This window comes from Nerophis lumbriciformis, linkage group LG20 (genome assembly GCF_033978685.3).
Source record: "Nerophis lumbriciformis linkage group LG20, RoL_Nlum_v2.1, whole genome shotgun sequence".
Lineage (NCBI taxonomy): Eukaryota > Metazoa > Chordata > Actinopteri > Syngnathiformes > Syngnathidae > Nerophis > Nerophis lumbriciformis.
Genome location: NC_084567.2, coordinates 16688097 through 16760185, shown reverse-complemented (window position 1 = coordinate 16760185; position 72089 = coordinate 16688097). Strand labels below are relative to the sequence as shown.

At 39.6% G+C, this 72089-nt stretch overlaps 4 protein-coding genes across 5 annotated transcripts in view; 2 read left to right on the top strand and 2 right to left on the bottom strand.

Moving 5' to 3' along the window:
* Positions 1–4689: 4689 nt before the first annotated feature.
* Positions 4690–11278, bottom strand: mblac2 (metallo-beta-lactamase domain containing 2). The gene is made up of 3 exons (XM_061980539.1): positions 10717–11278; positions 9175–9389; positions 4690–5217 (listed from the first exon to the last, which is right to left on the bottom strand). The coding sequence occupies exons 1-3, from the start codon at positions 11156–11158 to the stop codon at positions 5044–5046; spliced, it is 831 nt and encodes a 276-aa protein (XP_061836523.1). The 5' UTR covers positions 11159–11278; the 3' UTR covers positions 4690–5043.
* Positions 11279–13480: 2202 nt separating this feature from the next.
* On the top strand, positions 13481–38749 carry polr3g (polymerase (RNA) III (DNA directed) polypeptide G). Of its 2 annotated transcripts, none has more exons than XM_061980537.1 (8): positions 13481–13637; positions 13754–13888; positions 26327–26456; positions 29504–29569; positions 29639–29698; positions 35698–35765; positions 36924–37043; positions 37114–38749. In XM_061980537.1, exons 2-8 carry the CDS (start codon positions 13778–13780, stop codon positions 37201–37203), a joined length of 645 nt encoding a protein of 214 aa, XP_061836521.1. In that variant the 5' UTR covers positions 13481–13637; positions 13754–13777; the 3' UTR covers positions 37204–38749. The 2 variants fall into 2 exon arrangements, with proteins under 2 accessions (XP_061836521.1, XP_061836522.1); XM_061980538.1 differs by having other exon boundaries at positions 13510–13622.
* Positions 37733–54002, bottom strand: lysmd3 (LysM, putative peptidoglycan-binding, domain containing 3). Its single transcript, XM_061980536.1, has 3 exons — positions 53832–54002; positions 48326–48595; positions 37733–39573 (listed from the first exon to the last, which is right to left on the bottom strand). The coding sequence occupies exons 2-3, from the start codon at positions 48590–48592 to the stop codon at positions 38911–38913; spliced, it is 930 nt and encodes a 309-aa protein (XP_061836520.1). The 5' UTR covers positions 48593–48595; positions 53832–54002; the 3' UTR covers positions 37733–38910.
* A 13407-nt stretch (positions 54003–67409) lies between these two features.
* adgrv1 (adhesion G protein-coupled receptor V1) overlaps positions 67410–72089 on the top strand; it is a 513902-nt gene continuing 509222 nt past the window's right edge. The window contains exon 1 of the mRNA XM_061980535.1: positions 67410–67442. The gene's annotated coding sequence lies outside the window, so the exon portion shown is untranslated. The remainder of the gene's footprint in view (positions 67443–72089) is intronic.

Below are 72089 nucleotides of genomic sequence, written 5' to 3'. Positions count from 1 at the left end.
TGGGAGACGAGAAGACACGCCCCCTCTACGAGAGTCACCTTGCGCAGGTACTGACACAAGCAGTGGAGGAATGGAAGATAAAGATATCCCAGTCACACGTGATAATGCCAAAAATCAAATAATTACAGTGAATGAGGCAGGACTGGGACCACAGATGGGTGCTTTGCACATGTAGTGAATTTGGCATCACAGAAGGGAATCTCAGTCAATAGGATGGAGCGCCTCCTTGGGGGGATCAGGAAGGAGGTTTCCTACTTCCACCCAAGCAAAACAGCTGCTCATGTGCTTAAGACAAAGCAAGAAATGCTAAAGCTGCCTAATCATAAGCTCATACATGATGTCCCAACGAGGTGGAACTCCACTTATGGTATGTTGGAGCAACAGGCAGCTATATACTCTGCATTGACCCACAACACCCTGAAGACAAATGTCACCCTGTCTGATGATGATGTGAGAGTGGCAGATGAGGTCCTCCAGGTGCTTAAACCCCTCAAAAGTGTTACATCTCTACTGAGCACTAAAACTTCACCATCTGTGTCAATGATCCTGCCACTGAAAACAAGGATTCTACAATCCATGGCTCCAAGTGTGGAAGACAGCAGCATCACTCCAGATGTCAGGCTTAATGTGCCTTCTTATGTTGCACTTTAACTTGTTTTTTATTAATGGTCATTGGTCCAAGTTTAAAGAAAGGAGGAATGCCTTTTTATGTTGCACTGTTTTTCATTAATTATGTTAAAAGGGAAATAAAAATGCATGTCAAGTTGATCAACAGATTGTATTATTCTCCAGTGCAATAACAGTACTGAAATGAAGGCTAAAAGGGCATTAATGGGAGCTTTAAAAAAAAAGAAGAAAAAAATAAGTAACTAAATAGTTACTTTTCACAGTAACGCATTACTTTTTGGTGTAAGTAACTGAGTTACTTTTGAAATAAAGTAACTAGTAACTGTAACTACTTACTGGTTTTCAGTAACTAACCCAACACTGCGCATTACTGAAGACGCCGCACCGATCCGCCTGTCGATCTCACGATCCACTCTTCCCTCACTCGTGAACAAGACTCCGAGGTACTTGAACTCCTCCCCTTGGAGCAAGATGTCCTCCCCAACCCGGAGATGGCACTCCACCCTTTCCCAGGCGAGAACCATGGACTCTGACTTGGAGGTCCTGATTCCCATCCCAGTCGCTTCACACTCGGCTGCGAACCGATCCAGTGAGAGCTGAAGATCCTGGCCAGATGAAGCCATCAGGACCACATCATCTGCAAAAAGCAGAGACCTAATCCCCTCAACGCCTTGACTGCGCTTAGAAATTCTGTCCATAAAAGTTATGAACAGAATCGGTGACAAAGGGCAGCCTTGGCGGAGTCCAACCCTCACTGGAAACGGGTCGGACTTACTGCCGGCAATGCGGACCAAGCTCTGACACTGATCATACAGGGAGCGGACCGCCACAATCAGACAGTCCGATACCCCATACTCTCTGAGCACTCCCCACAGGACTTCCCGGGGGACACGGTCGAATGCCTTTTCCAAGTCCACAAAGCACATGTAGACTGGTTGGGCAAACTCCCATGCACCCTCAAGGACCCTGCTGAGAGTATAGAGCCGGTCCACAGTTCCACGACAAGGACGAAAACCACACTGTTCCTCCTGAATAGTATGTTAATGTTAAATCTTACTTGTGAAAAGTAATCCCCCGATTCCTATTTTCAACAGTTCGCTCATTTGAACTGGTTTTCTACCTGTCAACTGTCAGTTTAAGCTGCTCGCTGGCTCCTCATCACCACTTCAAGATGGCGGCCGAATTTCTCGCGTCACAGCAGCCAATGCTGCGTCTACTTATAAGATGTCTACGGTAGACATAACTTTGTTTACTTTCGTTAGCATGCTAGTCTTTGATGTTAGCATTCTAGCTATTTGGGACATTTGTTTTTGTGTTATTTTATCAGAAAGCCAAGCAGACCGGCAGCTAGGTTTACTTTTTATCCAACAGTGCCTCCTCAAGGCCACAGGTTATATTACATATATCGTCACTCATTCAACATTTAATGACATATTACGCCTAAAATGAATGACTTTTGTGACTTTATAACTATGCTAACCGTTAGCCGACATGACAATCGTCACTGCGTGCTAGGTTTGCATTTTCTCCAGCACAGGTAAGATGCTTTTATTTGTTCCTAAAGTAGCATTTAATTGACATTTTTTTCTTACAAAGGAGGCACAATTGCACAAAAAGGGAGAAATGTATTTACTATTGGTTCCGTTTGTCTTGCTTTATTGTGTGAATGCTCCAAACATTTACACATATGGTTTTCTACAGCAAAATTCATCTATTTATTTAACTTCTTCTTCTTCTTCTCCAGATTTTGGCGCGCTCTACCTTCCACATTTTTCACCCATTCAAACCGTTCCAACTTAAAACTGTTCAGCCTATTCGGGAATCGCGGGCTTTCCCTTGACAAATTCCAAAAATTCCCACATTTCCCAGAATTCCAGGTTTTTAGGTACATTTTTCCCATTCAAAGTGAATTGGCCATTTTTCAAACATCCACCATTTCCACATTTTTCAACCGATTCAAACCATTCCACCTTCAACACATTCCACCATCCTGGAAATTCAAACTATCATTTTTCCAAGTTCACAAAAATTCCAGGATTTTCCAGAATTCCCGCTTTCCCAAAGCCCAATTTCCACCCTTTTTTCTGGCGACTACTCCCTCAAAACTTAATTAGGACAAAAAACAACGTTTTTTAACTGAAAAAATTCCCGGTTTTCCCGAAATTCCAGGAATTCCGTAATGCCATTTCTCAATTCAACATGTTACTACTTCAACATTTCTCGACCGATTTGAAAAATTCCAACACCAACCATTTCAACTCATTCAGACCATTGAAGTTGTTTACCATTTTCAAAAAAATTACCGCTTTTCCCGAAATTCTCAAAGTTTTTGGAAATTCCCTTTGAAATCAATGGGACATTCTTCAAAGTTCTACAACTCTTACATTTTTCATCTGATTCAAACCCTTCCAACTTCAAAATACTCAATGTTCAGGAATTGTATGCTCTACTTCAACAATTCTAAAAAAAAAATCCAGGATTTCAGTTCAACTTCAGCATTGGAGCATTCACATGCAATTCCTTCAGGAATTGCCTCATATAGTTTAAATTATTATTGACTTAATTTGGTAGAAACTAACTTTTTAACACACATGTAAAAACCTTTTGCACGCAGCTTGTAATGTCTCCACGATTTGTTATGGATTCTTTTTTTTTATTTTTACAAGTGGTTGTCTGATTTTATCTGATTTAAGTAGGATTATCATGAGTGGATTATAATTATCGTGATAATACATATTTATTATAGTTAGTGCAAAATTAGTGACGCCTCTGTTTCAGACTTTAATCGTGGTTCCTTGAATGCACCGCAGTTATGTGCTGTGAGGTGCAAAAGGGAAACTCGAAAATAACTTTGTCAAATCCTGCCACAGATATATGTATTATATTTTTACATTTTGTTTATCACATTATCCTGGTTACTAAATGTTGCAGCTGTGTGCAAAATCATAAAAGTGAGCTTTGACGACATGACATCTGTGTTGAGTAAACAGAGTTTTTTTTTCAAATTGTTTAACATATTAAAATAATGTAATTAATTAATTAATATATAAAAATGTTAATGTAATGTATCCAAGTGAACAATGAAGGCTTTAATACATATATATATATTAATATTATAAATATATATATAAATATTATATAGTTAAATATAATTCATTAATACAATTAAATGTTAATGCAATGTCTCCAAGTGAACAATAAAGGCTTTGATATAATTAAATATGAATAAATATATTTAGATATAATTAATACATTCATTAGTATATTTAAGTTGTAATGTAATGACTTCAAGTTAACAATAAAGGCTTTAAATATTATATATTTAACTGATATAAATATATTTAAATATTATACATTAATATATTAAAATGTTAATATAAATGTTCATTGAATGAGCAGTGAAGTTGTTTTCAAATTGTTTCATGTATTTAAATAATATAAATACATATATTTAAATCATATACATACACATATTTAAATATTATTTATTTAATTTATATCAATCTATTTATCTATATCTATATAAATCAATTTAGATTCTTATGTAATGTCACCAAGTGAACAGTGAAGGCTTTTAAAAATAACATTTAAATATTATAAATAAATAGTAAATATATTCAAATAATATAATTAACATATTTAAATGTTAACATATTTATTAAATTTTTTGCACACTGCACGGTATGCTGCTACCAGAAGAAATTGATCATTTTGCATTTTTGCAAAGGAGTGTAGGTTCTGTTGCACATTCATAATTTCATTCAAACAACCTAGTTGTTAAACTTTGACTGCAAAATGTAACTTTATGACGCCGTATTTAAATGAAACAATCAAATATTTAAAAAAGCCCAAGCTTTTTTTGTGTGATTACGCCATGGTCCGGCCCATTAGATGCGTGTCGTGAAGTCCTTTGCAATGACCAGCCCTAATATAAACACTTAAAGCTACAAAAAGGGCGTTGCACATGATTGCTGCTAAAAGTATTCTCTATGTTGTCGCCTGGCAACAAACCCCACGGGAGAGGACGTGTGATGTGAAGATGAAAGGTGAGTAAAGGACGTCTTGCAGCAGGCAGGATGCAGGCTTTATTGTCAGTGTTGAATACGGTAATAGTACAAGCATGGTTGCAAACATGAGAGGTAGTAGAGTCCTGCAGTGGTGCACCTGCATTATGCAGAAACATAACAGTACTACTTTGCTTCAATACCTCAGTGCTGTGTTGTATCTTGTGCTTTCAATACATACAAAACAAAAACATATAATAATAGAATGACATTGATCAGTGCTTTATATAGTCGGCTTCATATAATGTTGATTATTATTATTTTATGGTGAACATTTGGCAATATTGTAATAAGATTCCTCGTGTAACTTACAGATATATACTGTACTTCTTCTTCTTCTTGTCAAAATCACTCAGCAGACGCTCCGTGGGTAGGACGCCCTGAGCGCCACCCCGGCCACAGTGCTCCATGCCCACGTGGACAACTTGGCCGGGCAGGTTCCCGCTTTGTCGATGTACTGGGTGGCGATGCGGTGGAGGCGCTTGGCACCAAACGTGTGGTAATGTCCTGGCAGCACCTGGTCCACCTGGTCCACAGACATGATTAAACACATCCTTAGTCTACTGTGCACAGAAATACATTCGTGCTTCGAGTAGGGATTAGGGATGTATGGTTTTGGTATAGTACCACCATACTAATGAATCATATTCGGTACTATACCGCCTCTAAAAAGTACCGGTATCCCACTCCCCACCCCCTCAGTCGTCGTGACATTGCTGGTTTTACGAGCAGAGGAGCATGTTCGGCAGCGCACAATCACCGAGTACTTACAAGCAGACACAGTGTGTAGACAGAAAAGGGAGAACGGACGCATTTTGGCCTAAAAACTAACGATAAAGGTGAAGTTATAACACTAAAACGCCCTCAGGAAGAGGTGCTTTAAGACATGGCTAGCTAGCGGATATAGTCCAACCGCAGTTTGCAGTGTTTTAGCTACTTCTAAATCACAAATCCTCGTCTCCATGGCGACAAATAAAGTAAGTTTCTTACAAGTATCATCCCTGCAGGACGAGTAATAGCTAAACATGCTTCACTACACACCGTAGCTCACCGGCGTCAAAATGTAAACAAACGCCATTGGTGGAGCTACACCTGACATCCACTGTAATGATATCAAGTACAGGAGTGTATCGAGTCGATACTACTACATCGATATTTTTTAGCATAACAAAATCTTTTTTAGTTTTATTTAAAATTTATATTATGTTTATAAACTCAGGAAATACGTCCCTGGACACATGAGGACTTTAAATATGAACAATGTATGATTCTTCTAATTACTTGGTATCATATTGATACCCAAATTTGTGGTATCATCCAAAACTAATGTAAAGTATCCAAACAACAGAAAAAAAGTGATGATTACATTTTAACAGAAGTGTAGTTAGAACATGTTAAAAGAGAAAGTAAGCAGATATTAACAGTAAATGAACAAGTGGATTAATAATACAATTTTACAGCTTGTCCTTAATAATGTTGACAAAATAATAGAATGGAAAATGACACAATATGTTACTGCATGTGTCAGCAGACTAAATTAGGAGCCTTTGTTTGCTTACTTACTACTAAAAGACAAGTTGTCTTGAATGTTCACTATTTTATTTAAGGACAAAATTGCAATAAGAAACATACCCTAAGATTTTTTGCTAAAATAAAGCCAATATAATGCCATTTTTGTGGTCCCCTTTAATTAGAAAAGTACCGAAAAGTATCGAAATACATTTTGGTACCGGATACCAAAATATTGGTATCGGGACAACACTATTAGGGATGTAACGATAAAGCGTATAAATCATAAAACTCCCGGCGATTAGTATTACCGCTTTAATGTAAAATGATGGAAAAACTGTGATTGATAAGTGCACTTTAAATAAACTCTCAGACTGACTGGCGCTAGCTTAAATGCCAACATTAACGTTTTTCCCCATTAAGAAACACATGCTGAACTTTTATAAACACATTAGTTATTTATTTGTGCACGTTGAACCTACAAGCTGCTCTTTTAGAACAGAGTGATCGATAAATGGTGTTTTTACGGCGCGTTCAAGAACCGCTGAATAGAGTAGGGTGCCACAGTGCCTGCCAGAAATCTTAAATAACTATAGCTTTCATTTGTTACGCACTTTTTATTCAAATAAATCTTAAAGTGTGACAGTACAAACCAAAATTTAAAACAACAGATATAAAAATGAGATACGATAAAATAATTAATAAGACAAAAAAGGCAGGGAAGCATGAGAATTACATGCAAAATAGTGTAGCATAGGGGTGCACAAAAAATAAGATTCACATCGGGATCACAATTCATTGCGATTCTAAATCGATTCATAATTTTGTGATTTATGTAATATATTTTTTTTACTTGTGAATTGTTTATTTATTTGCATAAAAATGTATTTCTATTTGCGACTTGTTTTTTTTTACTTTCACAAAATAGTTTTGTTTACTTCCAAATCAAGTTTTCCTTGATTCAAATATTTTTATTTTTTAACTTTCAATTCATTTTTTTTTTTTACTTGTGAATAATTTTTTATTAGCAAAGATTTGTTTGTTTTTTTGTTTTTTTTACTTACGAATGTTTTTTTTAATTTGCAATATTTTTTTTTTTAGTTTTTTTTTACACAAATTAAATTTATTTTTTACTTTTTTTTAAACTTACAAATCAATTTTTTACCTGAAGGAAATAGTTTTACTTGCGAATTGTGTTTTAACCTACAGAAAATAGATTTTTGGTAATTTGAGAGTATTTTTTTTCTTGCAAAAAAATTATTTTTCATTTCCACCTAGATTTTTCTTGCAAATTGCGTTTTTACCTGCAAAAAAGTTTTGTTTTTTTAATTTGCAAATAGTTTCTTTACTTGCAGAATTTGTTTTTTAATTTGCAAGTTGTTTTTTAAATTGAAGTAAATAGTTTTTTTTTTACTTGCGAATTAGGGTTTTAATTGAAAAAAAAGTGGTTTTGTTTTTTTAATTTGCAAATTAAATACTTTTTTTCTTGCAGAAAATAGTTATTTTGTTTGCAAATTTAGTTTTTACCCACAGCAAATAGTTTTAAAAATTGGCAAACTGTTTTTTTACTCGCAGAATTTTTTTTTTTTTTGTGAATCGTGTTTTGTTACTTGCATATAATTGTTTTTCTTTTTACTTCGGAATATTTATTTTTACTTGCATGAAATTGTTTTTTTTTTTTACTTACGAATCATTTTTTACTTGCAAAATATTTTTTTACATCCGAATAACTTTTTTTACTCGAAAAAGGTTTTTTTCCACATGCAAATAGTTTTTTTACATGCAGAAAATATTTTTTTTATTTGCAAATAGTTTCTTTACTTGCAGAATTTTTATTTATTTATTTGAGAACAGTTTTTTTAATTGAAGTAAATTGTTTTTTTTTTTACTTTCGAATTAGGTTTTTAAATGAAATAAATTGTTTTGTTGTTTTAATTTGCAAATCAGATATTTTTTTTCTTGCAGAAAATAGTTATTTTGTTTGCAAATCGTGTTTTTACCTGCAGAAAATAGTTTTTAAAAATTAGCAAATAGTTTTTTTACTTGCAGAAAAAAAACGTTTATTTGTGAATCATGTTTTGTAACTTGCATATAACATATATTTTTTTTACTTAAGAATATTTTTTTACTTGCAAATATATTTATTTTTTTACATTCTAATCATTTTTGTACTTGAAAAAAAAATGTTTTCACTTTTGAATTTTTTTTCCCCACCTGCCAATCGTTTTTTTACTTTCAAAAAAGGTTTTAATTGAAGAATTTTTTTATTTTTTTTTACCTGCAAAATTTTTTTTTTTTACGTCCGAATCACTTTTTTTCCTCCAAAAAGTTTTTTTTTCCACTTTTGAATATTTTTTTTTCCACATGCAAATTGTTTTTTTACTTGCAGAAAATATTTTATTTGCAAATAGTTTCTTTACTTACAGAATTTTTTGATTTTTATTTCCGAGTTGTTTTTTTAATTGAAGTAAATTGTTTTTTTTTTACTTTCGAATTAGGTTTTTAATTGAAACAAAATGGGTTGTTTTTTTAATTTGCAAATTAAAAAAAAAAATTCTTGCAGAAAATAATTATTTTGTTTGCAAATCGTGTTTTTACCCGCAGCAAATAGTTTTTTTACTTGCAGAAAAAAAACGTTTATTTGTGAATCGTGTTTTGTTACTTGCATTTTTTTTTTAACTTGCATTTTATAGTTGTTTTTTTTACTTAAGAATAATTTTTTACTTGCAAATGTATTTTTTTTTTTTACGTCCAAATGGTTTTTTTTATTTGAAAACATTTTTTTTTCACTTTTGAAAAAAAAAAATCCCACATGCCAATCGTTTTTTTACTTTCAGAAAAAAATTTAATTGATGAAAATATATATATTTTTTAACTTTCGAATCGTGTTTTTACTTGCAGAAAATACTTTTTTGCCCCGCGGGAGGACGCCAATTGTGCGGTTTGAGCGATAGCGAGTTGTTAAAAGCTCTACCTGCTCGCTGTCCACCAGGCCCACCAGACGCTCGCAGCTGCTGACGTAGTCGCTGACGTGGCTGTACGGCAGCCAGTCGATCATGGCGCCGTCGTACACCACGTCGCCGCTGAACAGCAGCTTGTTGTCGCCGTCGTGGAGGCAGATGCTGCCCCTGGAGTGACCCGGCATGTGAAGCACCGTCAGCTGCCGGTCCCCCAGGTTGATGACGTCACCTGCACAGGAGACACGTGATTGGCCAAGACGATGATGACATCAGTCAGGTAGGAATGAATGATGGCATGGCGCACCTGCACTGCAGCACCGTGACAAGGCAAAGTGACATCATCATGGATGACCTCTCTTTTGTGGGCTTTGTCACCTGTACACATTCTTTACACGTCCCTGGATCTTCTTTATTATGTGTGTATGCGAGTCCGCTGGGATAGACTCCAGCCTACAAGGACAAGCCGTGTAGAATATGGATGGCGGTCTAGTTCAGGCAAAACCCAGCCCCTTGCCTAAGTCAGCTGGGGTAGACTCCAGCTTATCTGTGACAATAATGAGTACCATCAGTTTATAAAAGGATGGATTGGCTGGTGAACAGTCGAAGGTGTACCTCGCCTCCAGCTTTAAGTCAGCTGGGGTAGACTCCAGCTCACCTGTGACAACCATACGTACAAGCTGTATACAAAACAGACAGGTGAATGGATCTGAGTCATTGGTTGGCTGGCAACCAGTCCAGGGTGTACTCCGCTCCAAGTCAGCTGGGCTAGGCTCCAGCTCACCTGTAACGCTAATGCAGAGAAATGATACAAAAAAATAGTAGCCTGTCTATATGTGCCTTGTGGTTGGCGGGCGACCAGTCCAAGGTGTACACTGCATTTAGTCCAATGTCAGCTGGTATAGGCTCCAGCTCACCAGTAACGCTAATGCAGAGACTTGATATAAAAAAATAGTGGCCTGTCTATATGTGCCCTGTGGTTGGCGGGTGACCAGTCCAAGGTGTACACTGCCTTTAGACCAATGTCAGCTGGGATAGGCTCCAGCTCACCTGTAACGCTAATGCAGAGACTTGATATAAAAAAATAGTGGCCTGTCTATATGTGCCCTGTGGTTGGCGGGCGACCAGTCCAAGATGTACACTGCCATTAGCCCAATGCCAGCTGGGATAGGCTCCAGCTCGTCGCCTTGATAACGAGGACAGTCTGACGTGGACAATTGATTGATCTGCATCTGTGCTTGCCTGGCAACCAAGTGTGGGGCGTACCCTGCTTCTAGCACAAAGTCAACTGGGATAGGCTCCAGCTCATACGGAACATTAATGATTAGTGTAGATTTTGGAACGATGGGAGGATTTCATCGCCGATCACCCTGTACTGGGATAGGCTCCAGCTGACACTTGACAGCAGTAAGTGCTAGTGGCACAGAAAAATGTAGCTTGTATATACGTGCCCTGTGTTGGCTGGCGACCAGTCCAGCTGGGATAGGCTCCAGCTCACAAGAGGTAGAGAAGATGAATGGATGGGTGAGTACATCTCTTTTATGAGCTGCGTGTCCTACCTTCCTGCAGGATGTGCGTGGGCTGCACCGCCTTCACTCGGTAGTGGCGGGCCCTCCATCCCGGGCTGGGAGCCTCGGCGATCTCCCGGTCACTCAGCCAGGTGACCGTCTCGTAGTTGTCCCCGTTCGCCAGAGCCTCCACCTCCGCGCTGTGGACGCCCACCTGTTGGAACTGATGCAGGCCCCCTGCGTGGTCGAAGTGGGCGTGGGTGGCGACGGCCAGCAGCGGGTTCTTCCTCTGCGGGTCTTTGCCCAGCAAGCCCATGGCGTCGATGTAGTCCGGCAGGCTCCTCAAGCCGAGTCCCGTGTCGATCACCACGTCCTGGTGGGAGCCGCGCAGCAGCCATATGTTGGCGCGGTTCTGAGACTGGTAGAACCGCTCCTGGATCCAGAAGAGGCCGTCCCCGAGCGACTTGTGAGCGTACCAGTCGGCCGCGGACATGGCCGTTCATGTGCGGTTAGACGAAGACGCGATGCGAGGTGAGGAACACCGCCTGCTAGCTTGATGCTGTGTTGTCATCGACGTTAAAGCCGTGGACGCTGACGCCATAACTGGACACGCCCTTGTCGGCGGCGAGCGCTGTGATTGGGCGAACGCGCGGAAGACGAGCCAGCACAAGTACTGCGGCTATTGGCTGAAAATAAACCACGCCTTTCGTGACGTCATATACCTTTTTTGGGGGGGTGGACCGTTTTTTTTATTATTTAAAATGCAATTTTTCAAGTATGTCAGCAAAGATTATCAAAATGTTTGGATGAGGATTCTCCTCGTACATGAACACATTTTTATTTTTTTATAAACCTTTATTTATAAATTTCAACATTTACAAACAGTTGAAAATAATAAACAAAGTAAATACAAAAACAGTACAAAGCAGCGCCAGGGGGTTGTAAATTCAAAGTAACTAAAATAGAATACAATATATATATATATATATTAGGGATGTCCGATAGTGGCTTTTTTGCCAATATCCGATATTTCGATATTGTCCAACTCTTTAATTACCGATACCGACATCAACTGATACCGATATATACAGTCGTGGAATTAACACATTATTATGCCTAATTTGGACAACCAGGTATGGTGAAGATAAGGTCCTTTTTAAAAAAAATAATTAAATTAAATAAGATAAATAAATTAAAAACATTTTCTTGAATAAAAAAGAAAGTAAAACAATATAAAAACAGTTACATAGAAACTAGTAATGAATGAAAATGAGTAAAATTAACTGTTAAAGGTTAGTACTATTAGTGGACCAGCAGCACGCACAATCATGTGTGCTTACGGACTGCATCCCTTGCAGACTGTATTGATATATATTGATATATAATGTAGGAACCAGAATATTAATAACAGAAAGAAACAACCCTTTTGTGTGAATGAGGGAGGGAGGTTTTTTGGGTTGGTGCACTAATTGTAAGTGTATCTTGTGTTTTTTATGTTGATTTAATTAAAAAAACAAAACAAAAACAAAAAACAATAATAAAAAAACGATACCGATAATTTCCGATATTATATTTTACAGCATTTATCGGCCGATAATATCGGCAGGCCGATATTATCGGACATCTCTAGTAGAAACGCTATGGATGACTGGAAGAGGGAACGGCAGTATAAACAGGGGGAACAGTAGCATCTGCAGTGAGCAAACTCCTCCAAAAGATGGCGGTGTCGCATAAACAATACCAAACCTTTTCTGTGTATTTCCTTGTTTGTTTGTTTCTAACTATTTTCATTGAGGTCAGTGAAGAAAAATCCATGAATTAGAACCATTAACAGAAAGAAACAACCCTTTTGTGTGAATGAGTGTGAATTAGTGTAAATGGGGGAGGGAGTTTTTTTGGGTTGGTGCACTAATTGTAAGTGTATCTTGTGTTTTTTATGTTGATTTAATAAAAATAAAAAACTTAAAAAAAACAAAAACGATACTGATAATAAAAAACCGACACCGATAATATCCCGATATTACATTTTAATGCATTTATCAGGACATCTCTAATATATATATATATATATATATATATATATATATATATATATATATATATATATATATATATATATACAGTTTATATATATATATATATATATATATATATATATATATATATATATATATATATATATATATATATATATATATATATATATATATATATATACATATATATAATAAACAAAGTGCAAAGCCATAGGCTCACTCAATTTCAGTAAATAACTTACATTTGGAACACAGCATCATCGTTTTCACAGCTTTTTGGTTGTTAGAGGCAGAGAGTGTTTTAATGTAGGGTTCTAAATCTTTTTTAAAGGCACAAAAAACAGGTTAGGTATTGAGAAACTTACATTTATCAATATAAAACTTAGCCAATAGTATAATGAGGTTGCAAAGGTAAAATTCCTTTTCAAAAATGTTTTCATACAGTGTAAATCCAAATAGCACATCTTTAAAACAAAGCCCCCATTTGTCCCGTCATATACCTTGGATTTGACATTGTTTATAGGGTTAGGCGCAATAAGTGTTCAACTTCTGCAACATTTTCAATTTATGAATGTACAACAGTTTGTTTATTTTGTTGACCACTGACCGAAGAAGAAATAAACTAATAATATAAACGCAATAACTGGACACGCCCTTGTCGGTGGCGAGCGCTACTATTGGGCGAACGTGCGGAAGACGAACCCGCACAAATACGGCGGCTATTGGCTGAAAATAAACCACGCCTTTCGTGGCGTCACATAAAGAGGGAGGGAGTTAAATCGGTGTCGGCATGCTGCTGACTACTCAAATATGTCCACGCTGCCGGTGCTGCTAGCGAATGTCTGCGCTTTTATTGCGCTTTAACTGCGGTTGTGATGATTTGACACGTTTCCAAACAGGTGGAATAACTGGTATTAGTAGGTAACGTTCCCATTAGTGAGTATGAACATGTACTCTCAATGTATACTGTACTGTCTACACTACTGTGTGTTGCAATATATGAACATGTGTGACAAGAGTGACGTCATGCAGTTTGTGTGTGTGTTTTGCAGGTACAGAGGAGGTTAGCAGCAGCCATGGCAGGTAAAGGACGCGGAGTGGCAGCCTTCACCTTTAACATTGACGCCCTGGGCATCGGCAGGGGCAGCATGCCGGAAGCCAGGGTGGGGCCCAGTCCACTCTTTCCAGTAAGACACAGTTACATCGCATTTTAAGTGACTATTTGTGATCAAAATATGAATTAACATTGCTAACTAAATATGGTCCACGGTCAAACTGTCCCCATACAAGTGTAAAAAGAAGTTAACCACTTGCTATGATGTTAGCTAAAAAAACCTCTTAATTGTTAGGGTAGATAAAGTACAGTGTTTTGTAGACTATAGTATTTAGGCCACACCCACACATTTTTGGGAAAAAAATATATTTTTACATATATTAGCCGCACAGTACAAAATATTTTGTAGTTTTTTATTTACATACCTTTTTTAATTGTTTCCAAACGGCGCCTGTCACACGGCAGTAAAACGGCTGATCAAACAAAACAGAAGTCATGGTCCTGGACCCACTAGCTGTGGAAGCTAGCTCTCCAATCAGCTAAACAGACTCAATAACTCCACGGTGACGTTTTGGTGAATTTACTGAGAAATTTGTAAAACTGAAATAATACAAAAAGAATGCCATTATAAGTCAATAATACTGACAGACACTCATAAATGTGTTAGCATATTAGCTAATGCTAAGGACACTAGCTTGATTACATGTACAAATATGCATGAAAACACTCCTACAGACATCACACATGGTTTAGTAAGTAAGAATTGTTGTAGTTATATTGTAAATCTTACAAACGTTGCTTGGAGTGACGAATGAAGAATCCTCTCGAGGAGAAACGCTATCGATGGTTGCACTTCCGGTTCAAAGGATGAAACAGGAAGTACATTTTCAACCTGCAGCACCTGCAGTGAGCGAACTTGTCCAAAAGATGGCGCCATAGCGCAAACAATAACACACCTTTTCAGTGTCAGTCTAGGAAGACTATTTGTTAAATGCAAAACATTATGGCCATCAGCGAAGGAAAATCCTTAAATTAGTGGCACAGTTTTTTAAATTGCAAGGTTCAAAGCTTGGGGCAAAAAAGTAGCGGCTTATAGTCTGGAAAAATACGGTATTAAGGTCTTATTGGATGTCACGCATTAGTTTTTGTGCAACTTTTTTTTAAGGAAAAAGTGGTTTTGAATTCTAAATTGTAATTTTGCCTTGACGTAAAAAAAACAAAATTTGATTAAATTATTTTACACTCCAAAAAACAACTGTGAAAGAGTAAAACACAACTTTATTTAGTCTTGAATTTAGTGACAAAGGTGAGTTGCAGGTTACACAATTGTAAAAAAAAAAAAAAATACAATAAGAAATATTGTAAAAGAAACAAAACAATAGAACACCTTTATTTTGTTAGCAAGTGAATCTACAAACCCCGTTTCCATATGAGTTGGGAAATTGTGTTAGATGTAAATATTAACAGAATACAATGATTTGCAAATCCTTTTCAACCCATATTCAATTGAATGCTCTACAAATAATAATTAACTTTGAATTTCATGGCTGCAACACGTGCCAAAGTAGTTGGGAAAGGGCATGTTCACCATTGTGTTACATGGCCTTTCCTTTTAACAACACTCAGTAAACGTTTGGGAACTGAGGAGACACATTTTTTTTAAGCTTCTCAGGTGGAATTCTTTCCCATTCTTGCTTGATGTACAGCTTAAGTTGTTCAACAGTCTGGGGGTCTCCGTTGTGGTATTTTAGGCTTCATAATGCGCCACACATTTTCAATGGGAGACAGGTCTGGACTACAGGCAGGTCAGTCTAGTACCCGCACTCTTTTACTATGAAGCCACGTTGATGTAATAATACGTGACTTGGCATTGTCTTGCTGAAATAAGCAGGGGCGTCCATGGTAACGTTGCTTGGATGGCAACATATGTTGCTCCAAAACCTGTATGTACCTTTCAGCGTTAATGGTGCCTTCACAGATGTGTAAGTTACCCATGTCTTGGGCACTAATACACCCCCATACCATCACAGATGCTGGCTTTTCAACTTTGCGCCTATAACAATCCGGATGGTTCTTTTCTTCTTTGGTCCGGAGGACACGACGTCCACAGTTTCCAAAAACAATTTGAAATGTGGACTCGTCAGACCACAGAACACTTTTCCACTTTGTATCAGTCCATCTTAGATGAGCTCAGGCCCAGCGAAGCCGACGGCGTTTCTGGGTGTTGTTGATAAACGGTTTTCGCCTTGCATAGGAGAGTTTTAACTTGCACTTACAGATGTAGCGACCAACTGTAGTTACTGACAGTGGGTTTCTGAAGTGTTCCTGAGCCCATGTGGTGATATCCTTTACACACTGATGTCGCTTGTTGATGTAGTACAGCCTGAGGGATCGAAGGTCACGGGCTTAGCTGCTTACGTGCAGTGATTTCTACAGATTCTCTGAACCTTTTGATGATATTACGGACCGTAGATGGTGAAATCCCTAAATTCCTTGCAATAGCTGGTTGAGAAAGGTTTCTCTTAAACTGTTCAACAATTTGCTCACGCATTTGTTGACAAAGTGGTGACCCTCGCCCCATCCTTGTTTGTGAATGACTGAGCATTTCATGGAATCTACTTTTATTCCCAATCATGGCACCCACCTGTTCCCAATTTGCCTGTTCACCTGTGGGATGTTCCAAATAAGTGTTTGATGAGCATTCCTCAACTTTATTAGTATTTATTGCCACCTTTCCCAACTTCTTTGTCACGTGTTGCTGGCATCAAATTCTAAAGTTGATGATTATTTGCAAAACAAAAAACCTTTATCAGTTTGAACATCAAATATGTTGTCTTTGAGCATATTCAACTGAATATGGGTTGAAAATGATTTGCAAATCATTGTATTCCGTTTATATTTACATCTAACACAATTTCCCAACTCATATGGAAACGGGGTTTGTAAATCGATTCATTTTCCAGAATTGAATTTATATTTAATGTAAAGGTTTTTATTTCAAGTGTTTCCTTCCTCAATTATAAATCCCCTCATAGAGCAAGGCAGAAAGGAAATGTCAACACGAGCATGAAAAACACTCAATGTCAACAAAATAGTAAAATCACATTGAACACGTAACAATAAGCTCTTAAAATGAAGATGCAAAAATAAGAAATATGTAAGAAATGCTTAATAATTTAAGAACTGCGTGGTGCCTTTCTGGGATATGTAGGAGAAACTGATCCATGTTAACCCTGATTGAAGCACAATTGAAATGTGGGTGGTTGATGAGCCTTTTGTGTGCTTGTTGGTTACTATATCTCTCTAAGGCCATTCAGGAAGGCTGCGGTGTGTGGTTTTACAGTATGTGACTATCTGTCTTTGGTTTCTTTTTATTATAGTTGTTATTATTATTATTCTTATTGTATCTATTTTTTAATTTGACTTTACATTTGTATTTTTGACAACTGCTGTCAATTGTACGTGTCTGAAAACTATTAAAAGTCTCAGAAAATAGTGCAAAGTGTGAAAAAGTAAGCATGGAGAAACCTGAAGAAGTTACAGCTTTTTGATTGATTGATTGAGACTTGTAATAGTAGATTGTACAGTACATATTCCGTACAATTGACCACTAAATGGTAACACCCCAATAAGTTTTTCAACTTGTTTAAGTCGGGGTCCACGTTAATCAATTCATGGTAAAGGGTGAGCACAGCCAAAGAGGTGTGGTATTAGCGGTCTTGTTGGGGACGAGAAACTTGCATCATTTACAGACCACATTGGTCTGACTACGGTCCCTTTAAAAAAAAATCCCAAAATCTGCTATACTGTCCAAGTGACCTTTCCTTTTTTCCCACAATTTACCGGTAACTCATTTTAATTGGATTTTCTTACTCCATGCAAAGATTCATCGGTGACTAAACAAGAAGGCACAACCAAACATGATAGTTGATACTATTACCTGATTGGCTGTTGGCGTGTTCCTCCCACTGATCAGTGATCACGTCGTGCGTTGCTCGGTTACCAGAGAGCGAGTGCCTTTGTTCATGCAACCAACCTTGCTTCCATACTTACGATTTCTTCCGACAAAATGATCGAACGTTTTATCTAACACATTTTTTATCGATAGCGATATAAATGTATATCGTTTCATCGACCAGCCCTAATTTTCACACCAGATATATTGCGAGAATCTGTTTGAATCGATTCTGAGTCAAACCCTGAGTGATGAGTCAAGGAAGCCATAAATTGATTAACGTGGACCCCGATTAAACAAGTTGAAAAACGTAATGGGGTGTTACCATTTAGTGGTCAATTGTACGGAATATGTACTTCACTGTGCAATCTACTAATACAAGTTTCAATCAATCAATCAAGCAACCATCAAACTCTAATAGTTTTTGTTGCGGTCGACTAATTGCAACTAAAGTAACGATTCAAAGATACATTTGAAAGATTTCAAAAAAGGGCCTTGAGAACAGCCGCATCGATACAGTATTTTCTTGCTTTACGTAATCCACAGGTGTCAAACTCAAGGGCCACATCATTGCAAGTGGCCCTTGAAAGCATAGAACTAAAGTACTTCTTCTATATTGCAAAATGTATGCTTTCAATTTTGCCAGAAAAATTTTGATATAAACTTTATAGTGATCTGATCATGCAACAAGATATTCCAAACATGTTTTATCAAAAAATAAATACTTAACTTAGAGGTGTCTCGATACAACTTCCAATACGATACAGTTGTTGGCCAATACCTATATCAGCACCATTCCTAGTACTTACTTAGTAATATATTACAAACCCCGTTTCTATATGAGTTGTGAAATTGTGTTAGATGTAAATATAAATGGAATACAATGATTTGCAAATCCTTTTCAATCCATATTCAATTGAATGCACTACAAACACAAGATATTTGATGTTCAAACTCATAAACTTTATTTTTTTTTTGCAAATAATAATTAACTTAGAATTTCATGGCTGCAACACGTGCCAAAGTAGTTGGGAAAGGGCATGTTCACCACTGTGTTACATGGCCTTTCCTTTTAACAACACTCAGTAAACGTTTGGGAACTGAGGAGACACATTTTTTAAGCTTCTCGGGTGGAATTCTTTCCCATTCTTGCTTGATGTACAGCTTAAGTTGTTCAACAGTCCGGGGGTCTCCGTTGTGCTATTTTAGGCTTCATAATGCGCCACACATTTTCAATGGGAGACAGGTCTGGACTACAGGCAGGCCAGTCTAGTACCCGCACTCTTTTACTATGAAGCCACGTTGATGTAACACGTGGCTTGGCATTGTCTTGCTGAAATAAGCAGGGGCGTCCATGGTAACGTTGCTTGGATGGCAACATATGTTGCTCCAAAACCTGTATGTACCTTTCAGCATTAATGGCGCCTTCACAGATGTGTAAGTTACCCATGTCTTGGGTACTAATACACCCCCATACCATCACAGATGCTGGCTTTTCAACTTTGCGCCTATAACAATCCGGATGGTTCTTTTCCTCTTTGGTCCGGAGGACACAACGTCCACAGTTTCCAAAAACAATTTGAAATGTGGACTCGTCAGACCACAGAACACTTTTCCACTTTGTATCAGTCCATCTTAGATGAGCTCAGGCCCAGCGAAGCCGACGGCGTTTCTGGGTGTTGTTGATAAACGGTTTCCGCCTTGCATAGGAGTTTTAACTTGCACTTACAGATGTAGCGACCAACTGTAGTTACGGACAGTGGGTTTCTGAAGTGTTCCTGAGCCCATGTGGTGATATCCTTTACACACTGATGTTGCTTGTTGATGCAGTACAGCCTGAGGGATCGAAGGTCACGGGCTTAGCTGCTTACGTGCAGTGATTTCTCCAGATTCTCTGAACCCTTTGATGATATTACGGACCGTAGATGGTGAAATCCCTAAATTCCTTGCAATAGCTGGTTGAGAAAGGTTTTTCTTGAACTGTTCAACAATTTGCTCACGCATTTGTTGACAAAGTGGTGACCCTCGCCCCATCCTTGTTTGTGAATGACTGAGCATTTCATGGAATCTACTTTTATACCCAATCATGGCACCCACCTGTTCACCTGTGGGATGTTCCAAATAAGTGTTTGATGAGCATTCCTCAACTTTATTAGTATTTATTGCCACCTTTCCCAACTTCTTTGTCACGTGTTGCTGGCATCAAATTCTAAAGTTGATGATTATTTGCAAAACAAAAAACCTTTATCAGTTTGAACATCAAATATGTTGTCTTTGAGCATATTCAACTGAATATGGGTTGAAAATGATTTGCAAATCATTGTATTCCGTTTATATTTACATCTAACACAATTTCCCAACTCGTATGGAAACGGGGTTTGTACATGGTAACTGAGATTGATGTATTGTATTAATAATATAATAAGTATATATTATATACTGTAGATCAGGGGTCTCAGAATTGGCCCGCGAGACGTTATTTTGCGGCCCGCACATTTAATATGAAAATGTAATGTTAGTGCGGCCCGTGAGTTTTATATGAATGGCGCTTGACAGCGTCATACTTGCCAACCCTCCCGATTTTTCCGGGAGACTCCCGAATTTCAGGGCAACTATTCTCTCGAATGTCTGCCGATTTTCACCCAAACAACAATATTAAGGGCGTGCCGTGATGGCACTGCCTTTAGCGCCCTCTACAACCTGTACAAACAGCGTGCCAGCCCAGTCACAGGTGGGCGGGGTTTGGTGGTAGCGGGGGTGTATATTGCAGCCCGGAAGAGTTAGGGCTGCAAGGTGTTCTGGGTATTTGTTCTGTTGTGTTTATGTTGTCTTTACGGTGCAGATGTTCTCCCGAAATGTGTTTGTCATTCTTGTTTGGTGTGGGTTCACAGTGTGGCGCATATTTGTAACAGTGTTAAACTTGTTTATTCGGCCACCCTCAGTGTGACCTGTATGGCTGTTGATCAAGTATGTCTTGCAGTCACTTACATGTGTCTGCAGAAGCCTCATACAACATGTGATTGGGCCGGCACGCTGTCTGTATGGTGAAAAAGCGGATGCGATGACAGGTTGTAGAGGACGTTAAAGGCAGTGCTTTCACGGCACGCCCTTAATATTGTTGTTTGGGTGAAAATTGGGAAAATGGTTGCCCCGGGAAATTGTCGGGAGGGGCACTGAAATTCGTGAGTCTCACGAAAAAATCGGGAGGGTTGGCAAGTATGTTGCTAGGGCGGGATAGCCATTCAAAGAAAGTGAATTCATTAAAAAGTGCATGTTAGACTTTTTTTAAGAAATCTTTTCTTGCGGCCCAGCCTCAACCAGTTTCTGCATCCAGTGGCCCCCCAGGTAAATTGCGTTTGAGACCCCTGCTGTAGATATTACATATGTTATATTTTATATTGCTACTATGGTACATGTTTAGTCTACTTTATACCTGCATTATCCTTTCCATCCTTTGTAACTGAGCTACTGTGTGGAACAATTTGCCTTGTGGATCAATAAAGTTAGTCTAAGTCTTACTATGTTTGACTAGCTTGTGTGCTTAGCTGTTGTGTAGCTGCTAGCTCCTAGTAGTAGCATTTAGCCTGGCATGTTTACCTTTTTGTAAAAGACTTGACTAAAATGGAAGAAAAGACTAACCATCCATCGTTTTAGACGTTAACTGGCTGTACCACATGTAAACGTAATGTTGGACTGCTTGTATTGGAGTACATTTTTTATGTAAGATCCAATACTTGTGATTTTGCTGGTGTCGGACAGATGGCCGACATCAATATTGGATCGGGACACTCCTAACAAAAGTATCTGCACCTTGACTTATGATTTCCAAGAAAATTATGCCTTAATAACAACTACCATATTTTTCGGAGTATAAGTCGCTCCGGAGTATAAGTCACACCGGCCGAAAATGCATAATAAAGAAGGAAAAAAAACGTATAAGTTGCATTTTTTGGGGAAATGTATTTGATAAAAGCCAACACCAAGAATAGACATTTGAAAGGTAATTTAAAATAAATAAAGAATAGTGAACAACAGGCTGAATAAGTGTACGTTATATGAGGCATAAATAACCAACTGAGAACGTGCCTGGTATGTTAACGTAACATATTATGGTAAGAGTCATTCAAATAACTATAACATATAGAACATGCTATACGTTTACCAAACAATCTGTCACTCCTAATCGCTAAATCCCATGAAATCTTATACGTCTAGTCTCTTACGTGAATGAGCTAAATAATATGATTTGATATTTTACGCTAATGTGTTAATAATTTCACACATAAGTCGCTCCTGAGTATAAGTCGCACCCCCGGCCAAACTATGAAAAAAAAAACTGCGACTTATAGTCCGAAAAATACGGTAATAATAAATAATCATGTACATTTGTCCCAATACCAATATTTTGGTACAGGTACCAACATGTGTTTCGATACTTTTCTAACTAAAGGGCACCACTACAAATGGCATTATTGGCTTTATTTTAACAAAATATCTTAGGGTACATTAAACATATGTTTCTTATTGCAAGGTTGTCCTTAAATAAAATAGTGAATATCAGTGTTTCCCACAGGACAGGCATCTATTTGTGGTGGTGTGGTCGGGGGGCAGGGGGTGGCGGCGGCGGCGGCGGCGCCGATGACCAAGAAGAACGCGGAGTTGGAATATAATTACAACATTTTATGTACATATTTATATACAGATTTGAACAATTAGTGATTCACTGAAATATATTAATTGTGGTTCTTACAAAAAATATATCTTATAAAATATAAAAGCTAAAATGTCTCTTAAAGCTCTGCCCCTTTAATTAGTGAATACTAAATAATTTAACTTTAGCCTACTACAACAACCATATTTACCAGCAACATGAAGTGAAACAGAGGCAGAGGTGTCCTGCCACAGTCAGTCAACCTCCTCCTCCTCCTCCTGCTGCTGCTGAACAGGTCGCACCTGTGGTCCGGACTGTAGGCCTACCTCCTCTCCAAGTCGAGCCCTTTTCGGCCGTTGAAAATATTTTTCTATACTCATCTGTGTGAAGGAGTGAACATCCAACATTAGAATTTATTACTAACGAGCAGAACCGCTCTATGTACAGTGCCGTCTAACCTTAAGCGGCAGCAGCTCAACACATGCAGGGTTCAACGTTAAGGTTTTTTTCTACTTTCCTGACTTCTCAAATCTACTTGCCCCAATATTTTTACTTGTCCTTTTTTTCTGGCTGTGTAGTGCTCATGGCTTATATCTTACTAGAATTCTTCCCGTTGACTATTTACAACACTACACAGTAATTATTATTATTATTATTATCTATAATTACATTTAAATGGCATTGCATACATGTAAAATTAAATGCTATTTCACATTATTTGACCAGTAGCAGTTACACTCATCTGAACAGGTCAGCCACCTGTTTAAAGCCCGATCACAGTTGAAATCTTGAAATGAAGGGCCTTTAATGGCCAAAACATTAACCTGGACAACATTTTAACAGCTTGTTGGCTCAGATTTTATTCTTTTCATTGCAGTCACATGCTGCAGTGGACAGTGAACAATTTAGCTTCAGTCCATGTGTGTTTGACAACAGGGCTATAACCTGGACACGTTAGCTCGTCGGTGAAATCGCGGATTAACGTTAAATATATGACGAGCCGCGAGCGATGCAGCTATAACCTATCTACCTATAACACCTGTAAAAATGAAGCAATGCTACCACGCTAGCAAGCGTTAGCTAGCCGGCTATGAGCCACCAAGCTGCTAACTATCGCCAAAAGGCACCATTTAAGTTTTTTTCCCCATGGCATCCTGGATCAAGGCTTTCAGCAGCTTTTGGACATTTGAGGTCGAAACGTAGGAAGCGCCATCATTATGAAAAGTAGCCGGCGAGTATTTTGATCCCGTCCGTCCCTCTTCTTCTTCTTCTTCTTCTGGCCGACCAGGTGAATTAAGTGCTATTGGCGGAGTTACAATGCATAGTAGGCTACCGCCACCTACTGCACCGGAGGTGTAACTACAAGCAACATTCACAGACAGTCCCATTGCTTTTATGAGCGGTCGAGCGAGTCAAAAGCCGAAAAATCCATTTGTGGCGGACGTAATTCTTTCGTGGCGGGCCGCCACAAATAAATGAATGTGTGGGAAATACTGAACATACTAGACATCTTGTCTTTTAGTAGTAAGTAAACAAACAAAGACTCCTAATTAGTCTGCTGACATATGCAGTAACATATTGTGTCATTTATCATTCTATTATTTTGTCAACATTGTGAAGGACAAACAGTAGAAAATTAATTATTAATCCACTTGTTCATTTACTGTTAATATCTGCTTACTTTCTCTTAACCTCTTAAGGCCCAAGCTGTTTGTTTACATGCTTTTTTTTCATTTCTCTTTGCTATTTGGGCTTATTGGACCCTAATTAGAATAAAAACTAAGAATCATCTTTTTATATGATGTACTTAGTCCATAAGTACACAAATGTGTACTTCATGCTAAGTCTTATTTTTACACTCCCCCCCCCCCCCCCCCAAATTCCATTGTATGTTATACTCTTCTGACACCACCAGATGACAGTATAAGTGTCCACATAAGCGGCCATAAGACCCCAATTCAGTAGTGTACACACTTTTGGAAATAAGAGCTAAAAGGTGCTGTCCACGCATGTGGCCACTAAGCCTTTAGAGCATGGGTGTCAAACTCTGGCCCGCGGGCCAAATTTGGCCCGCCGTGTAATTTCATTTGGCCCTTGAGGCAATATCAAATTAACATTAGAGCTGGCCCACCGGTATTATACAGCGGCGGTGCCGCTGTAACACCGCATTCACCGCTAATACTCATACTTGCCAACCCTCCCGATTTTCAGTGCCCCTCTCGAAAGTCTCCCGGGGCAACCATTCTCCTGAATTTCTCCCAATTTCCACCCGGACAACAATATTTAGGCAGTACCTTTTGCACTGCCTTTAGCGTCCTCTACAACTTGTCGTCACGTCTGCTTTTCCTCCATTCAAACAGCATGCCGGCCCCTGTCACATGATATATGCGGCTTCTACACACACATAAGTGAATGCAAGGCATTTTGATCAAGAGCCATACAGGTCACACTGAGGGTGGCCGTGTAAACAAGTTTAACACTGTTACAAATATGCGCCACACTGTGAACCCACACCAAACAAGAATGACAAACACATTTCGGGAGAACATCCGCACCGTAACACAACATAAACACAACAGAACAAATACCCAGAACCCCTTGCAGCACTAACTCTTCCGGGACGCTACAATATACACCCCTGCTACCACCAAACCCCGCCCACCTACGCCCCGACATTAATGAACTAGCATCCCAGAAAAGATGGCAGGTATCTGGCTTGGGCACATCAGATTAGATCAGTGTGTTGCAAACTGAGCAGTAAAAAGGCCTGAATGGTTAGTTTATTCATTATTTTATTTTAAAATTTATTAGCTTGTGGAAAAAGTTAATGTTGATATTTACCTCAGAAGGTTGCAAATAAAAAGAGGCATTCAATTTTTTATTTAAATTTTATTTAATATACCATTGATGTTTTTTCGTTTGTTTTTTTAAAGCTGATTTTGCACTATTAAGTTTTATATAAGTGTTGCTTGTTCCATATTCAGTGTTAAAGCAAATCAGTGTAGCAAACTGAGCAATAATTAAAGTTTTATTCATGCACTTTCTTTTGCTACTTCAAGGCTTGAATGTTTGATTCATTCATTATTTTATTTTCAAATTTATTATTAGCCTGTGGAAAAAGTTAATGTTGATATTTACCTCAGAAGGCTGCAAATAGAAAAGAGGCATTAAATGTGTATTTAAATTGTATTTGATATGCCATTGATATTTTATTATTATTATTTGAAACTCTATTTTGCATGTCATTATAAAGTTATATAATTATATAATATATTATTATTGCTTGTTCAATATTCAATGCAAAACTTGTTTGGGTCCCTACTAAAAGGTTAATTTGTTCAACCTTGGCCCGCGGCTTTGTTCACTTTTAAATTTTGGCCCACTCTGTATTTGAGTTTGACACCCCTGCTTTAGAGGTAAACATGTTCTATCTACACTTCTGTTGAAATGTAATCATCACTTATTCTTCCGTTTACTTTTGGATACTTTACATTAGTTTTGGATGATACCACAAATTTGGGTATCAATCCGATACAAGGAGACACTGATTAGTGATTTAGAAGTAGCTAAAACACTGCTGACTGCTAAGTTATTTAGCCAGGTCTTAAAGCACCTTTTCCTGAAGGCGTTTCAGTGTTATAACTTCACCTTTATCGTCAGTTTTTAAGCCAAAATGCGTCCCTTCTCGCTTTTCTGTCTACACGTGTCTGCTTGAAAGTACTCTGTGATTGTGCGCTGCCGAACAAGCTCCTCTGCTCGTAAAGCAGCAATGACACGACGTGACGACATGCCCATTAAAGAAAAAAAAGGGGGGGGGTACTTTTTAGAGGCAGTATAGTACCGAATATAATTAATTAGTATAGCGGTACTATACTACTAGCGGTATACCGTACAACCCTAATAGACACTACATTTACTGTTAAGAAAACAAGTCTGACCTCGTCCTTCCTCCCCGCCCCTCGCAGGTGCCGGACTTCAAGCCTGTGCCACTGAAGGCGGGGGAGGTGGAGGACTACATGCTGGCTCTCAAACAGGAGATGAGAGGAGCCATGCGGCGGATGCCACACAACATCAAGTTTCACGCCAAAAAGGCAGGTGAGGAGCGCACATTTCTCACGTCCAACTGGACTCGCGTGGAGGACTTGGTGAGTGACGCGCACTGGCGTTCATATTCTGCCGGCAGAGTCCGAGTCAGTTTTTATGCATCGGATTTAGACCCGGGCATGGGTGTCAAAGTCCTTTTCATTGAGGGCCACGTCGCAAATAACTACGCTTAGTTGACATTGTCCACAATAAAGTTTGTCGCCGACAATAATCAATTTGTCCACAATAGTCGTGACGTCATCACTCGTGTCTTTCTGGGCGCAGGCGGGTCCGTGCCGCCACTCGCATGTAAACATGTAAAGTGAGGATATTTCCTCTTATTCTTGTTAAAAACAGGACTACCTTGCTCATTCTGCAAAGCGGACCTTGTTTCCATGGCAGTGCATCTATGACACGCCTGCATTTAAAGCGGAGACATGATGACGTTTGGAGGGAGGATGTGACCTCAACCTCGGTGAGAGTTGTGTGAAAAATAACTTTCACTATCATTTTAGCCAAAGTCAGCCAGCTAAACTTTGTTTACATCAATTCAAGTACTTTTTAAAGCAGCAGCAATTTTTTTCAATACCGGGGGGGGGGAGGCACAATAACAAACGCGAACCCCGCACACACACACACACACACACACACACACGCGCACAGACACACACACACACACACAGGCACCAATGCGGAGGTATCATAAGATTAAAAATACAATCTATTAAATAGCCATATATGATCCGACTAATCGATAAGATAGTCGTTGACTAATCGACTATCAGAATAATCGTTAGTTGCAGCCCTACTGTAACAGTGAATAATTTATGAATATGCCTATGCATTTGATTAATATATATTTAGCAAACTTTTACACACATTATAAAAATAAAACCCTGTACATTTTACATTAAACTGTCAACTCAGTCCCCAGAATTGTACTGTAAAATTGACTGTTTTTTTAATAACATTATGGTAAATGGAAAAACAATACCACTGTTTACAGTAAAAAAAACAAAAAAAACTGTCAGCTTAGCCACCAGAATGTTACTGTAAAATAAACTGTTTTTTTTAACAACATATTACGGTAAATGGAAAAACTGTACCACTGTTTTTGTACAGTAATAAAACTGACAGCTTAGTCGCCAGAATCTTACTGTAAAAGTTACGGTGGTTTTGACAAACTTATTACTGGAAATGGAAAAACGGTAGCATTGAGTTTTTGTTTTTTCAATTCTGGCAACTGAGCTGCCAGTTTTTTACCGTGGAAAAAAAAACTGATACGGTTTTTCCATTTACAGTAACCGTAGATTTTGCGGTAAAAAAAATTGTCAACTCAGTCACCAGAATTTTACTGTAAAATGACCAGTGTTTTTTTTTTGTTTTTTTACAACATACTACGGTAAATGGAAAAACGGTACCACTGTTTGTTTTTTTAATTCTGGCAACTGTGGTACCGTTTTTTCCATTTTACCGTAGATTTTGCGGTAAAAAAAACCTCAAAGGTCAACTCGGTCACCAGAATTTTACTGTAAAATGAAACGTGTTTTTTATCGACATTTGACGGTAAATAGAATAAGGGTACCTCTGTTTGTTTTAATTCTGGCAACTGTGGTACGGTTTTTCCATTTACAGTAATAGACCGTTGTGTATATTTTACAGAAAAAAACAACTCAACTCAGTCACCAGAATGTCACTAGTTTTTTACCATGAAAAAAAAAAAACTTACCGTTTTTCCATTTACAGTAACCGTAGATTTTGCGTATAAAAAAAAAAAAAACAGTCAAAAGAATTTTACTGTAAAATCAAGTGTTTTTGTTGTTGTTTTTTTACAACATATTACAGTAAATGGAAAAACGGTACCAGTGTTTTATTATTTTTTTATTCTGGCAACTGTGGTACAGTTTTTCCATTTACAGTAATAGACCGTCTATATTTTACAGTAAAAAAACTCAACTCAGTCACCAGAATGTTACTTTAAAATAAACAGTTTTTTAAGAACATATTACGGTAAATGGGAAAAACGGTACCACTGGGTTTTTTTTTTAATAGTAATGAAGAGGGCAGCTCATTCGCCAGAATCTTACTGTAAAAGTTACAGTGGTTTTTGACAAACTTATTACTGGAAATGGAAAAACGGTAGCATTGAGTTTTTTAAAATTCTGGCAACTGAGCTGCCAGTTTTTTACCATGAAAAAAAAAACTTACCGTTTTTCCATTTACAGTAACCGTAGATTTTGCGTATTAAAAAAAAAACTGTCAACATAATTTTACTGTAAAATCAAGTTTTTTTTGGTTTTTTTTTTTTTACAACATATTACAGTAAATGGAAAAACAGTACCAGTGTTTTTTTGTTTTTTTAATTCTGGCAACTGTGGTACAGTTTTTCCATTTACAGTAATAGACCGTTGTAGACTCAACTCAGTCACCAGAATGTTACTGCAAAATATACAGTGTTTTTATTTTTTTTACAACATATTACGGTAAATGCAAAAACGGTAGCATTAAGGTTTTTTTTTTATTCTGGCAACTGAGCTGCCAGTTTTTTACCGTGGAAAAAAACTGTTACGGTTTTTCAATTTACAGTAACTGTATATTTTGCAGTAAAAAAAACTGTCAAGTCAGTCACCAGAATTTTACTGTAAAATGACCAGTGTTTTTTTTTGTTTTTTTTTACGACATATTACGGTCAATGGAAAAACGGTACCACTGTTTAGTTTTTTTAATTCGGGCAACTGTGGTAGTTTTGACATTTACAGTAATAGATTGTCGTAGATTTTACAGTAAAAAAAACTCAAATCAGTCACCAGAATGTTAGTGTAAAATATAGTGTTTTTGTTTTTTTTACAACATATTACAGTAAATGCAAAAACGGTAGCATTATTTTTTTTTTTACCATGACGTGTGTGTAAAGATGGTAAAGTGTGAATATGACGTGTGTGTGTAAAGATGGTAAAGTGTGAATATGACGTGTGTGTGTGTAAAGATGGTAAAGTGTGAATATGACGTGTGTGTGTGTGTGTGTGTGTAAAGATGGTAAAGTGTGGTGGTGTTTGCAGATGTGCAGAAGTACACGGAGAGGTACTTGCAGCAGAAGCAGGAGGACGATGAGGACTGGACACCAGGTCATTGAAACACAACAAGATGTTTGTGCTGTGAAGCACATTGAAAATATCAATCTTTTATATTTGAAGATTGGAATCTCTTCCCCAAAGAATTGATGCCACAAAAGAAAAAGGCCAAAGTGAAAACAGGTATTTCAAATCACATTCCTAAGGTTTGGGGGTTTTCTTTGGTTGAAGGAGGATTTTAGTCCATGTTAAAAACACACCATTGTGGTCTTCAACCTTTTCCTGGTCAGAGACCCCCAGACTACTGGACAAGTGGAGCAGGGACCCCCCAATTATCTTTATTTTATACAATTATTTTCAATTCAACTGTAAAGGTACCTTGCTACTGTGCAATACTAACATACTCCAATTATACAATAGTGTCGCTAATCGCTAGCTGATGACCAACGCATTAATCTCCAACTGGCAATTGTCACGCTAATCACTAGCTGACAACTAGCGCATCAACCGCGAGCTGACAATTGTCTCTCTAATCGCTAGCTGGCAACTGGCACGCTAAACTCCAGCTGGTAACTGGCACGTTAATTGATAACTGACAACTGGCGCATTAATCGCAAGCTGACAATCGTCTCTCCAATCGCTAGCTGGCAACTAACAGCAATAATCTCCAACGGACAACTAGTGCGTTAATCGCTAGCTGACAATTGTCGCTCTAATCGCTAGCTGACAACTGCTGCATTAACCTCGAGCTGACAATTGTCGCTCTAATCGCTAGCTGGCAACTGTCGCGCTAAACTCCAGCTGGTAACTGGCACGTTAATTGATAGCTGACAACTAGCGCATTAACCGCAAGCTGACAATTCTCTCTCTAATCGCTAGTTGGCAACTAACGCATTCATCTCCAACTGACAACTAGTGCGTTAATCGCTAGCTGACAATTGTCACGCTAATTGCTAGCTGGCAATTGCCGCTCTAATCGCTAGCTGGCACGCTAAACTCCAGCTGGTAACTGGCACGTTAATTGATAACTGACAACTGGCGCATTAACCACGAGCTGACAATTATCTCTCTAATCGCTAGCTGGCAACTAACAGCATTAATCTCCAACGGACAACTAGTGCGCTAATCGCCATCTGACAACTGCCGCGTTAACCGCGAGCTGACAATTGGCGCTCTAATCGCCAGCTGGCAACTGGCACGCTAAACTCCAGCTGGTAACTGGCACGTTAATCGCAAGCTGACAATTGTCTCTTTAATTGCTAGTTGGCAACTAATAGCATTAATCTCCAACTGACAACTAGTGCGTTAATCGCTAGCTGACAATTGTCACGCTAATCGCTAGCTGATAATTGTCGCCCTAATCGCTAGCTGGCAATTGTCGCTCTAATCGCTAGCTGGCACGCTAAACTCCAGCTGGTAACTGGCACGTTAATTGATAACTGACAACTGGCGCATTAATCGCAAGCTGACAATTATCGCTCTAATCGCTAGCTGGTAACTGGCACGTTAATTGATAACTGACAACTGCCGCATTAATCGCAAGCTGACAATTGTCCCTCTAATCGCTAGCTGGCAACTAACAGCATTAATCTCCAACGGACAACTAGTGCGGTAATCGCTAGCTGACAATTGTCGCTCTAATCGCTAGCTGACAACTGCCGCATTAACCGCAAGCTGACAATTGTCGCTCTAATCGCTAGCTGGCAACTGTCGCGCTAAACTCCAGCTGGTAACTGGCACGTTAATTGATAACTGACAACTGGCTCAATAACCGCAAGCTGACCATTGGCGCTCTAAAAAATAAAAAAGTGACTTATTTTTAACATGTTTATGTTTTGGACCCCCAATAATTTGTTGTTGTTTTTTCAACTGCCATCGTTCAAAAATATATGAATTAAAATCGATGTTATGAATTGACTTAAAAAGAAAATTATGACTTAATATATAAATTTAATTTTTTTATTTCATATATATTTCTTAAAAAGTGTGAAAAAAAAAATATCGACTGACTGATCTGAAGTTGATCTTGAGATTTAACCCTTGAAAGTAAAAATAAAAATGTATTTTTACCACATTCATGAGTGAAGCACTTTTGAATCCCTGAAATTGTTTTCCTTTTTTAAATGTCATTGCTTAACATAATAATGAATCAAAAGCAGTCTTGTGAATTATTGACTTATTCAAGTCTGCAATTACTTCAAATCAAATATTCCACTTTGAATTTTTGGGGGGTAAATTAAGGAGTACAAAACATTAAAATAAAAAGTACTTCATATCGACAGATTTGAAGTTGATCCAAGGATTAACATGACTTATTTGTCGGTGCACGGAACGAAACTTGAAGGTAGCTCTGAAAGTTAAAAAAAAACAAATAGATATATTGTAGTTTTAAAAAAAGAAAAAATATAAAAATGTCAAAATGGAGCTTTGATTAAGATTTAGGAAACCCTTGCTTTAGAGCAGCGATTCCCAAACTGGAATGCGAGCTCCATCTTGTGGTACACCAAAGAATCACGTAATGAAATATTTAAACACAGTGTTACTGTTCAAACTGTGTATAATGTCACAGTGGCCAAAATGTTGAATATACTTGTTAAATAAAACCTCTGCCTTGTTTAATAATTGTACTGGGTATGAATAATGTCGGTACTGAGTAAGAATAATAATTGTACTGGGTAGGAATAATGTCGGTACTGAGTAGGAATAATAATTGTACTGGATATGAATAATGTCAGTACTGAGTAAGAATAATAATTGTACTGGGTAGGAATAATAATTGTACTGGGTATGAATAATGTCGGTACAGAGTAGGAATAATTGTACTGGGTATGAATAATGTCGGTACTGAGTAAGAATAATAATTGTACTGGGTAGGAATAATGTCAGTACTGAGTAAGAATAATAATTGTACTGGGTATGAAAAATGTCGGCACTGAGTAAGAATAATAACTGTACTGGGTAGGAATAATGTCGGCACCGGGTAGGAATAATATCTGTACTGAGTAAGAATAATAATTGTACTGGGTATGAATAATGTCGGTACTGAGTAGGAATAATGTCGGTACAGAGTAGGAATAATTGTACTGGGTAGGAATAATAATTGGACTGGGTAGGAATAATGTTGGCACCGGGTAGGAATAATAATTGTACTGGGTATGAATGGTATTTTTACTGAGTAAGAATAATAATTGTGCTGGGTATGAATAATATCAGTACTGAGTAAGAATAATAATTGGACTGGGTAGGAATAATAATTGTACTGGGTATGAATAATGTCGGTACTGAGTAGGAATAATGTCGGTACAGAGTAGGAATAATAATTGTACTGGGTATGAATAATGTCGGTACTGAGTAAGAATAATAATTGTACTGGGTAGGAATAATGTCGGTACCGGGTAGGAATAATAATTGTACTGGGTAGGAATAATGTTGGTACTGAGTAGGAATAATAATTGTACTGGGTAGGAATAATGTCGGTACTGAGTAAGAATAATAATTGTACTGGGTAGGAATAATGTCGGTACTGAGTAAGAATAATAATTGTACTGGGTAGGAATAATGTCGGTACCGGGTAGGAATAATAATTGTACTGGGTATGAATAATAATTGTACTGGGTATGAATAATGTCGGCACTGAGTAAGAATAATAACTGTACTGGGTAGGAATAATGTTGGCACCGGGTAGGAATAATAATTGTACTGGGTATGAATAATTGTACTGGGTATGAATAATGTCGGCATTGAGTAAGAATAACTGTTCTGGGTAGGAATAATGGTGGCACCGGGTAGGAATAATTGTACTGGGTATGAATAATATCTGTACTGAGTAAGAAGAATAATTGTACTGGGTATGAATAATATCGGTACTGAGTAAGAATAATGATTGGACTGGGTAGGAATAATGTCGGTACTGAGTAGGAATAATAATTGTACTGGGTATGAATAATGTCGGCACCGAGTAAGAATAATAACTGTACTGGGTAGGAATAATGTTGGCACCGGGTAGGAATAATAATTGTACTGGGTATGAATGGTATTTTTACTGAGTAAGAATAATAATTGTGCTGGGTATGAATAATATCAGTACTGAGTAAGAATAATAATTGGACTGGGTAGGAATAATGTCGGATAGGAATAATAATTGTACTGGGTATGAATAATGTCGGTACAGAGTAAGAATAATAATTGTACCAGGAAGGAATAATGTCGGCACTGGGTAGGAATAATAATTGTACTGGGTATGAATAATGTCGGTACAGAGTAGGAATAATAATTGTACTGGGTATGAATAATGTCGGTACTGAGTAAGAATAATAATTGTACTGGGTAGGAATAATGTCAGTACTGAGTAAGAATAATAATTGTACTGGGTATGAAAAATGTCGGCACTGAGTAAGAATAATAACTGTACTGGGTAGGAATAATGTCGGCACCGGGTAGGAATAATATCTGTACTGAGTAAGAATAATAATTGTACTGGGTATGAATAATGTCGGTACTGAGTAGGAATAATGTCGGTACAGAGTAGGAATAATTGTACTGGGTAGGAATAATAATTGGACTGGGTATGAATAATGTCGGCACCGAGTAAGAATAATAACTGTACTGGGTAGGAATAATGTTGGCACCGGGTAGGAATAATAATTGTACTGGGTATGAATGGTATTTTTACTGAGTAAGAATAATAATTGTGCTGGGTATGAATAATATCAGTACTGAGTAAGAATAATAATTGGACTGGGTAGGAATAATAATTGTACTGGGTATGAATAATGTCGGTACTGAGTAGGAATAATGTCGGTACAGAGTAGGAATAATAATTGTACTGGGTATGAATAATGTCGGTACTGAGTAAGAATAATAATTGTACTGGGTAGGAATAATGTCGGTACCGGGTAGGAATAATAATTGTACTGGGTAGGAATAATGTTGGTACTGAGTAGGAATAATAATTGTACTGAGTAGGAATAATGTCGGTACTGAGTAAGAATAATAATTGTACTGGGTAGGAATAATGTCGGTACCGGGTAGGAATAATAATTGTACTGGGTATGAATAATGTCGGCACTGAGTAAGAATAATAACTCTACTGAGTAGGAATAATGTCGGTACAGAGTAGGAATAATAATTGTACTGGGTATGAATAATGTCGGTACTGAGTAAGAATAATAATTGTACTGGGTAGGAATAATGTCGGTACCGGGTAGGAATAATAATTGTACTGGGTAGGAATAATGTTGGTACTGAGTAGGAATAATGTCGGTACTGAGTAAGAATAATAATTGTACTGGGTAGGAATAATGTCGGTACCGGGTAGGAATAATAATTGTACTGGGTATGAATAATGTCGGCACTGAGTAAGAATAATAACTCTACTGGGTAGGAATAATGGTGGCACCGGGTAGGAATAATAATTGTACTGGGTATGAATAATATCTGTACTGAGTAAGAATAATAATTGTACTGGGTATGAATAATATCGGTACTGAGTAAGAATAATAATTGTACTGGGTAGGAATAATAATTGTACTGGGTATGAATAATGTCGGCACCGAGTAAGAATAATAACTGTACTGGGTAGGAATAATGTTGGCACCGGGTAGGAATAATAATTGTACTGGGTATGAATGGTATTTTTACTGAGTAAGAATAATAATTGTGCTGGGTATGAATAATATCAGTACTGAGTAAGAATAATAATTGGACTGGGTAGGAATAATGTCGGATAGGAATAATAATTGTACTGGGTATGAATAATGTCGGTACTGAGTAGGAATAATGTCGGTTCAGAGTAGGAATAATAATTGTACTGGGTATGAATAATGTCGGTACTGAGTAAGAATAATAATTGTACTGGGTAGGAATAATGTCGGTACTGGGTAGGAATAGTAATTGTACTGGGTAGGAATAATGTTGGTACTGAGTAAGAATAATAATTGTACTGGGTAGGAATAATGTTGGTACTGAGTAAGAATAATAATTGTATTGGGTAGGAATAATGTCGGTACTGGGTAGGAATAGTAATTGTACTGGGTAGGAATAATGTTGGTACTGAGTAAGAATAATAATTGTACTGGGTAGGAATAATGTTGGTACTGAGTAAGAATAATAATTGTACTGGGTAGGAATAATGTCGGCACCGGGTAGGAATAATAATTGTACTGACAAGCTCCATCCAACAGGCCAGAAAAAGAAGAAAGCAGTGAAGATATCCAGCAAAGATGCAGCAGAAGTGTTGACTAAATTAAATGTGAGTACTTACATTCGTGTTGATGTACCGTATTTTCCGCACCATAAGCCGCCCTGGGTTATAAGCCGCGCCTTCAATGAACGGCATATTTCAAAACTTTGTCCACCTATAAACCGCCCCGGGTTATAAGCCGCGCCTACGCTGCGCTAAAGGGAATGTCAAAAAAACAGTCAGATAGGTCAGTCAAACTTTAATAATGTATTACAAACCAGCGTTCTAACAACTCTGTTCACCCCCAAAATGTAATGTGCAAATGTGCAATCACAAAAATAATAACACTCAAATTAGTGCAGAGCAACATCAATAACTCAACGTTGCTCGAACGTTAATGTCACACAACACACAAAATAAACATTTAAAGCTCACTTTCTGAAGTTATTCCTCATCCATAAATCCCTCGAATTCTTCTTCAGTGTCTGAATTAAAAAGTTGGGCGAATACGGCATCCAAAATGGCCGGCTCCGTCTGGTGGAAGTCATCAGAGTCAATGTCGCTGTTGTTGTCCAGCAGTTCCGTGAATCCTGCCTTCCGGAAAGCTCGGACCACAGTTGAGACCGATATATCCGCCCAGGCATTTACAATCCACTGGCAGATGTTGGCGTATGTCGTCCGGCGCTGTCTCCCTGTCTTAGTGGCGCAGGTCATCTACCTACGCACCATTGATTCATTTATGTTCAAATCTCTCGCTGCTGCTCTATTTCCGTGTTCTACTGCGTGACTTATTGCCTTGAGTTTGAATTCTGCGTTGTACGCATGTCTCTTAATAGGAGCCATTTTGTGGTCTTTACAGATGTAAACACACAAATGAAATGAAACGCAATATCCGGGGGCTTCTTCTTCTACGGGGGCGGGTGGTTGCTTACAGTAGAAGAAGAAGCGCTTCCTCTTCTATGGGGGCGGGTGCTTACCTTGGCGGTTGCTTACCATAGAAGAAGAAGCGCTTCCTCTTCTACGGGGAAAAAAGATGGCGGCTGTTTACCGTAGTTGCGAGACCTAAACTTTATGAAAATGAATCTGAATATTAATCCATATATAAAGCGCACCGGGTTATAAGCCGCACTGTCAGCTTTTGAGAAAATTTGTGGTTTTTAGGTGCGGCTAATAGTGCGGAAAATACGGTAGTTTGTCTGTTTTTTAATCTTCTCTCCAATACAACAGGAGCTGGAGAAGAAAGACGACGGGGACAAGTCTGATGAAGAGAAACCAAAGAAGACAGGAAACGAAGAGGAGGAGGAAGACATTGAAGGCGAGGAATACGAGGAAGAGGACATTGAAGAGGTTTGAGCTCATTCCCGTCATATTTCATCATCCCGACCAGTCTCATATTTCAACCTTGTGGACTTTGTAGGACAACGATTACATCGAAAGCTACTTTGACAACGGAGAAGACTTTGCAGCGGCCAGTGACGACAACATGGACGGAGAGGCAACCTACTGACAAGTCAGGTGACATTGTTAGACTGCTTTCAAAAGGACTATTTATACTTGAAAAGAGCTTGCTTTAAAGCAGCGGTTCTTAACCATAGGGCGAGGGCCGCCACTAAATGTTTCTCGCAGCTGTAATACACTTTTCCACCACTTGTGGCAGTAATGACAAACTAGCTGAAGTCAGAGGCACAAAAATGATGACTAAAGTGGTGAAGTTGTATTTTCAAAAGAGTGTTTTTCCAGAAACGTATATTATTGTTAAATTGGTTTACTTTAGCATTGCTAATTGTAAATATATTTTTCATCAGTTTTTATTATTTCGCAGTATATTTGACCAGTACTTATTTTTGTAATCAGTCTGACCTAAGCCTTGATGACGATCTTTCTGATCGACACATGCTTTCATACCGTTGGACGAGGTTGTACGCTGTAAAAGGTTGGATATAATTAGTGGGCCCCGAGGTCCAAAAGGTTAAGAAGCCCTGCTTTAAAAGAGTTGTGTAAATAAGAAATGCCAAACTGTATGCACACGGGCAATATTTGAAAATAGACTTATTTATTGTCCAGCCTGTAAGAATATTTCCACAGGTTGAAAGGCACATAATGTCAACATTTGAAGTACAAGGGCTTACACACACACACACACACGTCTGAGGAATGCTGTGCAATTCTTCACCGAGCTTTATCGCTTTATTTCAGATGTCACTAATGTCTAACTTCAATACTAACAAGTGTACGATGGCACAATGGTCCTGAAATATATTATTTCTCAATGATGTCACCGTGTAATAAGCTTAAAACCAGGGATGTCCAAAGTGCGGCCTGGGGGCTCATTTTCTCCCACAGCTGTTTTTTTTTAAATTATTGGCTCTTGACAGATACTGTGTACTCTATGGAAGCCTGTTTCTGCCACTAAATGACTATATATATATATATATATATATATATATCCCAATAGTAAGTTTTAATTGAGATAGTCAAAAATATGAAATAAAAAGTCGTAATTATGATGTTAAAAAATTAAATTATGAGATAAAGTTGAAAATAGGATGGGATATAATTTTGAGAGAAAAAGTCAAAATCATGAGTCAAAAATATGAAATAAAAAGTTGTAATTATGTTAAAAAATTAAATTATGAGATAAAGTTGAAAATATAGGATGGCTATAATTTTGAGAGAAAAAGTCGAAATTATGAGTCAGAAGTATGAAATAAAAAGTTAATTATGATCTTAAAAAGTTTAAATGAGAATTCGAAGTCATGAGTCATTTCAAAATTATGACCTTTTTATTTATATTAAAATACAAAGTCTTTATCTCATAATTTTGAATTTTAATCTCGTAATTGACACCCCCCCCAAAAAAAAGTGTGTTCCTGTCTCTCATAATGATGGTGAATGATAGGCAAAGTTTCAAAAAAAGTGCAGGTCCCCTTTATTGTACACAATTCCACCGTGCAGCTTTCATTTTTTCTGAATGTGGCCCTCGATGGAGAAAGTTTGGACACCCCTGCTTCAAATCCAAAATGCACAATAAACTTTTCAATGAGTCCTGAAAATGATTTGTCTATATTTATATTTGGGAAATTGCATGTGGCTTCAAAAGGCAGCAGCAGCATGGATGACAAAGGTTAAATTAATAGAAATATATAAAATTCTTTCCCCGTCAAGATTGCATCGATCATATCATTAAAAGCGTTTTGTTAGGAGTCCATGTTAGTTATGTCTTCTCATGTTCATTGTTCACGCCGAGGCCTTGCAGGGCGACATGAGCTACGTGTCCGGCATGCGAGCGATCAGCTCCGGCATGGCCGTCTCCTATCGGACCGTGCGGATGTCCGGTAGGCGTGTCCCCGAGAGACCCCGTGGGCACGGCGTGATGGCTTACCTCGGTCTTCATGAGGACCTCGTAGTACAGCAGGTAAAATACGGGCGTGACGATGCCGACCACCAGCATGATGACCACGGCCGTCCACCACCTCATGCCCCAATCCGCGCCGTAATACGGGTCCTTTTTCTGCGCCGCTTTGTACTCCAACTTGCCCAGCGAGGGCTGACTCTGCAGGTGCGTCAGGGAGGACACCACCTCGCTCAGGCTGCTCGTCGACGGGCCGGCGGAATTGACCAGCAGCTCGATGTCCTTGTCCTTCTCCTGGAGGAAGCCTTCCACGCTGTCCGTGGAAGAGGAGGAGTCCGTGGACGACTCCATGGGGAGGGCGGTGACGGCCGAGGTCTGGGTTTGGGAAAGGGAGGCCGGTTTGGGAGGTCCTGGGTTGTGGGTTTCAGTCAGCATGCTGAAGCGTCTGACGGGGATTTTCACAGATCTCAGGGCGAAGAAGTCTTGCTCCGTCACCAGGTTGTTGGCACGCTTCAGATCCGCCACCTAAGAAACACACAAGTTGTAGAAAGACATGCAGTAGGACAATCCTTTTCTCAAATGTGCCTCAAAAATTTTTTACTTCTGTCTTAGGCCATGTCTACACTAAGTCGTTAAACCCCTTAAACAAATAATTATTTAGCCTAAACCCCGTTTCAGCCACACTAAACCAGTGTTTAAGGTCCCCCTCCTCGGACAAATTGTATTTCTTGAAACTCCGGCTCTTAGCTTTGGATGGACTCTGTGATTGTTTACAAACTGAGTCCGGAGAGGAAGTGACGCCACAGCCAGCTTCATAATAAGGCGATTTCGTAACTCTGAGCTATCCACTGGAAATATGGAGGCGAGTCATCCAGACACGTACAGACGCTTGTGGAAATCACACATGAATACCGTATTTTCCGCACCATTAGCCGCACCTAAAAACCACAAATTTACTCAAAAGCTGACAGTGCGGCTTTTAACCCGGATATGGATAAATATTAAGATTCATTTTCATAAAGTTTAGGTCTCGCAACTTCGGTAAACAGCCGCCATCTTTTTTCCCCGTAGAACAGGAAGTGCTTCTTCTTCTACGCAAGCAACCGCCAAGGTAAGCACCCGCCCCCATAGAACAGGAAGCGCTTCTTCTTCTACTGTAAGCAACCACCCGCCCGCGTAGAAGAAGAAAAAGCGCGCGGATATCACCGTACGTTTCATTTCCTTTGTGTGTTTACATCTGTAAAGACCACAAAATGGCTCCTACAAAGCGACAAGGATCCGGTTCATGAAAAGACGCAATCTCTCCATCCGCACACGGATTACTACCGTATTTCACAGCAACTGATATTCCTGTGAACCGCACTGTGGAACGGGAGCACGTACGGTGAATATTCGCACCACAGGGAATGAGAAGTCATCCTTCACTGTGGTTCTAGCTTGCCATGCAAATGAAACTTCCACCCATGGTGATATTCAAAAGGAAGACCTTGCCAAAAGAGACCTTTCCAGCCGGCGTCATCATAAAAGCTAACTCGAAGGGATGGATGAAGAAAAGATGAGCGAGTGGTTAAGGTAAGTTTAAGTTTACGCGAAGAGGCCGGGTGGCTTTTTTCACGCAGCTCTGTCCATGTTGATATACGTATGTTTGTGATTGCACATTTGCGTACATTTTGGGAGTGAACAGAGTTGTTAGAACGCTGGTTTTTAATATATTATTAAAGTTTGACTGACCTATCTGACTGTTTTTTTGACATTCCTTTAGCGCAGTTAGATGCGGCTTACAACACCGGGCGGCTTATAGGTGGACAAAGTTTTGAAATATGCCGTTCATTGAAGGCACGGCTTTTAACCCAGGGCGCCTTATGGTGCGGAAAATACGGTACCTTAAGAGAAAGCGATTGCAGCTATTTGGGATACAACACTTCTCAGACGGCAAGAGAACTTTCCAATGTCCGGGTCAGCTGTGATTCTACTTAGCGAAAAACTTCGTCCATTTGTCGAAGGAGAGTCAATGAGAATGCGGGCTCCCGTGGATGTGATAAAAAAGGTAGCGTGTGCTTTGTATTACCTGGCCGTCGAGGGAAGACTATGGAAAATGGCGAATGCTTTTGGACTGGCAAAGCAGACTGTATCAGTTATTGTCCGCCATGTATGTTGCGTACCCAACGTCTAGGTCCAGAGTATATAAAGTCACCAAAAACAAATGGACAATGAAGGTGAAGGCAAAAGACTGAGGAGTGTCCTGACCAGATATCTAGATCCTTAGATTGATTGATGTAAAATGTTCTTTGTTACATCGTGTACTTCCGTGTCCAATAAAGATTTTATTCATTTATGATGGCTCAGGTGTGATTCACTACAACAGGGCCCCACAGCACACTGGTTTCCAGTTAATTGAAATACCACAACACTGGATATTGTTCAGATAAGTTACATTTAAGAAGTTGCACACAAAGCAACACTGGAGGTGACTATGACGTGCGCATTTTCCGCGCATGCGTATTAGGTCGCGTTGTGCGGGCTGATGGAGGAGGGGAGGGGGTCTTAAACTACCATTTTTTGTGTGTGTGTGTGTGTGTGTGTGGACATGGATAAGGTTAGGTGGGATTTACCCTGGATAACCTTAGCCGGCTTAGTGTAAACGGAGCCTTAAACCAATGTTTTGTAACACAATGTTGCGCCATAAGTGCCCTCGAGAAGGTGGCCAAAAGTATGTTTCTCAGCTGGGGCCTGTGTGAACCGCAACGTTACTCGGTTTTAATTAGGCCGGGGCGATACAAAACCAAAACTGATATCGCGGTATGTTTAGTCCAAATACTGTCATACAGTATCTTTAGCACTTTGCACATTTTTCTAAAGGGTGCCTCAGTGTTTTATGGCCAAATAACCAATGTTGAGTACTCAGATTATTTTTGTTGTAAGTAGTAACGTAATGTTTGTTCTAGTGTTGTCCCGATACCAATATTTTGGTACCGGTATCAAAATTATTTCGATACTTTTCTAAATAAAAGGGGACCACAAAAAACAGCATTATTGTCTTTATTTTAACAAAAAATCTTAGGGCACATTGAACATGTTTCTTATTGCAAGTTTGTCCTTAAATAAAATAATGAACATACTAGACAACAGTAACATATTGTGTAATTTTTCATTCTATTATTTTGTCAAAATTATTAAACACAAGTGGTAGAAAATTAATTAGTAATCTACTTGTTCATTTACTGTTAATATCTGCTTACTTTCTCTTTTAACATGTTCTATCTACACTTCTGTTAAAATGTAATAATCACTTATTCTTCTGTTGTTTGATACTTTACATTAGTTTTGGATGATACCACACATTTGGGTATCAATCTGATACCAAGTAGTTACAGGATCATACATTGGTCATATTCAAAGTCCCCAGAGACATATTTCCTGACTTTATAAACATAATATAAATTTTAAAAAAAACGAAAGAAGATGTTGTGATGGCAAAAAATATCGACGTAATCATAGTAGTATCGACTAGATACACTCTTGTACTTGGTATCATTACAGTGGATGTTAGGTGTAGATCCACCAATGGCGTTTGTTTACATTGTGACGCCGGTGAGCTTCGGTGTGTAGTGAAACATGTTTAGCTATTCCTCGTCCTGCAGGGATGATACTTGTAAGAAACTTACTTTATTTGTCGCCATGGAGACAAGGATTAGTGATTTAGAAGTAGCTAAAACACTGCCGACTGCGGCTGGACGCTAGCTAGCTCGCCATGTTTTAAAGCACCTCTTCCTGAGGGCGCTTCAGTGTTATAACTTCACCTTTATCTTTAGTTTTTAAGCCCAAATGCGTCCGTTCTTCCTTTGCTGTCTACACACTGTCTGCTTGTAAGTACTCCGTGTGTGTGCGCTGCCGAACATGCTCCTCTGCTTGTAAACCAGCAATGACATGACGTGACGACAGGGGGGTGGCGGACCGGGGTTTTTTCAGAGGCGGTATAGTACCGAATATGATTCGTTAGTATCGCGGTACTATACTAATACCATACAACCCTAGTTTGTTCTTTATAAAGTAATTAGTTAGCTGTTACTATGTCACAGCAATTTTTCGATTATTAACGTTAAGTTTATATCTTCAGGGTAGATGGAGCTTCTACTCGCTCACTGCAGTGAAAGCTGCTGGCTGTTCAGTTTAAAACTGCCGGTACAGTACAGTAGTTAGTCCCTACAGGCTATGGGGAGAGGCACTTTAAAGCCAAGTTGTAGTTCATCCAATCCACTTTATTTACATAGCACATTGCAAACAACTAAAAATGCTGCACAGGAGTTATAACAAATACAAGGAGAGTCAATACAACACTTAACTAAATATTTGACACACACAGCGAGCAGCACACAGGAGCTATTGTTAGCTTCTGTGCTAAGTCGCTAACAGAAGTGAACAACAAAACAGATGAGATGAGTGATAGTCGCTACAAGGAGAGCGAGAGAGAGGTTTCATCCATCCATTTTCTACCGCTTGTCCCTAGGTTCTCAAGCAAATTGGTGTATGTGTAAATAACTCTGTAGTCGCTGACCAAAGCATCGCATTAATCCGGCGTCTGCACCGTGCCGACATATTAAAAAAAATAAAAGTATGATGCGTGTCATCAGACAAGCCTCCAGAAACACGCGTGGGGCAAGGGTGAGCCAAACGGGAAGCCCTGTGCTTCACCCGTCAGAAGCAGAGTAGAGCAAACATCAAAAAGTACTGTTTCAAGTAGTGACATACTAACTTAACCATGAGATGTTCAAAAACGAAGTAATAAAATAAAATAGGTTTGAATATTTATCTTTTGGTCGATGCTTTCTATGTGATTTTGGTGTGGTTTCTGTATATTTAGATCATTTTCACGGTTAAATCGCGGAAATGACGTGTTTCCTATTGAAAAATAACGCGGCAGAGGAGAAGTGAGGCAGACACAGGTGGTGCCTCCACGGCTACACACAAAGTGTATTGAGCGTGCTTGTTGCCAAGGGGGAAAGGCAGGCCATGAGGCAGCAAGTACCTCTGTCTCACAGTAGGGGGCGATATATTGTCAACAATGCCTCAGCAGTACTCTGACACTCCACACTGGGAGAAGTGGGGGCACTCAAGCTAGCAGACGCGTCTCTCCAGCGGAAACCAGCCTTTTTTTTTTCAAACTAGTTATAATAAACAAGTCATTTTTATTAGACTGTTGTGAGGAAACGAGAGCTGAGCCAGAAGGCAAAGCTGTCGGTCTACTGAGCTATCTACATTCCTACTCTCACCTATGGTCATGAAGTGTGGGTCATGGCAGAAAGAATAAGATCGCGGATACAAGCGGCCGAAATGAGTTTCCTCAGAAGGGTGGCTGGCATCTCCCTTAGAGATAGGGTGAGAAGTTCAGTCACCCGAGAGAGACTCGGAGTTGAGCCGCTGCTCCTTCGCTTGGAAAGGAGCGAGCTTAGGTGGTTCAAGCATCTCGTGCCTCACTCTCTCATCTCATCTCTTTCATGCCTCACGAGCGACTCCCTAGGGAGGTCCTCGTTGCACGTCCCACTGGGAGGAGACCCCGGGGCAGGCCAAGGACCAGATGGGGGGATTACATCTCCTCTCTGGCCTGGGAACGCTTCGGAGTCCCCCAGGAGGAAGTTGCTAATGTTGCTCTGGAGAGGGAAGTCTGGGGGTCTCTGCTGGAGCTGTTGTCCCCGCGACCCGATTCCGGATAAGCGGTTGAAGATGAATGGATTTTTATTAGAGTAAGCCAGCGTTTGTGCGTGTTTTTTGTCAGATGCAAAAATATTGTTTTATTGCTTGGAATGAAATTAAATGAATGTGTCTGCCAATATGGAGGATTATATACTGTATCCAAGATTAAATACTTCTCTAAACTGGACTTTAAAGGCCTACTGAAACCCACTACTACCGACCACGCAGTCTGATAGTTTATATATCAATGATGAAATCTTAACATTGCAACACATGCCAATACGGCTGGGTTAGCTTACTAAAGTGCAATTTTAAATTTCGCGCGACATATCCTGCTGAAAACGTCTCGGTATGATGACGTCAGCACGTGACGTCGCGGATTGTGGAGGACATTTTGAGACAGCATGATGGCCAGCTATTACGTCGTCTGTTTTCATTGCAAAATTCCACAGTATTCTGGACATCTGTGTTGGTGAATCTTTTGCAATTTGTTCAATGAACAATGGAGACAGCAAAGAAGAAAGCTGTAGGTGGGAAGCGGTGTATTGCGGCCGACTTTAGCAACACAAACACGGCCGGTGTTTCATTGTTTACATTCTTGAAAGATCACAGTCAATCTTTAACATTGGCCTGTGGAGAACTGGGACAACAGAGACTCTTACCAGGAGGACTTTGAGTTGGATATGCAGACACGGTACAGTGAATACGCTTCCAAACATTTGATCGCTTGCCCGTACGTGCGTGCCGCTATGTGCATGTCACGTAAATAATTCAATGTATACACCCTGATGATTATCTTGTTTGATGACTGTATTATGATGATAGTATATATCTGTATCATGAATCAATTTAAGTGGACCCCGACTTAAACAAGTTGAAAAACTTATTCGGGTGTTACCATTTAGTGGTCAATTGTACGGAATATGTACTTCACTGTGCAACCTACTAATAAAAGTCTCACGTACGTAACTTTGGGGAAATATATGTGCTGTATGAACTTTGGGGAGGTGAACGGTACTTTGGGCTGTGGGATTGAGTGTGTTGTGCAGGTGTTTGAGTTGTATTGGCGGGTTATATGGACGGGAGGGGGGAGGTGTTTGTTATGCGGGATTAATTTGTGGCATATTAAATATAAGCCTGGTTGTGTTGTGGCTAATAGAGTATATATATGTCTTGTGTTTATTTACAGTTTTAGTCATTCCCAGCTGAATATCAGGTCCCACCCGCCTCTCACAGCATCTTCCCTATCTGAATCGCTCCCAATGCCCTCTAGTCCTTCACTCTCACTTTCCTCATCCACAAATCTTTCAACCTCGCTCAAATTAATGGGGAAATCATCGCTTTCTCGGTCCAAATCGCTCTCGCTGCTGGTGGCCATGATTGTAAATAATGTGTGGATGTGAGGAGCTCCACAACCTGTGACGTCACGCTACTCGTCTGCTACTTCCGGTACAGGCAAGGCTTTTTTATCAGCGACCAAAAGTTGCGAACTTTATCGTCTATGTTCTCTACTAAATCCTTTCAGCAAAAATATGGCAATATCGCGAAATGATCAAGTATGACACATAGAATGGACCTGCTATCCCCGTTTAAATAAGAAAATCGCATTTCAGTAGGCCTTTAAGACAAAATGAATGTGATCATACAAAATAGGTTTTCATGGAGGATAGCTATTGTTGCTTTAGATACAAATACAGAAAGGTAATACTTGTTTTATTTTGTTAAAAGCAAATGAGACCAAAAAGTATTTAATACCAACTTTATCAAATACTTTTTGGACCCATTTATCATCTCATAATATCATTATGATAACGTTTTTATGAAAGCAAATAACTCCCTTCTTTTTCCTGTTACTCTAATGTGCAACCTAAATCAACAATGATTTAAAAAATAAAAAAAATAATAAATAGAGCTGCACATATGAATTTAAGTAAAAAAAAAAGAAGAAGAAAAAAACTTCTCACCTGGTGTTTAGTTCACCGCACGTCACTGGTCTCAAGTATATACTGCTTTCTAAAATATACCAGTACTAGCTATCACCCAGCCCTAGTTGTAATACACATTTCCACCACTTGTGGCAGTAATGTCAATCTCAAACAAGTCTGGAGAAAAGTTTAAGCACAAAATTCTGAAAGTTGTAAACTGGATTTTCATTTGCACTTTAATTGTATACACAATTTAGTTAAACATTTACAGGGTTTCCCCTCAATGTAATTGAATGTGACGCGCCCCATCTTGAAAATAAGGGTGTTTTTTTAAAACGAATTGAAGTAATATAATATAATGGAGCACCCAGAAGAAATCACTCGGGGCTCAGGCGCCATTTTTAACTTTTATTACCAATCTTGGCACAATTCCAAAAGGTTTTTCCTCCCATGAAAACACCTCCCTGAGTCTTCGATTCCCCACCGGACACACAACACTTCCTCGTTCTTTGCCAATCACCTTTCAGGCACAGATGGTGTGTTTGCAAACATGGGAAAAACTAACCTCAAATCCAAACCACACGAACATAAAACATTAACATTAGCAGGCCGTTATAGAATATATATACGAAAACCGCGCTACCGAAACTGGATATAAACAAAACGCATGCCGTCTGACGTGGACATGATTTTTAATATATATATTCCAGCTATACCCGCGGAAAGCCCTCTACAAAATGTGCAAACATATTAAGAGGACAGTGGCAGCTTTTAAGAAGAGAAAGTCCAGACAGAGCAGAGCGAAGCAAGTGTGATAATAAGTTAAAATTACAGTTACAAGTCCAAGACCTTAGATAGCAGTAGTGTATAGCTTATGGTGTTTTTGTTGCGCCCTTAAGTGTTAATACTGTAAGTATTGTACTTATTACGCACCAGCTGTTTGATTGTAACATGTATCTTAGTTGTAGTTTTTAATAACAAATTTGGAGGTGTTACAATTGCTAATGCTAATCATGTCAATAGCAAAGCCAATGTCTATTAGCATCAAGCTAGCACTTTTTTTTTTGAAAAGTAAAGCCTTTCTTTACTTCCATTGGAGTGTTTTTTTTAATTAATTGCTTTGTTGGCATTGAAGATGGCAACATAACCCAGGAGTAATTTTGACTGTGTTCGCTCTCAGTGCTGCTGGAGTGATCGCCAAGTGGCAAAGAGCCAGATGGTACTTTTGTATTTTTGGCACCTAACGATTCGATCAGATTACGATTCAGTTCATGATCGATTCAAACTGACTCTAGCAATGTATCATTTGGTATAATAGTTACAATGAAACTTTTTCAAAACAGGGTACATGTGAGAAAAGCTGTAAAAGAATAACAATTCTGAAGTGAATCTATTTTTTGTACAGCCCTGTGAATAGGTGCCCGGTACTACCGGCAGGATTTGGTAGCATCCCTAGCTGTGGCCCCACCTTTCACACAAGACTGAGTCATGTCAGTGTGCACGTAATCCGATAATTGCATGTGTTGGCGTCGAGTGGGATCCAACACTTGTTTGCTGGTGACAAATGCTTCCAACACAACAGGGATGGGACATTCGACTGTGCGGCCTCAGAATCTCTCACCTTTCTGCTAGTCCCTGTCACACAGGTCTTGAACACTTACCGAGCAATGGTACTGCAAGGCGATGCTGTTCAGGGTGTCGCCCTCCTGGACATCTCTGCTTAGGTAGACGATGTCGTCCACCCTCTCCCTGGACGCGCTCCTTTTGTTCCGGTCTCTGCTACGTGGCCGCAGGTCACAGCTTTCCCCATCCTCCTCCGACTGTTCGTTCTCCGAACTATTGGTCCCAAACAGGTAGGCATGACCACCATTGGAGGCTTGAACAATGGTGGCCCCTTGGAAGCCGTAGTGCTGGCCCCGACCAGTCATCCTCTGTATTGAGGCAGGGAAACATTAGCTTAGTGCACGGGTGCCTCCAAGGGCCAAATTAAAGCGATTTTAACCATACAACAACGCAAACAGTGAATAATTTAGCCCCATACCGCCATATATAAATATAAGTCCTTGGCCTAATTCAGTTAACATTCAACTCTGCATCTTTAAGGTACATTTTTACCTCAAAACATTCAAAAAGGTAATTTTCGGCAGATTTTCACCATTTCCAGGTGTTCTCTAACCAGTTTCTCCTAGGTGTTTCATTCCATCGCTTTCAAACATTACCCACAAAGATTAGACATACGAGAGATGTTGAATTTCGAAGCGTTTAGGTCTTCATTATAGAACGTGAGCGAAGCATGGCGACCAAGATTACCCTTCTATAAAGAGCGTCAAAAAGTCGCAACTTTACAGTAGAGCAGGGGTTCTTGAAATCAAACGTAACTAGATCTATACATTTTAGGATAAAAAACTGGCAGCTCAGTCACCAGAATTTTACCATTAAATCTACAGTGGTTTTTACACCAAATTTAAAAACTGTACCAGTGATTTTACGCTGAAATTCTGGCGACTGAGTTGCCAGTTATTACTGTAAAGTCTATGGGCATTTTCATACAGTACATTACTATAAACTGAAAAACAGTACTAATGTTATTTCTACTGCAGAATTCTGGCAACTGAAATGCTACTTTTTTTTTTACTGTAAAATCTACATCCCCGTTTTTACAGTGTATTACTGTAAATGAATAAAATAGTACTGTTGATGATTTTACGGTACATTTTTGGCGACTGAGCTGCCAGGTTAGTTTACAGTAAAATCGACATACTTGTATTCGAGCAGGGATGTCAAACATGCGGCCCGTGGCCCTGAACAGGTTCAATCCGACCCGCGAGGTGAGTTTGCTAAGTTTAAAATTGAGCTGCATTTTTAAATTAAACTGCTGTTCTAAATGTGTCCCCTGGATGTCACAATAGCAATTCTGTTAGACAAGCAATGGTTAATACCATAGCGAGCAAGTATACCAAGCAAGAGGTACACGGTAAAGCGGGGCTGCAGCTCTTACCCTTCTACCCGATGTAAAACAAAGAGGAGTAAAATAAACAATTTGTAACCCCACTTCAAATGCTGCAAGAGACACTGCAAATTGATATAGTTCTATGAAAATTAGTGTTTTCTGTGCATATTTGAAGAAAGTGAACAGTGTGTGATTTACTGCAATATTGTCTTACGTTTTTATTTTTGATTTGTTGAAATTGTTCACACATTGCACACCTTTTATTTTTGTATCAATACACAGTGATGCCTAAAAGGCAGGGAGTAACTTTACCCTCTTGAATAGTTTCAACTTCAGTTTGTATGGTTTGTTGAGTTAGCACAGGATTAATATGTGGAAATGACAAACGAGGTAGTTGATGCATAAAATAGTTTTTATTTATGCTTTTTTTTCTTTTATGTTCAATCCTAGATGGATTGTGATTTAAAGCTTAATTGCTTTGTAGATACACCGAGATTAAGTCTAAATTCATTGTGTTGTTGAAACAGCACTAATTTGTTCGTCAGAATGTTCAACGAACTTGAAGTGTTTTATTAAGAGATGTACATTTTCAGAATGTGCCTGTTCCATTTTGGGCCGAAGTAAAACAAAGAAAACAATCCGAAGATGTCGTAGTTGTACTTTTAAGTTTTTATGCCATGATTTTACCTGAACGACCAACGTGGGAATAGATGTTCCTCCATGCGACCCCTGAGCTAAAATAAGTTTTACACCACTGTTTTAGAGTGTAGCCTTGCGTAAATGCCCATCAATGATTGTTCAGTTTGAAAAAAAGTTGATGAATAAGTTTTACATTTGGTAGCCACTCCTTTTTTGGCGGTTTAGTGCTACATCATCAGTGTTGGCGCCATCAAGTCATAAGAATGGGGTCCCACTTTTTTGTAACCGTTTAGAAAACAAATGATAAATGTATGCATTATCCTGTTATATCACATTCTTAATTGTGTTATGGAAAAAGGTTGTCATAAACGTTACTTCATTCATTAAAAAAATAATACAAAAGATAACAAATTTTTATGCATCTGTAAATATATTCAGTTATAAACATTCATTCACTTTCTTCTTTCCTTCATGGATCTAAACTTTACCGCTGCCGGTATTTTTTTCTATATTTGTATTTAGTAAGTTGTAGGTGTATTTATTTCAGTATAAAAGTGTAAAAAGTGTTTCGCTTCGGTCGATGATAATGGTGTGCCAGGGCATACATACATTATTTGTTTAACGCTTAAAACTCTAGAGTCTACATCAACTTCAGATATATCCCTCAATTCTACGTTGTTGGGTTTTCTTTTTTTTAAATTATGTTTTTTGTTTGTTTGTTTCTGCCCTTTTTTGTCAAAGAAAACTGTTTTTTTTATGGCAAACAGAAAATATGCAAAATCTTCCACAAAAAATATTTTTCAAAGTGGAATATTTGATGTGAAGTAATCGGAGCCTTGGGTAGGTCAATAATTCATAACATTGGTGTTGATTTAATATGTTTTGAGAAATGACAGTTTTAAAGAAAAAAAAACCCCGCTTTGTTTTATTAGTCAACATTGCAACTTTTTCTAAATTACATTTCACCTGTAAGCTTTTTTTATTGCACGTTTGTTGTGTTTTTCTTTATGTTAATAGTATTTTTAGAATGTGCCGTGGGCCTTTAAAACACTTTTGACACCCCTGCTATAGATAATAAAAAATGTAATCTGATAAGTTTAACGATAAAAAGCAGAGCCTGGCGACGCATGTGCGTTTATCATAACGCACAGTCAGCATCTCTGCTTCAGTAAACAATGACGGTGATGTCAGCAATGCAAGCGACACTTGCTAACTTGTCAGCCACTTCTCCAAAAGACTCCCTTTGAACATTCCTCGCACATTAACACTCAAAAGGCACATATTTGCCCCGTTTGTTGACCTACAAAGTATGGTTTTGGGGTGAAGGAGTCTGGCCGGGTGCTGGTTAGCTTGAAGCTAACAGCTAGCCTGTAAAAGTGAAGTTTCCATGGACTCACAAAGACTAAAACAAGTCATTTACTGGAGACATGGCACAGGATGAAGTTAAAAAGGTTGACTTTACACTCACCTTAGTGTTTACTATGAAGTCTTTCTTTTGACAGCCCCTCACGGTAAAGTTGTTCGAGTGCAAACTGAGGCAGTATTTGTCATTGCTAAAACTTTTGGCGAATCAAAATTTAAGAAATTGTACCGGAAAGTTCATTACTTTGAAGACGACCAATAAAAACGCAATAAACGGGGACGGAAATTTGACCTGGCAAATATAAACAAAACAAAACACAGGTGGAAAGCGATAATCGATAAAAAAAAATTAAAAATCTGCGTCCAGGTGACGCGCGGGCTTCCGGAATTGTGCATCCTTTCTGATTTCAATGCGTAAACAGACACAAAAAGTGCGTTAACGCCAACACTGATCATGATGCATTAGTTTGTCACTGAATAATAATCATGTCAAAATTGCACGAGCACATTTTCTATGACACCAAGACGGTTTCATGAGGGACATGAACCTAAAATGTCAATGTCCACTTTGATGACGTAACACATGTGCTTATCAATCCAGTGTGGCCATGTGAACTTTGGAGGTTCAAGTATTCGTCATAACTAGATTGAGACGTATGGGCATAACCAGCCTTCAAATTACTACTGTATTTTTCGGATTATAAGCCGCTCCGGCCGAAAATGCACAATAAAGAAGGAAAAAAACATATATAAGTCGCACTAGAGTATAAGTCGCATTTTTGGGGGAAATTTATTTGATAAAATCCAACACCAAGAATAGACATTTGAAAGGCAATTTGAAATAAATAAAGAATAGTGAACAGGCTGAATAAGTGTACGTTATATGACGATTGCCGTTTTCTGCTGCATATTTCACTACTTCCAGCTTGTAACCTGCAGTATATGATTTCCTTTTCGGTGCCATTTTTGTTCAGCCCTTCTCAGTTTTTGTAAGTTACCGCCAATGTTGAAATGATCAATTTTGATAAGTGCGGAAGTAGTAGCAGGTAGCATCTTTTTTTTCACAATGCACTTCTGCCATGACCCGCCCCCGCTAAATTTTTATTGGTTGACGTGTGTGTGTGACAATTGCTGATATACGCCTAGTCTCTTACGTGAATGATAAATAATATTATTTGATATTTTACGGTAATGTGTTAATAATTTCACACATAAATTGCTCCAGAGTATAAATCGCACCTATGGAAAAAAAAAAGTGATTTATAATCCGAAAAATACGATATTTAAAATAAGATAGGCGCCTGAAGTGTGAATTAGTTGCATCACTTTAATAATCTGAATTGTCTTCAGACAAAGAAACGTTGCTCAAGAGTCATTAAAAGGTGGTAAACAAATCAAGTAAAAGGTCATGCCCAGAAATGTAAACTTGCAAAAGCTACTCAATGCTCGTGAGTATTTACAACATCAAATATACACCTGCTTGGTTGCTTTTAGGCTTATTTCGCACATGTCAACAATTGCAATATAATACACCACATACTTGACAGAAGTGGTTTCTCATTGTAGCCCATTGGGTTGAGTTTTTCCTTGCCTTGATGTGGGATCTGAGCCGAGGATGTTGTGGCGGCTTGTGCAGCCCTTTGAGACATTCGTGATTTAGGGCTATATAAATAAACTTTGATTGATTGATTGATTTTTTCAATTCTCCTCACAGGTCCGAAAAAGAGTAGGAAGACGCAATCATACTCCTTTTCTAGTTCATAGCAATTATTACTAGCACAATTGATTGATTGATTGATTGAGACTTTTATTAGTAGATTGCACAGTACAGTACATATTCCGTACAATTGACCACTAAATGGTAACACCCGAATAAGTTTTTCAACTTTTTTAAGTCGGGGTCCACGTAAATCAATTCATGGTAACAAAGGGACAAGCGGTAGAAATGGATGGATATGTTCACTTCTTGTTCTCGTTTCACGCATTGTATCGCAGCGATAATAAAAATGACTGGCGTGGAATGCAATGTTAGTAAAATACCTTCAACGACGGTTCAGTATATTGAAATAAATTGTCAAACTCGTCAACATCAGCACAAATGATGCTAATGCTAACTAGCTAAGTCTACTGTGTGGAACCGCTGCTGACCTGCTTGTGTTCTATCGGCATATTTCACCGTGACATGTTTCGACGAGTACAACAACAAGTCTTCTTACCTGGGAAGGTGTGTACCGATCAGCTAGTTACCCTCAATGACGCCCATGGCTGCGTCGGGCGACGATAATCCTCAATCTCACCTTTCCGCCGTCGTGTAGCATCGCCTCGACACATCCTAGCTAGCGAGCTGGCTAGCTGGCTACGAGCCTTGGGCTGCCACCGCTCACGCCACGTCAACATAGCGATGACGTCATGACGTTGGTCGCGTCAGTACAGAATCTCGCGAGATGTCGCCCTCGTCAAAACGCAAGAAGAAGCGGGAGATGAACATTAAAACGTGAGCTCGGTTTATGCTCGGGAAATAATTGGTTTTCATTGTCAACTGAAGTTGGAGTGAAATGCTGACAGAATGTAGTATGAATGTAAGAATAGTTTGAATGTCGGAATGGTTTGACTGTTGAAGAGCTGACGCTGAACTAAAATGCTAATGGAATGTAGGCACTACATTCCATTAGCATTTTAGTTCAGCAATTTCTACATTCACCCTACATTGTAGGGTGAATGTAGAAATCGTTTAAAACGCTGAACTGGTTTGAATGTTGAGAACCGGAATTTGGTTTGGAACTTGGGAAAAGTGTTAGTTTGAATGTCCAGGATGAGTGGAATGTGTTGATGTTGGAATGCTTTGAATAGGTTGAAAAATGTGGGAATTGTGCTTGATTGAGTCATTGATTGAAACTTTTATTAGTAGATTGCACATTTCAGTACATATTCCGTACAATTGACCACTAAATGGTAGCACCCGAATAAGTTTTCCAACTTGTTTAAGTCGGGGTCCACGTAATCAATTCATGGTACAAATATATACTATTAGCATAATACAGTCATCACACAAGTTAATCATCAATTCAATACATTGAATTATTTACATTATTTATAATCCGGGGGGTGGGATGTGGAGGGTTTGGTTGATAACAGCACTTCAGTCATCAACAATTGCATCATCAGAGAAATGGGCATTGAAACAGTGTCGGTCTGACTTGGTAAGATATGTACAGCGAGCAGAGAACACAGTGAGTTCAGATAGCATAAGAACAAGTATATACATTTGATTATTTACATTTGATTAGTAGACATCAATCAGACATGCACCTGGGGATAAGTTGATTGGCAACACTAAATTGGCCCTAGTGTGTGGATGTGAGTGTGAATGTTGTCTGTCTATCTGTGTTGGCCCTGCGATGAGGTGGCGACTTGTCCAGGGTGTACCCCACCTTCCGCCCGATTGTAGCTGAGATAGGCTCCAGCGCCCCCGCGACCCCAAAGGGAATAAGCGGTAGAAAATGGATGGATGGGCATTTGATTATTTACATTTGGTTATTTACAATCCGGGGAGGTGGGATGTGGTGGGGTAGGGTGTTAGTCAAGGGTTGAAGTTGCCTGGAGGTGTTGTTTTAGTGCTGTTTTGAAGGAGGATAGAGATGCACTTTCTTTTACACCTGTTGGGAGTGCAATCCATATTGATGTGGCATAGAAGGAGAATGTATGTATACTCTAGCCTTTAAATAGATCCCCCTTTTTAGACCAGTTGATTTGCTGTTTCTTTTCTTTTCTCCTCTGCCTCCTCGCCAGGTTATTCCGGTTCCGGTGACCATGGATGAAGTGCTGGCTGTCCAGAGTTGGGACCCGGGGTGGACCGCTCGCCTGTGCATCGGTTGGGGACATCTCTGCGCTGCTGACCCGTCTCCACTCGGGATGGTCTCCTGCTGGTCTCCTGCTGGCCCCACTATGGACTGGACTACTATGGACTGTTTTTTCACAATATTATGTCACTCGACATCCATTGCTTTCGGTCTCCCCTAGAGAGGGGGGGTTATCCACCTATGCGGTTTCTCATAGTCATTCACATCGACGTCCCTTATGTGAGCTCTGTACCGAGGATGTCTTTGTGGCTTGTACAGCCCTTTGAGACTTTTGTGATTTAGGGCTATATAAATAAACATTGATTGATTGAATGAGTGAAGACCTTTATTAGATCGGAATCTGGGTTTAACATGGTTTGTGGAACTCCCCCTGGTGTTGTGGTTATGGCGGTCATTTGGCGGTGCAACTTGGGAAAAATGTCCCATTCATTTCAATTGGAACTTCCTGGAAATTTGGGGATTTTTTTGAAAATGATTAAGAGCATGATTGTCCTGAATGAGCTGAATTGGTTGTTGTTGGAATTGTTTAGATCGGGCAAGAAATGATGACGTAGTAAATGGTATTAGGGAATTTCGGGAAAATCGGGAATTTTTTAAAACCAAAACAAAAGGGTATTTTGAATTTCCAGAATGGTGGAAAATGTTAAAGGTGGAATGCTTTGAATGTGGGAGTTGTGGAAGTTTGAAAAATGGCCAATTCATTTTGAATAGGGAAAATGCACCCAAAAAAAAGGAATTATGGGAAATCCAGGATTTTTTTATTTAGAATTGTTGAAGTAGAGCAGTGGTCCCCAACCTTTTTGTAACTGCGGACCGGTCAACGCTTGAAAATTTGTCCCACGGAGCGGGGGGGTTGTCATAAAAAAATACAATCATGTGTGCTTACGGACTGTATCCCTGCAGACTGTATTGATCTATATTGATATATAATGTAGGAACCAGAATATTAATAACAGAAAGAAACAACCCTTTTGTGCGAATGAGTGTAAATGGGGGAGGGAGGTTTTTTTGGGTTGGTGCACTAATTATAAGTGTATCTTGTGTTTTTTATGTTGATTTAATTAAAAAAAAAAAAAAAAAAAAATATATATATATATATATATATATATATTTATTTTTATTTTATTTTATTTTATTTTTTTTCTTCTGCGGCTTGGTACCAATCCATCCACGGACCGGTGGTTGGGGACCACTGGAGTAGAGCACACAATTCCTGAACAGGCTGAATATTTTGAAGTTGCAACCGTTTGAATCAGATGAAAAATGTGGGAATTGTGGAATTTTGAAGAACGTTCCATTCATTTCAATAGGAATTTCAGAAAAAATAGGGAATTTCGGGAAAAGCGGGATTTTTTTTTTTAAATGGTAAAAAAAACTTGAATGAGTTGGTATTGACCTTTTTCAAATCGGTAGAGAAATGCTGAAGTAGTAACACGTTGAATTGAGAAATGGTATTACAGAATTTCTGGAAAACCGGGAATTTTTTCCAGTTAAAAAAAACAACTTACTTTTTTGTCCTGATTAAGAGAAATGTTTTGACCGTGGAATGGTTGAAATGCTTGGAAAAATGTTGAAGGAGTAGTTGCCAGAAAAAAGGATGGAAATAAGGCTTTGGAAAAGGAGGATTTCTGGAAAATCCTGGAATTTTTATGAACTTGGAAAAGGGGAAGTTTGAATTTCCAGAATGGTGGAATGTGTTGAAGGTGGAATGGTTTGAATAGGTTGAAAATTGTGGAAATGGTGGAAGTTTGAAAAATGGCCAATTAATTTTGAATGGGCTACAGTATAGTTTTTTTTATTTTATGTTGCATTACAAATGAACATGAAACATAACTGGCACATCAAGGGAGGCATAAATGTAACGCTAGCTTGGCACCTGACCTGGGGACGGAGAATTACAGTACTGTACAATACAATCCATAGGGCAGTGTTTTTCAACCACTGTGCCGCGGCACACTAGTGTGCCGTGAGATACAGACTGGTGTGCCGTGGGAGATTATGTAATTTCACCTAATTGGGTTAAAAATATTTTTTTGCAAACCAGTAATTATAATCCCCAAATGTGCCTTGTTGAGTGTCTGTGCTGGCTCGAGCTCTGCAGAGTAACCGTGTAATACTCTTCCATATCAGTAGGTGGCAGCAGGTAGCTAATTGCTTTGTAGATGTCGGGAACATGGTTTGTCGTTATCACAATATGCGGGAGGCAGCATATAGGTAAAAAGGTATCTAACACTTAAACCAAAAACAAATAAAAAGGCGAGTGCCGCTAAGAAAAGGCATTGAAGCTTAGGGATGGCTACGCAAAACGAAACTAAAACTGAACTGGCTGCAAACTAAACAAAAACTGAATGCTGGACGACAGCAAAGACTTACGGCGTCCACAAAGGACATCCGTACATTACATGACAATCAACAATGTCCCCACAAAGAAGGATAGCGTCCGCACAACTTAAATAGTCTTGATTGCGAAAACAAAGCAGGTGAGGAATAGCGTTCAAGGAAGACATGAAACTGCCACAAGAAAATACCAACAAAAGAGGAAAAGCCACCAAAGTAGGAGTTCAAGACAATAACTAAAACACTACACACAGGAAAACACCAAAAAACTCCAAATAAGTCAGGGCGGGATGTGACAGGTCGTGACAGTACACCTACCTTGAGACAAGAGCTATGGTTTGAATTCATATCCAACAATTGCGAGAACGACTTTTTACTGTCAATATCGGCTATTGAGTTTCATTTTTCAATGATTTCTGCTGGTTGTGTGCCTCAGGATTTTTTCAATGAAAACAATTTGCCTTGGCTCAGAAAAGGTTGAAAAACACTGCCATAGGGTACTATCATCAGCAGTTTGTTTACGTATGAAAACATGTATGAAAAGTATCAATGTTGTTGTTAAAAAAAACTGTTTCAAAAGATCACCAAAGCAATACTCAAGATGTTTTATATTCAAATACTACCCCTTGTCTGAGAAACTGTCAGGTTTGTCACTGACAGTTTGGTTATGTTTTAGTTTTTCCTCTGTTCGTTTCATTTCCTGTCAGCGCTCTTATTTTGGTTCAGTTTCCTGCTTGTCTCCCTGAGCGCTGTTTCCCCTCAGCTGTGGCTGATTGGCACCTGGCCACACCTGGTGTCAATCAGCCGGCTGCTATTTAGACCTACCTTGGCCTCCAGTCAGTGCTGGAGTATTGTCATTGTAGCTACTATCTGTAAGCTGTATGCTGTGGACTGTTTGCTGGTTCCTGTTCCTGGTATCCTGTTTCCTGTTTCCTAGTTCCTGGTTTGTGTTTTACCTTTATTTTGGACATTAAATTATGTTTTCCTGCACCAAGCCTGCCGTCTCTGCATCTTGGGGTTCGTCACCACCTTTACGTGACAGAAACCTTAATTTTGAAGATGTTCATTTCTGTGATGAAAAATGTTCCAACAAATATATGAGGGCAGTTTTAGTGAAATATAATATTTTCCGGGCACAGTTCATAGACAATATATCCTGAAGGAGTTTAGAAAAGTTGAGCTAAGGAAAGTAAGGACAGGATATATCACATAACCAATTTTTCCCAAAATTAAAGAAATACAATTTAGAATTACTAATGGAATATACCCTTCAAAGGATTTTTGTGAAACTTAAATTTAACATGGTGGTTGATGGCGGTTATATCTGTGGAGCTGTAGAGGATGTCAATCATCTGTTTGTGGAATGTGAGAGTGTACATGTGTTTTGGGAGGAGATTAGAGATTGGCTGAGAAACAAGGGTGTGGAGATGTCCCCGTTCTCTGTAGCAGTGTTTTTCAACCACTGTGCCGCGGCACACTAGTAGATATTGTCTGGGGTGCCGTGGGATATTATGCAACTTCACCTAATTGGTCAAAAAAATATTTGCAGTTCAATAATTATAATGTGCCGTTGTCTAGCATCTGTGCTGTATAGAGCTTGACCAGGTAACCATGTAAAACTTCATACCAGTAGGTGGCAGCAGGTAGTTAATTGCTTTGTAGAAGTCAGAACTCGTCAGATGGTTTGTCGTGATCCCAATATGCAGAGCACAGCGGGAGACGGCGTGCAGGTAAAAAGGTATGTGACGCTTAAAACAAAAATGAACAAAAAGGAAAAGGCAATGAAGCATAGGGATGGCTATGCAAAACGAAAGTAAAACTGAACTGGCTACAAAATTAAACAAAAACAGAATGCTGGACGACAGCAAAGACTTACAGCATGTGGAGCAGAGATGGCATCCACAAAGTACAGCCGTACATGACATGACAATCAACAGTGTCCCCACAAAGAAGCAAAGCAATAATCTTGTTTGCCAATAGAAAGCAGGTCAGGCAATAGCACTCAAAGGAAGGCGTGAAGCTGCTACAGGAAAACACCAACAAAACAGGGAAAGCCACCAAAATAACAGCGCAAGACAGGAACTAAAACACTACACACAGGAAAACAACAGACTCAAAATAAAGCACGACAACCTGGTGGAGTTTAATTTTTCAACGTTTTCTGCTGGTGGTGTGCCTCCGTATTTTCTTCATTAAAAAAAATGTGCCTTGGCTCAAAAAAGGTTGAAAAACACTGCTCTATAGAAGAGATCAAATTTGATATTTTTGTAAACGACTGTAACAAAGAAATGTTTGTCAACATTATTATACTCCAGGCCAGGTGAGGGATCAGACAAAGAGCAGCTCGAAGACTTCTATGGAAATGCAAGAACCGAGACTCAGATTTCCCTCGCCCGGACGCGGGTCACTGGGGCCCCCCTCCGGAGCCAGGCCCGGAGTTGGGGCACGATGGCGAGCGCCTGGTGGCCGGGCCTGTCCCCATGGGGCCCGGCCGGGCACAGCCCGAAGAGGCAACGTGGGTCCCCCCTCCAATGGGCTCACCACCCATAGCAGGGGCCATAGAGGTCGGGTGCAATGTGAGCTGGGCGGTAGCCGAAGGCAGGGCACTTGGCGGTCCGATCCTCGGCTACAGAAGCTAGCTCTTGGGACGTGGAACGTCACCTCGCTGGGGGGGAAGGAGCCTGAGCTAGTGCGCGAGGTAGAGAAGTTCCGGTTGGATATAGTCGGACTCACCTCGACGCACAGCAAGGGCTCTGGAACCAGTTCTCTCGAGAGGGGATGGACTCTCTTCCACTCTGGCGTTGCCAGCAGTGAGAGGCGACGGGCTGGGGTGGCAATTCTTGTTGCCCCCCGGCTCAGAGCCTGCATGTTGGAGTTCAACCCGGTGGACGAGAGGGTGGCTTCCCTCCGCCTTCGGGTGGGGGGACGGGTCCTGACTGTTGTTTGCGCTTACGCGCCAAACAGCAGCTCAGAGTACCCACCCTTTTTGGATTCACTCGAGGGAGTACTTGAGAGTGCTCCCCCGGGTGATTCCCTCGTTCTACTGGGGGACTTCAACGCTCATATTGGCAACGACAGTGAAACCTGGAGAGGCGTGATTGGGAAGAATGGCCGCCCGGATCTGAACCCAAGTGGTGTTTTGTTATTGGACTTTTGTGCCCGTCACGGATTGTCCATAACGAACACCATGTTCAAGCATAAGGGTGTCCATATGTGCACTTGGCACCAGGACACCCTAGGCCGCAGTTCTATGATCGACTTTGTAGTTGTGTCATCGGATTTGCGGCCTCATGTTTTGGACACTCGGGTGAAGAGAGGGGCGGAGCTTTCTACCGATCACCACCTGGTGGTGAGTTGGCTGCGATGGTGGGGGAGGATGCCGGACAGACCTGGCAGGCCCAAACGCATTGTGAGGGTTTGCTGGGAACGTCTGGCAGAGTCTCCTGTCAGAGAGAGTTTCAATTCCCACCTCCGGAAGAACTTTGAACATGTCACGAGGGAGGTGCTGGACATTGAGTTCGAGTGGACCATGTTCCGCACCTCTATTGTCGAGGCGGCTGATTGGAGCTGTGGCCGCAAGGTAGTTGGTGCCTGTCGTGGCGGTAATCCTAGAACCCGTTGGTGGACACCGGCGGTGAGGGATGCCGTCAAGCTGAAGAAGGAGTCCTATCGGGTTCTTTTGGCTCATGGGACTCCTGAGGCAGCGGACAGGTACCGACAGGCCAAGCGGTGTGCGGCTTCAGCGGTCGCGGAGGCAAAAACTCGGACATGGGAGGAGTTCGGGGAAGCCATGGAAAACGACTTCCGGACGGCTTCGAAGCGATTCTGGACCACCATCCACCGCCTCAGGAAGGGGAAGCAGTGCACTACCAACACCGTGTATGGTGCGGATGGTGTTCTGCTGACCTCGACTGCGGAAGTTGTGGATCGGTGGAGGGAATACTTCGAAGACCTCCTCAATCCCACCAACACGTCTTCCTATGAGGAAGCAGTGCCTGAGGAATCTGTGGTGGGCTCTCCTATTTCTGGGGCTGAGGTTGCTGAGGTAGTTAAAAAGCTCCTCGGTGGCAAGGCCCCGGGGGTGGATGAGATCCGCCCGGAGTTCCTTAAGGCTCTGGATGCTGTAGGGCTGTCTTGGTTGACAAGACTCTGCAGCATCGCGTGGACATCGGGGGCAGTACCTCTGGATTGGCAGACCGGGGTGGTGGTTCCTCTCTTTAAAAAGGGGAACCGGAGGGTGTGTTCTAACTATCGTGGGATCACACTCCTCAGCCTTCCCGGTAAGGTCTATTCAGGTGTACTGGAGAGGAGGCTACGCCGGATAGTCGAACCTCGGATTCAGGAGGAACAGTGTGGTTTTCGTCCTGGTCGTGGAACTGTGGACCAGCTCTATACTCTCGGCAGGGTCCTTGAGGGTGCATGGGAGTTTGCCCAACCAGTCTACATGTGCTTTGTGGACTTGGAGAAGGCATTCGACCGTGTCCCTCGGGAAGTCCTGTGGGGAGTGCTCAGAGAGTATGGGGTTTCGGACTGTCTGATTGTGGCGGTCCGCTCCCTGTATGATCAGTGTCAGAGCTTGGTTCGCATTGCCGGCAGTAAGTCGGACACGTTTCCGGTGAGGGTTGGACTCCGCCAAGGCTGCCCTTTGTCACCGATTCTGTTCATAACTTTTATGGACAGAATTTCTAGGCGCAGTCAAGGCGTTGAGGGGATCCGGTTTGGTGGCTGCAGGATTAGGTCTCTGCTTTTTGCAGATGATTTGGTCCTGATGGCTTCATCTGGCCAGGATCTTCAGCTCTCACTGGATCGGTTCGCAGCTGAGTGTGAAGCGACTGGGATGAGAATCAGCACCTCCAAGTCCGAGTCCATGGTTCTCGCCCGGAAAAGGGTGGAGTGCCATCTCCGGGTTGGGGAGGAGATCTTGCCCCAAGTGGAGGAGTTCAAGTACCTCGGAGTCTTGTTCACGAGTGAGGGAAGAGTGGATCGTGAGATCGACAGGCGGATCGGTGCGGCGTCTTCAGTAATGCGGACGCTGTATCGATCCGTTGTGGTGAAGAAGGAGCTGAGCCGGAAGGCAAAGCTCTCAATTTACCGGTCGATCTACGTTCCCATCCTCACCTATGGTCATGAGCTTTGGGTTATGACCGAAAGGACAAGATCACGGGTACAAGCGGCCGAAATGAGTTTCCTCCGCCGGGTGGCGGGGCCCTCCCTTAGAGATAGGGTGAGAAGCTCTGTCATCCGGGGGGAGCTCAAAGTAAAGCCGCTGCTCCTCCGCATCGAGAGGAGCCAGATGAGGTGGTTCGGGCATCTGGTCAGGATGCCACCCGAGCGCCTCCCTAAGGAGGTGTTTAGGGCATGTCCGACCGGTAGGAGGCCACGAGGAAGACCCAGGACACGTTGGGAAGACTATGTCTCCCGGCTGGCGTGGGAACGCCTCGGGATCCCCCGGGAGGAGCTGGACGAAGTGGCTGGGGAGAGGGAAGTCTGGGCTTCCCTGCTTAGGCTGCTGCCCCCGCGACCCGACCTCGGATAAGCGGAAGAAGATGGATGGATGGATGGATTATACTCCAGGCAAAACATTTTCTACATAAATGTCGATTTATGAAAGTAAGGCCTACATTCTCTAACTGGCTTAATGGGTTACAATTACCAATCAAATATTGGAGAATGATTAACAGTACAAAGCCCTTAAATTTATAAGTGAAGTGAATTATATTTATATAGCGCTTTTTCTCTAGTGACTCAAAGCGCTTTACATAGTGGAACCCAATATCTAAGTTACATTTAAAGCAGTGTGGGTGGCACTGGGAGCAGGTGGGTAAAGTATCTTGCCCAAGGACACAACGGCAGTGACTAGGATGGCGGAAGCGGGGATCGATCCTGCAACCCTCAAGTTGCTGGTACGCATACTTGCCAACCTTGAGACCTCCGATTTCGGGAGATGCGGGTGGGGGCGTGGTTAAGAGGGGAGGAGTATATTTACAGCTAGAATTACCAAGTCAAGTATTTCATATATATATATATATATATATATATATATATATATACGGTGGCAGAGGGGTTAGTGCAGCGTTTCTCCAAGTGTGGGGCGCGCCCCACTGGTGGGGAATAGAAAGATGACAGGTGGGGCGCGAGGAACGGGAGGAAATTTCACTTTAAATTGTTTTTTTTTATTATTATATTCTTAGATTTTTTTTTTTACTATGCTTTCATTTTCTATACACACTGTAAATCACTTTGTGATTCTGTCTGTGAAATCCGCTATATAGATAAATGGAAATTACCGGTACTTATTTTTACTGTAGGCTTTAAATTTCTCGGTAGGAGCGAAAGTTTGACAGACATAGCAACAGTAACTACTGGGGGCGGGGCTAAGCGGAACAAACTTTCGCACGGATGGGTAGCAGACTAATGTGTGGACCACAATTACACAAATATATACATTTGTGACTCGCACCTCAAAGGTCGTCGAGCCAGAGCCAGCGCCTGCAGAGAAACAAAACTCTGACGGGCACACACTGTGTCATTCACCGGGAAGCACTCGCGTCAAGGCAGCTCAGCCCCGAACTCAATGAGGTTTTAACAGATGTTGTGAGCGCGGTAAACTTGATCAAAACACGACCACTGAAAGTGCGACTGTTCTCTGCACTGTGTGAGGAAATGGGAGCTGATCATACAGCCGTGCTGTTTCACAGTGAAGCAAAGTGGCTCTCCCGGGGAAAAGTGCTGTCACTTGCCCTGTCTTGCCAAATGCATAGCTCCTCCTTTTTTTTTTTGCAAAGATTGCAAAGTGGCACTTTTATTTTATTTATTATTGAACTTGATGCAAGTTATTTGATTTATTATTGAATGTGATGCAAGTTATAACACTTTTTTTGATTTATTATTGAACTTGATGCAAGTTATAACACTTTTTTGATTTATTATTGAACTTGATGCAAGTTATAACACTTTTTTTGATTTATTATTGAACTTGATGCAAGTTATAACACTTTTTTGATTTATTATTGAACGTGATGCAAGTTAACACTTTTTTTGATTTATTATTGAACTTGATGCAAGTTATAACACTTTTTGTGATTTATTATTGAACTTGATGCAAGTTATAACTCTTATTTGATTTATTATTGAACTTGATGCAAGTTATAACACTTTTTTTTTTATTATTGAACATGATGCAAGTTATAACACTTTTTTGATTTATTATTGAACGTGATGCAAGTTAACACTTTTTTTGATTTATTATTGAACTTGATGCAAGTTATAACACTTTTTTTGATTTATTATTGAACTTGATGCAAGTTATAACTCTTATTTGATTTATTATTGAACTTGATGCAAGTTATAACACTTTTTTTTAAATTATTGAACATGATGCAAGTTATAACACTTTTTTTTAATTTATTATTGAACTTGATGCAAGTTATAACACTTTTTTTTTAAATTTATTATTGAACGTGATGCAAGTTATAACACTTTTGTTTTATTTATTATTGAACTTGATGCAAGTTATACCACAGCTGCACAGTTATTTTATTTATTATTGAACTTGATGTTATTTTATGTTATTGAGTTTGAATGTATACAACTTGATGTTCAATAAATTTGAAAATGTTAAAGCTTGGCATTAGCGCTCTGTTGGGGCGATGGGGGCAGGTGGGGCTTGAAAACTCCCCCTTGTCCAAAGTGGGGGATGACAAAAAAAGTTTGAGAACCACTGGGTTAGTGCGTCTGCCTCACAATACAAAGGTCCTGAGTAGTCGTGAGTTCAATCCCGGCCTCGGGATCTTTCTGTGTGGAGTTTGCATGTTCTCCCCGTGACTGCGTGGGTTCCCTCCGGGTACTCCGGCTTCCTCCCACCTCCAAAGACATGCACCTGGGGATAAGTTGATTGGCAACACTAAAATTTGCCCTAGTGTGTGAATGTGAGTGTGAATGTTGTCTGTCTATCTGTGTTGGCCCTGCGATGAGGTGGCGACTTGTCCAGGGTGTACCCCGCCTTCCGCCCGATTGTAGCTGAGATAGGCTTCAGCGCCCCCCGCGACCCCAAAGGGAATAAGCGGTAGAAAATAGATGGATGGATATATGAAATACTTGACTTTCAGTGAATTCTAGTTATACATATATATATATATATATATATATATATATATATATATATATATATATATATATATATATATATATATCTCCTGATGATTGATGGAACCCCCCCTCATAAAACAGGCCTGTAGAGATGAAATAGTCTTGTGATTTTTTTCCCCACACATACATATATATATATATATATATATATATATATATATATATATATATATAAGATAAATACTTGAATTTCAGTGTTCATTTATTTACACATATACACACAAACACTCATCTACTCATTGTTGAGTTAAGGGTTTAATTGTCCATCCTTGTTCTATTCTGTCACTATTTTTCTAACCATGCTGAACACCCTCTCTGATGATGCATTCTGCTTCGTCTCCTTGTTGTGTGCGCAGTTGTGCACTGCACCCTCTAAAAGCCCTAGATGTTATTGTCACATATGCATGTACAGTAGATGGCAGTATTTCCCTGTTTAAGAGTGTCACAACATTGCTGTTTACGGCAGATGAACTGCGTTACGGTAGACGAAAACGTGACTGCTGTTGTTGTGTGTTGGTGCCGTGCTGGGAGGATGTTAATGAAACTGCCTAACAATAAACCCACATAAGAAACTAAGAACTTGCCCTCGATCATTCTACAGTTATAACGTGATTGGGCAGGCACGCTGTTTATATTGTGGGAAAGCGGACGTGAAAACAGGCTGTCGACACGTCACTCAGGTCCGCCTGAATCTCGGGAGAAAATTTGTCCCGGGAGGTTTTCGGGAGAAGCGCTGAATTTCGGGAGTCTCCCGGAAATTCCGGTACGGTCACTCTACCAACTGAGCTATACCGCCCCATATATCTTTGTTAAAAACTTTTAAAGTGATTTAGGTAGCCCTTTTTGTCTTTTTTTTTGTTTGTTGTCATATTTTCTATTATTATTATTATTATTTATTGAATACTCTATCTGTATTTGCTTTTGTTTTCTTTCCCTGATGTTGAAAGTGCCTTGACTTTTGTGTCAATTATAAATGTATGTTTGTTGTTCAGTAAAAATAAAAATAAACTTGTTGGCCGTAAAATGATTTTTCCAATAGAGGTAGTAATGTGCTGGGAAAAAAAAAAAAAAAGAGGCTCCTGGATCCATTCGGCCCGCACGGTGGCGCCATTGGCCGCCCAAGAAAACCCCCATTTTCCCAAACGGACACACTGGGGATTAACAAACTGTCTCATTAGCTCCAGCCACCGCGCAGCAACTAGCTAATCTTCATACCGGGTCAGCGTGCTTGTGAGGCGGGTACAGTGACTCACATGGCCGGCAAACACAAGGAGAGCGAGGAGCAGCCTGGAGGGACCCGTTACTTTTCCCCAGACCGGCTACAGTCCCGTTAGTTGGATCCCACCACTGCCTCGTCTGAAGGGATAACCGACTTTTAAACACCATCCGCGGGGAGACGGAGCATCATCCATGCTATCCTCAAACCGAAGGATATCACTATAATTTCTATTGGACTTGGGACTGACCAGGGAAGGTTGTCAGGTAAAGTATCACCACGCTTTGTTCCGTTATAGTATACAAAAAAGTTGTTGGAATAAAATATATTTTTTATTGTAATAGCACCTCACCAGCCAGGTGGCGTTGCATGTGTGGGTGATTCATACAAAGGAGTCAATTAAGCCAGACAGCTCAAGCAGACACATTGTTTAACATTTTAAGAAAAACGATTAAAAGTGGCACGGTGCTCATTTTATTTGTCGCCCCGGTGCCCTCCTCTCGAATAAAAAACTAAATATTGATTTAATGAATGGCCGGCTAGCCCATTGACGACAGAGACAAACGCTTCCATGTTTTTTTTTCTTTTCTAATTTTATAAACCTTTGTTTATAATATGCAACATTTACATATAATCAAGAAATAATAATAATCAAAACAAGTACAAAAACAGCACCAGGGTGTTGTAAACTCAAAGTAACTAAAGTAGAATGCAATATATATATATATATATATATATATATATATATATATATATATATATATATGTAAGAAAGTGTAAAGCCATAGGCTCACACAAGTTCCGTAAGTCAGTATTTTTCAACCTTTTTTGAGTCAAGGCACATTTTTTTCATTGAAAAAATGTAGAGGCACACCACCAGCAGAAAACATTAAAAAATGAATCTCATTAGTCGATATTGACAATAAAAAGTTGTTCTCGCAAGTGTTGGATATTCCCCGCACCTGCTTTGTTTTCGCAATCCTTCTTTGTGGGGACATTGTTGATTGTCATGTCATGTGCGGATGTACTTTGTGGACGTCGTCTGCTCCACACGCTGTAGGTCTTTGCTGTCGTCCAGCATTCAGTTTTGCAGCAAGTTCAGTTTTAGTTTTGTTTTGCATAGCCATCCCTAAACTTCAATGCCTTTTTCTTAGCGGCACTCGCCTACACGCTGCATATTGTGATCACGGCAAATCATGTTCCCGACATCTACGAAGCAATTAGCTACCTGCTGCCACCTACTGATATTGAAGAGTATTACACGGTTACTCTGCCGAGCTCTAGACCAGTGTTTTTCAACCTTTTCTGAACCAAGGCACATTTTTTTTCATTGAAAAAATCCTGAGGCACACAACCAGCAGAAATCATTGAAAAATGAAACTCAGTAGCCGAAGTTGACAAAAAGTATTTTTCGCAATTGTTGGATATTAATTTAAACCATAACCAAGCATGCATCACTACAGCTCTTGTCTCAAAGTAGGTGTACTGTCATGACCTGTCACATCATGCTGTGACTTATTTTGAAGTTTTTGGTGTTTTCCTGTTGTAGTGTTTTAATTCTTGTCTTGCACTCCTATTTTTTGGTGGTTTTTTCTCTTTTGTTGGTATTTTCCTGTAGCAGTTTCATGTCTTCCTTGAGCGCTATTCCCCGCACCTGCTTTGTTTTCGCAATCAAGACTATTTAAGTTGTGCGGACGCTATCCTTCTTTGTGTGGACATTGCTGATTGTCATGTCATGTACGGATGTACTTTGTGGACGCCGTCTGCTCCACACGCTGTAAGTCTTTGCTCTTGTCCAGCATTCTGTTTTTGTTTACTTTGCAGCCAGTTCAGTTTTAGTCTCATTTTGCATAGCCATCCCTAAGCTTCAATGCCTTTTCTTAGCGGCACTCACCTTCTGTTTATTTTTGGTTTAAGTGTTAGATACCTTTTTACCTTCACGCTGCCTCCCGCTGTCGTCTGCACATTGGGATCACGACAAACATCTACAAAGCAATTAGCTACCTGCTGCCACCTACTGATATGGAAGAGTATTACACGGTTACTCTGCTGAGCTCTAGACAGCACAGACACTCGGCAACGGCACATTTGCGGATTATAATAACTGGTTCGCAAAAAATATTTTTAACCCAATTAGGTGAATTTACATAATCTCCCATGGCACACCAGACTGTATCTCACGGCACACTAGTGTGCCGCGGCACAGTGGTTGAAAAACACTGGCTCAAGCAGACACATTGTTTAACATTATAAGAAAAACGATTAAAAGTGGCACGGTGCTAATTTTATTTCTCGCCCTGGTGCCCTCCGCTCTAATAAAAACTAAATATTGATTCAATGAATGGCCGGCTAGCCCATTGACGACAGAGACAAAAGCTTCCATGGTTACATGCAGGATCTCCAGTGTGATTGCTATTCTTTGTGTGGCCATTCTCTCGCCCACGGAAATCAAACAAGGATCCCCCACACAAGGGGAAAAAGCTCGGAGGGGGACACTCTAAAAAAAAAAAAAGTCCCCTCTTGACCAATTTATAGTGCACCTATAAGTAATCTTGGCACACTTGTGAAGTGAATAGTAAGGCAATTATATTGACTTACAAATTATTGCCATTATTTTTTTAACCACTGATGTAATGATAATGCATAACTAGACAAGGCAATTTTTGAAGGAATTGCGTGTGAATGCTCCAATGCTGAAGTTGAACTGAAATCCTGTATTTTTTTTTAGAATTGTTGAAGTAGAGCACACAATTTTGAACAGGCTGAATATTTTGAAGTTGGAACGGTTTGAATCAGATGAAAAAATGTGGGCGTTGTGGAACTTTGAAAAATGTCCCATTGATTTCTATGGGAGTTTCCAAAAATTTGAGAATTTCGGGAAAAGCGGGAATTTTTTGGAAAATGGTGAAAAACTTGTATGGTCGGAATGAGTTGAAATGGTTGGTTTTTGGATTTTTTCAAATCGGTCCAGAAATGTTGAAGTAGTAACATGTTGAATTGAGAAATGGTATTACGGAATTCATGGAATTTCGGGAAAACCGAGAATTTTTGCAGTTCAAAAAACAACTTAATTTTTTGTCCTAATTAAGTGGAATGTTTTGACGGTGGAACGGTTGAAATGGGTTGAAAAATGTGGCAGGAGTAGTCGCCAGAAAAAAAGGGTGGCAATAGGGCTTTGGAAAACCAGGAATTCTGGAAAATCCTGGAATTTTTTTTAACTTGGAAAATGGGTAGTGTGAATTTCCAGAATGGTGGAATGTGTTGAAGGTGGAATGGTTTGAATAGGTTGAAAAATGTGGAAATGGTGGAAGTTTGAAAAATGGCCAATTCATTTTGAATAGGGAAAAATGTCCCGGAAAACCTGGAATTCTGGGAAATCTGAGAACTTTTGGAATTTGTCAAGAGAAACCCTGCGATTCCCAAATAGGCTGAACAGTTTGAAGTTGGAACGGTTTGAATCGGATAAAAAATGTGGAAGGGAGAGCGCGCCAAAATCTGGAGAAGAAGAATAATAATAAATAGATTAATTTTGGTGTAGAAAACCACATGTGTGAATGCTTTGGAGCATTCACACAGTAATAATGCAAGTATACAGTCCCCTTTCAAATGCAATCAACTTGGGTTTCTTTATCTTTTAACGTTGTAATTTAAAAGGAAACTTTTAAATATCAAGTTAAATAAAATAAACAAATAATAAAATAATATATATATACTCTGTTTTGAATAAAAATCACAACCAAAAGCAATACGATATGTTCTGTCTCTGTTAAGGAGGGGGTGGGGCACACTCAAATATACACAACCAAAACAACCAATAAACAATAACACAAGTAAAATAAAGTTATTGTGACCAAAACTATCCTGGTTCCCATTATTATTGTGGTATTGTTTAAAGTGCTCAAAAAAGTAATTATGCATGCGCTTAAATCTTTTAATTATGTTTATTTTTTAATAACTAAAATAAATAGCCACACAATATACTATACTTCTTGGCAGAGGAAACATCAAATTCATAAGAGCCATATTATTGTGTTTGTTTAAATATGTTTATCTTCTTCTATTTTAATGTGTAAACATTTTAGGATGTTTAAAAAAAAAAGTAAATTACGTGATCAGTTAATTAACTATTTCACTGTTCATTCTCCGAACTATTGTGACGTGACGAGAGTTCACTTCCTGTTGAATGGAGTCCATGTCCGTTAGAGATGGGATTTATGGCTCTTGGAAGGGAACGAGCCGTTCCTTTGAAAGAGCCATTCGAAAAGCTGGCTAGTTCTTTTTATCAAGTAAACAATAAATAGTAGCAGTTACCGTATATAATAAGATGTGGATCAATAATTGAAGTTTATACACATATTACACTATTGTTGGGAATTACTGTATTCTGAAATAAATGAGTACTCATTCCAATTACAGGCCTCGGAAGACTCCTGTGTTATATAATGTTGTTTATTTTATTCTAGGCACTCTATATGTATGGTGGTGCCATATTCTCATGCTTTTACTGTGATATCACTATTTTGAATTTTCCCTCACCTAAAAATATTGTAGTACAAGAGCATTTGAGCAAAAGGGGTAAAATGCACAAATAAGTAAGAATAAAATGTATTTTTGGATAGAAGTAGTACAAACCCCATTTCCATATCAGTTGGGAAATTGTGTTAGATGTAAATATAAACGGAATACAATGATTTGCAAATCATTTTCAACCCATATTCAGTTGAATATGCTACAAAGACAACATATTTGATGTTCAAACTGATAAACATTTTTTTTTTTTGCAAATAATCATTAACTTTAGAATTTGATGCTGATATCAAATTCATCTGACATCACATGGACAAAGATAAGACCTTCTGGAGGAAAGTTCTGTGGTCAGATGAAACAAAAATGTTGCTGTTTGGCCACAATAC

What these genes read in the sequence shown, in the direction of transcription:
- mblac2 (XM_061980539.1), bottom strand. Translation starts at nt 11,158, where the DNA reads ATGTCCGCGGCCGACTGGTACGCTCACAAGTCGCTCGGGGACGGCCTC. An exon ending in CACGCACATCCTGCAGGAAG is followed by an intron (nt 9,390 to 10,716) that starts GTAGGACACGCA and finishes TCTCCTGTGCAG; the next exon opens with GTGACGTCATCAACCTGGGG. An exon ending in GCCTGGTGGACAGCGAGCAG is followed by an intron (nt 5,218 to 9,174) that starts GTAGAGCTTTTA and finishes TCTGTGGACCAG; the next exon opens with GTGGACCAGGTGCTGCCAGG.
- polr3g (XM_061980537.1), top strand. Translation starts at nt 13,778, where the DNA reads ATGGCAGGTAAAGGACGCGGAGTGGCAGCCTTCACCTTTAACATTGAC. An exon ending in GGCCCAGTCCACTCTTTCCA is followed by an intron (nt 13,889 to 26,326) that starts GTAAGACACAGT and finishes CGCCCCTCGCAG; the next exon opens with GTGCCGGACTTCAAGCCTGT. An exon ending in CGATGAGGACTGGACACCAG is followed by an intron (nt 29,570 to 29,638) that starts GTCATTGAAACA and finishes TTATATTTGAAG; the next exon opens with ATTGGAATCTCTTCCCCAAA.
- lysmd3 (XM_061980536.1), bottom strand. Translation starts at nt 48,592, where the DNA reads ATGACTGGTCGGGGCCAGCACTACGGCTTCCAAGGGGCCACCATTGTT. An exon ending in CCTTGCAGTACCATTGCTCG is followed by an intron (nt 39,574 to 48,325) that starts GTAAGTGTTCAA and finishes TGTGTTTCTTAG; the next exon opens with GTGGCGGATCTGAAGCGTGC.